Below are 71,443 nucleotides of genomic sequence, written 5' to 3' on the forward strand. Positions count from 1 at the left end.
GCTGGAGGACTGGGCAAAAGGGGAAAGGGACATGTGGGACTCCGGTTATGGGATGAATAAGTCAAAGGGATGAAAGGTCCAGCACAAGGAATACAGTCAGTGGTACTGTAATAGTGTTGTGTGGTGACTGATGGTACCTGTACTTATGAGCATAGGGTAACATACAGAGTTGTCAAATCTCTACATTGTATGCCTGAAACAAATATAGCATTGCATGTCAATGCTACTTCAATTTAAAAAAAAACCAAAACAAGGGGCTCCTGGGTGGCTCAGTCAGTTAAGCAGTTGCCTTTGGCCCAGGTCATGATCCCAGGAGCCTGGGATCAAGCCCCAGTCAAGCCCCAATCAAGCCCCGATCAAGCCCCGCATGGGGCTCTCTGCTCAGCAGGGAGTCTACTCCCCCCTCCACTGCCTCTCTGATTACTTGTGCTCTGTGTCTGTCAAATAAATAAATAAAATCTTTTTAAAAAAATAAATAAATAAAATCTTTAATAAAACCAATTAATTAATTTAATTAAATCAAGTTAGGTTCCCCAGAGAGTAAACATCACATGTTCTCAATGGGGTAGGGGGAATAAAAAAAGATTAAAAAGGAGCTCTTCAATCCAGGTTAGCTTCAAATGAAGCCACACTGGACCCACAGTGGGACCCACAACTTTAAATGGACCCACACTGCCTGGGCCTTGCAGCCACAGGTCTTCACTCAGGAGCCAGTGGCTCACCCTGGGAGGGATTAGGTTGTTCTCTAGACACCATACCCCTGGAACAAGTTCAGCCCCAGCCAAGGTCAAGATGGCAATCTAGCTGCCCCAAGTCAGAAAGAGAGGGAGCATCAAACCTAATGCTTTATTTATATCTGCGAGTGTCAACCTTATCAGAGCAAGTATTATATTAAAGTGTGGTAGACCGAACAAAGGCCCCCAAAGATGTCCAGGTCCTACTCCCCAGACCCAGGACTATGTTACCTTACATGATAAAAGGAACTTTGCAAATGTGATTAAGAATCTTGAGAGAGAGAGAGATTATCCTGGATTATCCAGGTGGGCCCAATGGAATCACAAGAATCCTTATAAGAGGATGGCAGGGGTCAGAGTCAGAAAAGGAGATATAACAATGGAAGCAAGAGGGTCAGAGTCAGAGAGACGTTTGAAGATACTCTATTGCTGGCTTTGAAGATGGAGGGATGTCTCATGAGCCAAGAAACACAGGTAGTCTCTAGAAACTGGAAAAGGCAAGGGAATGGCTTCTCTCCCTAGAACCTCTAGAAGGAGAACAGCCTTGTTACGCCTTGATTTAAACCCAGGGAACCCCATTTCTGGAGTTTGACCTCCAACCTGTAGGATAATAAATTTATTTTATTTTAAACCACTAAGTAATTTGTTATGGCAACAACAGGAAACAAACATATAAAATACTATCATTTCACATTCTAATAAATATTATATAACAACCCTTTTGCTACTCTGAAATGAAGTGGCATATATAATTTACTAGCTCTTATATCTAAAAAATATAAATTATTAATCCTGTAGCCTGAATGTTTATCTTACTCCCCTCTGCCCCATCCCAAATTGCAAAATGTTGAAAGTCCTCATCCTCTAAGGTAATTGTCTTAGTAAGTGGGGCCTTTAGGAGGGGCTTAAATCATGAACATGGAGCCCACATGAATAAGAAGCTCCAGAGAGTGCTCGCTTCGGCAGCACATATACTAAAATTGGAAAGAAGCTCCAGAGAGGTCCCTAGGCACTTCGGTTACATGAGGACTTAACTGTGCCCGTGCCCTGGTCTTGAACTTCTAGCTTCCAGAACTATAAAAAATAAATTTCTGTTCTGCATAAGCTACCCAGGCTGTGATCTTTTGTTATTATAGCCCAAATGGATGAAAACATTTCCCTAACCTAATAAGGGAGAAATAAAATTAAAGTCAGCTTATAATAAAATAATATATATTCATGGTAAATTAAATATGTCAGTGAGCTCATTATGTATACACTCAGGCACAACCGCAGTAGAACACATGATAACGTGTTCATATGTTTGCACCTCCACGTAGAATCGCTGTGATAGTAACAGCTAAAAGTGTAGATTGATTCTGGAGACACAAATATCACACAGGGCACAGTTGTCTGTGACATGATTTTTCTGAAATAGTGAATGATTCTTAGTTAGGTTCTGAATGAAAGCAAGCATAATTCTTCAGTTAACAAGAGGCTGCCTTCCTGGAAGATTTAGCTTATATTAAAATGACTCTGGGGGCACCTGGGTGGCTCAGTTGGTTAAGCGACTGTCTTCAGTTCAGGTCATGATCCCAAAGTCCCGGGATCCAGTCCTGCATGTAGCTCTCAGCTTCATGGGGAACCTGCTTCTCCCTCTGACCTTCTCCCCTCTCATGATCTCTCTCTCACTCTCTCAATCTGTCTTAAATAAATAAAATCTTTTTAAAAAAAAGATTCTATGATTACATATAAAACAGAATTCTAGACTCTGATAATTACAATCAAAGTTTCACCCACCTAAAATGTACATCTGTATATTTGAGGTTGTGAGGGCCAGGCAAAGAATCTTCAATGCATAAGGCTGCTTCTTGCTTCTAAGGATATCCTGCATCTCTGGCCAGGATCAGCGAGAAAGGGGATGGTGGCTCTAGTTATTAGCTGGTGACATGGTAGAGGACATGTGGCCCTGCTGTACTACTCATCAACCTAAATCCTATATAAAAATTTTTGCTCACCTACGCCCCTCTGGATCCTCCCACTGGGATCCAAACCCTTCTGTGATCCCAGTCCTACACACAATATGCCAGTAGCATGGCACAACCAGAAGTTCCCCCCAACACGCAATTTCTAAAATGCCCCCCTAAGTGGTGGGACTGCCTTCATGAGAACTGCTGGTCTTCATTATCAGGAAAAACCCATCTAGAGTTTTGGAAGGATTCCTTATTGCCCAACCGGAGATATGTTTAGCAGGCAAGATTCAGGAAGAACATGAGTTTTCTTCAACATCACATACTGAGGTATGGAAAAACAGATTTATTCTACGTTTCCTCAGAGGTCAAACTCGGGGCCAGAGCAGACATAACCACGTGACAGATTTGAGCTTCACAGTCCTTAAAAGCTATGCTTCTGTCAAGCCCTTTCCTGCTCCAAGAAGATGGAAACTTTTTCCACTGTTAATGATTTTCATAGCCATCCAGTCTCTTTCTTTGGAGTGTCTGAAGAAGGGTGTTGATAAAGGGAGAAAAATGGGGCAGCTCAAGCCAGAGGACTCCCTGCCTGGGACAGAGATTTGAGCTGGGAGATTTCAGACAAGAGGATGACAGGAATAACCACTATGGTTCTATTTATCTCTATGTCAGCTGAACTTCCCTTGCACTTCAGGCCACACATATGTGCCTAGAATGTCACTATGGCTATCAAGTACTCCCGCACCCTAAAAAAGGTATAACGAAACTTGCAGAAGATGCTGGACCAGGGTAATGTCAGGTCCTGTCATGCACCTTAAGGGTAGAAGAAGGTGACACGAAGAGGCCAAGAATGGGGATTATTTTGGAGTTTTAAATATATCAACACTTGGGCTTCAAGCATCCTCTGAATATGAGCTCCACTTATTAACCTGTATCTTGGTTAGCAGCTGTTCCCAGATTCCAAGCTGCAGCCCGCAAATCTTTAGCCACAGCCTGTATTCACATTATTTTCCTCCTGAGCCCTTGAGCAAATAATCTCAGAGGACTTGAGAATGGTTGTGTTCCCTTCAGTTGGATATGCAAAGAAGGAATAAATATAAATATGAAGGTGGCAATATAAATGAAACCCAGAGGAATGATTCTGAAACACCAGAACAGTTTTTAAGCCTGCATTAACATGGCAGTGGCTCATTTACCATACACTACGGAAAAACTCTAATCATCCTTTGTATTGGAAAGACCAGCTCTCTAGGCCACACACCTACAAGGGACCCCCCTCTAGTGGCAAATCAAGAGAACTGCAAGATTTCTTTAGTAAAAGAACACTGGATTCCACCTCCTTGTACCTGGGGATAAGGTTCATTTTTGCCAGGCATCAACAATTTTTTTTGAGACCTTGAGCTAAAAATGGTTTGTACCTTCTTTAATAGTTGGGGGGAAAAGTCAAAAGAAGAGTATGTTGTGACACATGGAAATTATATCAAAGGTAAGTTTCAGTGACCATAAATAAAATTTTATTAAACAACAGACATATTAGAGGCACCTGCCTGGCTCAGTCGGTGGAGCACGACACTCCTGATCTTGGGGTAGTGAGTTCGGCTCCGCACTGAGCATTGAGCCTACTTAAAAAGAAAAGAAAAGAAAAAAGCCATACTCATCTGTTTACATATTTTCTATGACTGTTTTCACACTGTAACAGCGAAGTTGAATACTTGCAACAAAGACCATATGGCCCACAAAGCTGAAAATATTTACTATCTGGCCTTTTACAGACAATGTTTGCCAACATTTTAGTTAGTTTGCTTTAAACTAATAATAACTTAATGTCTAGCAACATTAAATAAGCCAGGGGCTGCTCATTGCTTTCAAGTGCATTCACTGGCTGATTCATTTATTTCATAATCACTAAGAGGGACAGAATCAAAGAAAATCTGCTAGATGTGCACATCTAACACTCACATGCCATAATGACAGAGGCAGGTTTCCTCTTTAACAGTCCATTATATCCTGTATAATTACATCACTGGCAAAATTTCAAACTCTCTGGGCTCTGTGTTCTTAATAAAATAGCATGCTTGCTTCCCTCCCTCTTCTTTTGGCCCCAAGAAATCCTTGGCTGCATTTTCTTCCCAAGAATCCCTAAATTTTCTCATTCCACATGCATTTATCAGCACATGTATCAGGCACTGTGCTCAGTGCCCCGAAATAAGATGAATAAATGTGAGCACTGTCTTTAAAGCCTTGTGAACACTGACCATTTAGAGATAATTATGGAAGAGCATGTAAAAATGGTGAAAGAGATACAGGAAGCAAAGAGGAAAGGATATCCAGGGCAGCCTGAGAGGTCAGGAAAGGCTTCAGAGACGTAGGTGACAAAGATAAGAAGGCAGGGAGACAACCAGAGCTGGAGGTGACTATTTCAGCCCCACCAACATAGCAGCATGAGCAGAGATGTGGAGATAAAGAAAAAGCATTATGTGCGGACAACTACAATGAGTTGGGTATTGCAGGAGCTACAGAAGCACACATTTTCTGTTTACCATTCAAGCACCAGACTATTGCCTTTATGTCCCAGTGTTTCATAAACATTTGAAGGTTTTTCTAACAATAAATGTTTGAATGCGTGAAATTGTGCTTTATTAACATTACTCATGATTTTCATAATACCCTTCAAAGTGGGTATTATTGAGGTTTCTAGTTAAAAGGCAGCAACATCTCTTAAGTATAAACCTCAGAGAAACTCTCACATGTGTGCACAAGACTACATAAGAACATTAAAGTAGCACTAGCTATAAAAGCAAAAATAGAAAACAAGTTCAATGTCCATCAATAGGAGAATGGATAGCTCACAGTGTAGTCATGCAATGAAACGTTATAGAGCTGTGGAAATGAATGAATTAGAACCTCACATCTCAGCATATCTGCATGCCAAAACAGAATTAAGTGAAAAAAGTAAGTTGCAGGGGAATAAACAGTATGTATAATGACATTTATGTAAAGTTTTAAATCATGCAAAGTAATACTTCATGTTACTTAGGGATAGATACATATGTAACAAAAACATTAAGAATGAATGAGAAATGCTGAATTCAGGATACAATTTACTTGTGGAGGGAGGAGGAGTTCATTAGAAAGTAGGGAGTAGACATTCCAGAAGAAGGAGCAGCATACACAATAAACTGAGTCATGCAACAGTTTGGTATTTATAGGAATCAGTAAAGATTTAATGTTGCTAAATCATAAAGTGAAAGCAGGGTGGGGAGGTGACAGCAGTAGGAAGATAATGAGATCAAGGTGCACAGAAGCCCAGGAGTACTTTTCTAATTCGACTTTTTCCAATAGACTATGGAGAGCCAGGAATGACTTCTGGATAGAACGGTTTGGCAGCAGTAATGAAGAGTAAATTGGACTGGTGAAGTCAGAAGGGTAAGTTGGGCATCTGTTGCCATGATTCTATTAAGAGATGATGAGCACCTGAAACTAACCAACGGCAGTGTGACAAGAAGGGAGAGTCTGCTCAAGAGAAACTTGCACAGCTACCAGGAGACAAGCCCAGCAACAGGAAAATGGGTGGGATAGTGTACAGCAGTGAAACAAGTGACACCTACAAGTGTTGAGTGAAACAAGTTCCAGAATACTGCACAGAGAAAGATTTAAATCTTAGGAAATTCAAAAATAAACGTTTTTTTTTTTTTTTTTTTAGCTACACACCTGTGTGATAAAGATTTATATACAAAAGGAAATGAGGACAAGCCGGGGCAGTGATTTCTCTTTAGGAGATGGGGAATGAGAGGAGGTGAGGTTGTATTATGTGTGTGTTTGTACACACGCTTATACTGAAGGAGGCGAGACAAAAAGTCATTTACGGACCAATGACGACAACGTATCATGACCAAGGCTTCGGCTTGCTCTAACTCTGTACATTAAAGACCCTACCAAGGGAAAGACATTTAAAGGAGATTACGTATTTCTCAGATACTCTGAAGGAAGAATCCAGAGGTTTCCAGGTTTTTTCTTTCTCAGTCGGTTTGAGATTCACTCACCCCAGGTGACCCGCCGCACCCGTTCTCCCTGACCTCGAACGAGTACGAGAAAGCACCCGGCCGACGAACACGGGTACCGGGAGGGGCGAGCCCCGGAAAAGTCGAGAGAAGGGGGCGGAGCTAAAGGCCCTCTCTGGAAGTGGGGCGATCCGCGCAACCGCAATAGCGCGCTTTGCCGCCATGGCGCCGGCGCCGTCCAGTCAGTCGCCGGTGGTGGCGGAGACTTCCCCTCAGGAAGCCGGGTCTCCGCCTCCTCCTCTAACCCCGCCTGCTCGGCGGCGGAGGCGGCGGTGGCGGCAGCGCCTGTCCCTGCCTCTCCGCCACCTCCACCCCGGCCTATTCCCCGGCCGGCGGCGTTGGCGGGGAGGGGGAACAGTAGTTGTAGACGCCCGCCCCTGCCTCAGAGAAGGTGAGTTCCCGCCCCGGCGGCGGGGGCGGCCCGGTCTTCAGCCCCTCAACTCCGCGGCCCAGGGACGGCTGTGCGCGCCCCGAATGTGCGCCATTGCCGGCCGGGTCGAGGGCCGGAGTCCGTCCGCGTCCCTCACCACCCGCCGCTCCTGGAAAGGGGCGCCACGGCCCTCAGGTGGAGCGCGGAGGGGAGAGAGACGCCTCAGCACGCCCAGGAGGCTGAGGGTTGAAGGGGCAGAGAGGTGGCCAGGTAGAAGCCGACCTGGGACTGTCAGGGAAAGGGTAGCGGGATTGATGAGGAAGTTCCGAGATGAGGAGAGAAAGAGCCGGAGACGCGCGAGCGTGGAGACCTCGGCTGGGTGCCATTCAACATCCGGGAAAGTAGGTACTTAGGCAGAAGTGGAGTCAGGACTTCGCCGAGAAGCAGGAAGTACCCCGAGAGGTTAAAACTGCGGGGGGCCTGAGGGAGGAGAAGAGGGGCAAGAGTTGTGAGACGCCTCTTTGGAGAGTTTTTCTAGGCTTTTTGAGGGAAACACCCTGAAAAACTGCTTCTTAGATTTATAGGCCTCTTGTTAGTGGCCAGAGTTGAGTACGGACCTACCAGTGTCCAAGACAGCAAAGCGGCCATTAATGAGAGCGTTGAAAAACAAATTTTATTCAGAAGCTGCCCACACAGTAGGGGAAGGAGCTGAGCGCCGTTCTTATTTGCTCAGAGCTGACTGGGAGTTTAAAGGGAAAATGAGGGACTGGAGGAAAGGTGGAAGAGGAGTCAGGGAAGTTAAGTTACAAAGGGTTGTTCCTTGTGAATGCTGTTAAGCCAGCAGCGTCTGTTGGCTGGCACGGAAGGAAGTTAGGATTCTGTCCTCCCGCAGCCACTGGGGGACCCGACTTAGGCCTCTCCTTCCTGGTGATGACACTTGAAAAGAATGGCTTCCAGGTCTTTGAGGAGGACGCTTCTGAGTTGGAGGAGGTACACATCCGTCTCAGAGACTGGAAGGATCCACAGTCCAAAGCACTCTCAAAAAGAGAGGTTGGGGGCCTGTCATCAGGTGTCGGCTCTAAAAACAGTACATGTATTTTGACAGCCCTGAGCTTTTTCTAGCAGGAGCTCCGGAGGGGGCTGGTCATCCCAGGGGTTCAGCCTTAAGCTGCTGGAGGCCATGCTAAAATTTGGGCAAGTGTTCCTTGCAGGAGTTTGGAAGGAGTGTTTCTGCCCCAAGTTTTCACAGTTCTCACCAACACGTTTCCCCTAACACAAAAAGCTTTTTCTTAATCATCTCAACCTAACAGATGTTTGAGTTCTTACAAGTACTTTATGCCTGTGAACAGCCTGCTTGTTCCGAACGAGGAGGTAAGGCTGTAAGGCAGTTTTGGAGAGGATTCTAGATGGTGGAGCTTGATCACATTGCAGATCTCAGTGAAACATTTAACCATCTTCATTTTCATAATTTTTAGTATTTGCTGGGTTGCCTTATGTTGCTTTTTGTCTCCAGAATGAAAGATGGTGAAAGCCAAAATATTATAGAATAATTTAGTTTCCTTTTTTCTGGAGAGACATCAGTAAATAACCTCATGAAAATAATTTCGTTTTCACCTTCTTTCTTGATCTATTCTACTTTTCTGTGCTATTCCATAATCTTACATATTTCACTTTGGTGGAATGGCAAGGTAAAAAAAGAAGAAGAAGAAAAAGTATACATTTCTTAAAATATTTTTATAAGCACCTTATATAAATTCCATACACTAAAAAATAGAATTTTTCATTTGCAACCAAATGCTGTTCTATTAAATGTCTCTTAGTGAAGGCAACCTTTGGAAGACTAGATTTAGTGTCTTCAGTCAGCCTAGGTTATGACATCTGAGATTTTTAAAAATCTGGATTTATTTGTTTTCATACCAAACTTACTGTCTCTTACCAACAAGTAAGCCTAAGCAGTTTATAGGTGTCAAGGCTACAGTTCAATTTGGCTCTCATACCCAGATCACAGAAGACCTAGAAATAGTTTCTCATGGAAAAACAGTTTTTGCCAGATGACATTTTGTGTGTGTGTGATGACTTTGAATGTGTGCAGTTACTTTATACAGCGTCAGTTCACACAATGCTAGCAGTAACCTTTCCATGCAACTTAAAGGTGGCATAATGAGAATACTGGAATAGGAATCTTAACAAGTAATAGGTTGTAGTGTTAGTTTGCCCGTTAGCTGTATGAACTCAGTAAGTCCCAAACTTTTCTTTCAAACTCAAAGTCCCAAATTTCTTTTTTGAGTTTTGTCATCTGTTGGGAGAGAGAATTGGATTAGCCCAATTGAGTGGGTCTCAGCCAGGGGTTATTTTGCACCCACACCCCAGAAGACATTTGGCACTTTCTGGAGACATTTTAGTTACCACCACTGGGGAAGAAAGGGCATAGTGAGCATAGGAGTTACTTGCCATCTATTTGATATAGGGCAGAGATGTTGCAGACATCTTGAAATGGACAGGGCCGTCTCACCTCCACCCCAGCAAAGGATTCTCCTACCCAAGATGTCAGTAGTGGCAAGGTTGAGGACCTCTGCACCAACTAACTCTGAGGTCCTTGACAGCATTAAAATTATGAAATGACTTTACAGTTCTATATTGATATTCTTGATTTGGCGGTGTACTAGAACAGCAGTTCATAAAAACATGAAACTTCAACCTATAGTGGTTATCAGATGACATTCAAAAGAGTGATGAACTCTTGAGTTAAGACTGAGACCATTCACTAGGATTTGGAAAGATACAATTCCGTCACCTAAAAAATGACCTCATGTCACTTTATTTTGGGTAAATATCCTTCATTAACTGTTCAGTTAACTGCTATCTAACAAATGACTAATATTTGGTATATTATACTTTTTAGAACTATGATAGGAATCAGTACTTTTTAAAAAAGATTTTATTTGGTTTATTTGACAGAGCACACAGGTAGGGGGAGCAGTAGGAAGAGGGAGAAGCAGGCTTGCTGCTGAGCAGGGAACCCAAGGCTTCAAAGGCTTAAGCCTTAGGGCTAGATCCTAAGGACAGATGCTTAAGGAGCCACCTAGGCACCCTGAGGCAATGTATGTTTAGTTGAGATACTTGTAAAAGCCCTAAATAATTGCCAGTCAAGATAGTGCATAAACAAGAAGTAGGAAAAAAATCTGTTGCTTGTTACTTATCCAGTATTTTTTTCTTAAAAGACAGAAGATTCATCCAAAAGGTATGAAAGAGTTATCATGTATCCAGTTACTAAAATTCCAGTCACTTTCAAGATCCTGATAGGACAATTAAAACTGATTTGAAGAACATCTAATTCATTTTCACCTATAGCTGTAACACTCCTAAGGGGAGCTCTTCTGTATTGGACTTGATAATGAACAGATGTAAGGATTAAATATTGGCAAGTAGGAAATGTACACAAGGTATAAGATTACAAATAGGAAATTGTGAAATTAAACTCAGTCACCAAAAAATAATACCACATGACCAGACTTACATGAAAAGAAATATACATAGAATTTATGGTGAAGTTGTCATAAGATTTTCCAGGACACTGTAATTCATTCAGTGATGTTCTTCAAATATTTTTGACAGAAAAATTTTCACCTGGTAGTGATATTCCTGAGGGATCAGTAAAAACAACACTGCAACAAACAATTCTTGCTTATTTGCTTCTCTTTAAGAAAAAAAATTAAATGGACTCAGTTTTAGAATAAAGGATATTTTTGACTCCTTATTGAATCATTAACCCATTTACATAGCACTTGCCTAAATGTTTTCCTTTGTTTTCATGATACTAAGCAGAGATCTGGATCAAATGACAAAATCTAGCTAATAGCTAACATGTTGACATTTATTCAGAAAACATTTATTGAGCTCCTGCTACGTACCAGTTATCTGCTCAGTACAAGGATATACAGATAATTAGGTACAGCCCTTTTAAAGAGGTTGGTAGGAGTAATGTTTGTTAGTGAAATTAGAAAAAGAAAGAAAAATGGAGAAAAACACAGTGTTTCTTTTAAACACACTAAAGTTCATTTATCTCTCAGGGCATCTGGGTGGCTCAGTGGGTTAAAGCCTCTGCCTTCTGCTCAGGTCATGGTCCTGGGGTCCTGGAAACTAGCCCCGCATCGCTTCCCGCCCTCTCTCTCTCTGCCTACTTGTGATCTCTGTCAAATAAATAAGTAAAATCTTTAAAAATAATAATAATAAATAAGTTTATTTCTCTCTCAAATTACAGTAAAGGTAAGTGCTCCAGACCTGGCATGGCTGCTTTGCCATTTCTGACATTAACAACTTCCGTCTGTGAGTCTGAAATGGCTGCAGAGGAAATACAGGATAGTAGTGTAAGGCAGTCAAATTCTCCTTGGTGGGTGGGAGAGACAGGTTAATAGACAGCCTCTAAAATGGGTAAGAGATAGCAGGCTAAGCACATTGAAGAAAGTGCAGGTGTAAATGTAGATCAGCCAGGACTCCTGGAATAATCAGAAGTCGTTCATTGTTTTATGTGAATCTGTGCTCTGCTCAAGATGTATTTGCTACATGCACACCAGAGCATGTTATGTTGTAAATCTAAAACTGACGGCTGGATAGAATGGTTGGGGAGGAAGATGTCTGGAGAGACACTAATGATTATTTGTGATTTTCAGGTTTGTTGCCTTTATTAGCTGTCCATATATGAGAATAGTGACTAAGCATGTTAAAACAACTAACAAGATTTCCCCTACTATATTCATTAAATATACGTTAGGACATGAGCATTGGGGTTTTTCCCCCCTTAAAGACCCATTCACATTTACCAGCCCTTTGGAAGGAATGGAATACATTTGGTGGCATTCTGATGAAGGATGTCTGCCTTGGGTCCAAGTCAAATTAACTTCACAAGCATGATCCTTGAGCTAGCTAGCCATAGAGTCCTTAATGTTTATTGGTGTTAAAAGACTTAGTTTAGATATGAAGACATAAATGTTGTATTAAATGTGTTAACTATTAAATGTGAGATACTCCCAGTTAAGGATTTTGTTAATTTTTTGGTATTTTATCATTGGAAATATACCATAGTAGTAAACCCTTAGTTATTTTTGTGATTGTTGTGTTAGTGTAAAATAGCTAGAGCCTGGCAAACTCCTACATCAGATACTAATCTCATTTCCTGAAAAGGCAAGGTTAATAACCAACATAGCTAAGAGTATGATGGTGACAGGTACAGGGCTGCATCTATCTATTTCTTTCTTTCTTTCCTTTCTTTCTTTCTCTCTCTCTCTCTGCCTCTCTGTCTTTCTTTCCTTCTTTCTTTTTTAAGATTTTATTTATTTATTAGAACAAGCAAGGGGAAGAGGAGAGGGAACAGACACCCCGCTGAGCAGGGAGCCTGATCCAGGGCTTTAATCCGGATCCGGAGACTGTGCCCTGAGCCAAAGGCAGATGCTTAATCAACGGAGCCATCCAGCCTCCCCATAGGGCTGCATTTGTACTACAATTAAGATTTCTAAAGAACACTTAAATAGGAAAATAAATAAATAAAGGTAAAAAAATTGTTGCAAAGACAACAAATAGTTTAAAAGATAGCTAAGGTAATAGAATCAGTTACCTAGTCTAAATTTAATGGATGTTCTGTTTAGTCTTTCCTGAGATAGTAGTAATGTTAAAAGATTGCAGAACTCAAGAGCAGGAACAAGGGAAGGATATCCAGTCTTACCACTTTTATTCAGTATTGTACTGGAGGTCCTAGCCTTTACAGTCAGACAAGAAAAGCAAAGGGTGGGATACCGGCGTGGCTCAGTGGGTCAGGTGCTTGCCTTTAGCTCAGATCATCTTCCCAGAGTCCTGGGATTGAGTCCTGCATCAGGCTCCCTGCTCTGCAGAGGAGTTTGCTTCTCCCTCTGCCTGCTGCTCCCCCTGCTTGTGTGCTCTCTCTCTTTCTCTCTGACAAGTAAATAAAAATCTTTAAAAGTATATTTTTAAAAAGAAAAACAAAAGGTGTTCAGATTGGTGAGAAAGAAGTAATGCTGTCTCTATTTGCAGATGATATGATCATACATGTAGGAAACAGCAAGGAATCTAGGAAAAGGCTACTAGAACAAGTTTAGCAAGGGGGTAAAATTTAAGGCCCATATACAAAATCAATAACATTTTAAATGTTAGCAACAAACATTTAGTAAGTTTAGATTTTAAAAAATAGTATTTACTGCTGCATCCAAAAAAAAAAAAAAAAAAGCCAAAATACTTTTAGATAGCTTTAACAGAATACAGAGAATGCTACATAACATCTCTAAGAAAAAGATGCAGAGAATGGAAAAATACAAAACCTCTCTTAGTGCTTCTTTGTGAATTAGGTTTAAAAGTGTAAGACCATGTTCTTTGGTGTATTTTTTTAAAGGGAAAGAATTGAGCTAAAACTAACCGGATTAACATCCTAATTTTGCCCATTTTTTCTTCAGAGATATTTAATAAACATTTTTTAAGACCTTCATACTGTATGATGTTTAAATGCCATGTCACAACACAAATGATGTGCTTGTGGGGCATAAACGTTTTATTAGATTTTTTTTAACTTAAATTCACTTGATTTATTCACCAAACCCAAGACTTATTAAAAACATTTTACACAATGCAGAAGTTCAAGTTTTACAATTTCTAAATGGGTGGTTGGAATATAGCAAATTCTCTCTGACAGTTCTAGAATTTGAGTGGCTCTTAGTTTTTTTATTAAGATATGAAGCTATTTTAGGCAATTTTGTATTAAGAGTAACTCATATTACTCATGTGTTTCATATTTAACACAATAGTTGATATATGATGTATTTATTTAACTTTCACAATGACTTTCCATATTTTTACTGAAATAAAAAAGATCAAACCTCCAGCTACTGAATAACCTACATAGTTTCATTTCTTCAAAATAAAAGATTCCATATTTTTGCTCTTTTCACTATGGTACTTTTCTCGAACTAAATGAGCAAGTAAGTAGTACTCTGTGGGTGTTCATCTATAACTAGGCTTGTGGTGTATGTGCAGTATAAATAGGAACTCAAGATTTCAGAATTTTCCTAGATTTGTTTCAAAAATACTAGAAGGTATGTCTTAAAAAAATACTCAAGATGGGACCTAATACAGCCTATAAATGGTAAAATTAGCTTGTATCCTAGGTGTTTCTGCCTGATACTCCATACCCTTTTGAGTATTGTACATGACACACATTAACAATTTAAACTGAAATCTTCAAAGAATTGGTTCAAAATTAGAACAATCGCAAAGGACAGTGATCAAGTCTAATCTTCTGTTTTCATTTTTATTATTATTTTTTAAAAGATTTGTTTACTACAGGGGTGCCTGGGTGCCTCAGTTGGTGAAGCACCTGCCTTTGGCTCAGGTCATGATCCAGGGTCCTGGGATCAAGCTGGAGGACAACCTCCCTGCTCAGTGGGGAGTCTCTTTCCCCTCTGCCTCTGCCCCTCTCCCTGCTCGTGCTCTCTCATGTTCTCTCTCTCTCTCTCTTAAATAGATAAAATCTTTTTTAAAAAATAAAGATTTATTTATTTGAGAGGGAGAGAGCAGGGGGAGGGGCAGAAGGAGAGAGAGAATCCCAAGCAGCCGGGAGCCTGACTTGGAGCTCAATCTCATGACCCCAAGATCATGACCTGAGCTGAAATCAAGAGTCAGACGCTTAGTCAATTGAGCACCAGGTGCCCCCTCAGTTTTCATTTTTAAGAAGTCCCTCTGAAACATGAGTTAGCTTGAAATAAAAAGATTTAGGTACTCCTGACAGGCACTCTTGCTCTGTTTACTTATAATCTTTCCTTTATTTGGTTTTATGTAGTTATGAGAATAATTGAGTGGGAGAATATTTCACTATGTCAGTTAAATAGATGAAATCCTGAGGATTAATAAAAGTAGCTCATTGATTCAGCACCTACCTTGTGCCGTATACTCCTCTAAGGATTGTATATGTATTCATTTCCTTAAGGCTCACAACAGCTCTTTGAGGCATATATTATATCCTTATTTTAGAGATGAGGAACTTGAAGCACGAAAAGGTTGAGAATTTAACCAAGCTTACATAGCTAAGAAGTGCCAGCACTGACTCCAGAGTCCCTATGTCTGGCCCTAGGAGCAATGAGATTAAGTGACATAAATTGGCAGTAGTTCTGTGTAGATAAGTTGGCCTTTGTTAGGTGAATGATTTTTCTGGAAATAAACTCAACATTTAAAAATCTAGTTGAGGGTGCCTGAGTGGCTCAGAGGGTTAAAGCCTCTGCCTTCAGCTCAGGTCATGATCTCAGGGTCCTGGGATGGAGTCCCACATCGGGCTCTCTGCTCGGCAGGGAGCCTGCTTCCTCCTCTCTCTCTCTGCCTGCCTCTCTGCCTACTTGTGATCTTTCTCTGTCAAATAACTAAATAAAATCTTTAAAAATCTAGTTGAACAAATTAAGGCAAAATTACTCCTTTTTCCAAAACATCTGTTAAAGATCCTTAAGCTCCTCTGGCACACTTTATTGAGATGCACTTTACTGTCTGCGGCCATACCACCCTGAACACACCCAATCTCACCTGATCTTGGAAGCTAAGCAGGGTCCGGCCTGGTTAGTACTTGGATGGGAGATACACTTAAAATATACACATATTTGAAGTATACAAGAAAATGAGTTTTTGACAGGTGTATACTCCCAAGCAACCATTGTAAACAAAACACCAATAACCTCTGTTAACATCAAAAGTTTTCTCTGGCCTCTTTATAATCCATCCCACCCTCTACTCTTGTTCCCAACAACCACTAATCTGCTTTCTCTCACTATAGATTGGTTTACATGTCTAGAACTTTTTACAAATATAGAGTCATGCAGTAGGTACTCTTGTGTATTACACAAAGCATGATTTTGAGATTCATCCATATTATCTATATATTGCTGTTTTGTTTCTTTTTGTTGCAGAATAAATATATTGTATAGATAAACCGTATTTTGTTTATCAGCCTATTGGCAGACATTAGGATTGTTTCAATTTGGGGCTATTACAAATACATCTGCTATGAACATTCATGTACAGGTCTTTGTGTGGATGTATGTTTTCATTTCTCTTGGACTAATACATACAGGCAAAATGACTGGGTCATATGGTAGATGTTTAATGTTTAAAGAAATTACCAAACTGCTTTGTAAACTTGTAGCATTTTAAATTCTAGCTAGTAACATATGAGAAGTCTGGTTGTTCAGCATCCTTACCAACATTAGGTATTTTCAGTCCTATTAATTTTAATGATTTCCAGTGATGGTGTAGGGTTTCAAGTCATATTTATATACATAAATTATTTTTTGAGATGTCCAAATCTTTTGCCCATTTAAATTTGAATTTGTCTTATTGAGTCATAAAAGTTCTTTATGTATTCTAGATATAAGTCCTTCGCCTGATATGTGAGTTGGAAATATTTTCTCCTAGTTTATAGCTTGCTTTTCATTTTAACTTTGGAGTCATATGTAATTAAGTTACATACCTTAAAACAACTCAAATAATTCAGAGAGATATATAATAAACATGTTTAAATATTCATCGTTTCTAAAGTTTCTGATTTACAGTTCTTAAACTCAAATTTTTTAAAATATTTTATTTATTTATTTGAGAGAGAGCACATGAGCACTGGGGAAGTGGAGAGGGAGAGGGAAAAGCAGGTTCCTTTCTGAGCAGGGAATCTGACACAGGGCTCGATCCCTGATGCTTAACCAACTGAGCCACCCAAGCATCCCAAACTCATAATATTTTTAAGCAAACCTTTTTAATCTATATGCTGGTACTAAAAATTAAGCTTAATATGAAGATACTCTGTAGAACATTTAAATTAAATTTTTATAGAGCTTTCAGTTACAAAGTAATGCTTTTGCAGAAATTAAAACAATACAGACATGTTCAGAGAGCAAAATATTAAGTATTGTGTATTGCTTCTTTCTTAAACCCATTTCCCAAATCCCATTAAGTTTAGTGTATATCTTTTCTGATTTTTTTCCTATGGATATTGCAATATACAAGATCAGACTGTCAGATCAAACTAACACAAATCAGTAATATTACCTAGTATCAACATTTACTAAGTATTTCAAGGATACAAGGGACCACGCAACTCTATTAAAGAAGCGGAGATATCTAGGACATGAAAGATGGCTCCGCAAACCATGTTTTCCTACATTGGTCATTCATCTCTGGCCCAAAATAACATGAGATTTCTAAATGAGGGTCACCTCAGCCAATGGGAGTATTTAAATTATGAATCATCTCCATTTTATACCTCCTAGCTTACGTGACATTCTTCAGAAAGCTATGCCTCATTAATCCTGAATTTATTTACTATAGATAATCCTTAGCCAGGGACATCTTGCTAAGGACATGTCAAATATAAGTTCCCTTTCTCCTAGCTAATATCATTGGTCTCTTCAGTCAGAGGTCCAGAAGTCACCTACCTTCTACCCTCTCCCCCAGCCCCAGGAAAGGAAGTAAATGGGTTGTAGAGCAGTTCTTTTAACTCCTCCTTACAATAAACATATATGAATATGTTTAGGTTTTTTTGGTTCTGTATGTTGAGTGTTTTTACACTAAGATTGGATTTAAGATTACTTAACAGATAGGTAAATAGGTGGTATCATTTTCCCCCTTAATATATAATGGACATTTCTCCTAGACTGTACATTCATTTAAATGGCTGCATAGGAAGTACAATTTTGATGTTCCAATTTTTGATAATCACATTTATAAATGACTAAATTTCCATAAAATAAATTTCAGCTGTTAAGAACTTTTATTTTTTTTTCAGATTTTTTATTTATTTATTTGACAGAGAGAGATCACAAGTAGGCAGAGAGGCAGGCAGAGAGAGAGAGAGAGAGGAGGAAGCAGGCTCCCTGCTGAGCAGAGAGCCTGATGCGGGACTCGATCCCAGGACCCTGAGATCATGACCTGAGCCGAAGGCAGTGGCTTAACCCACTGAGCCACCCAGGCGCCCCTAAGAACTTTTAGATAGTAACATAGACCTCAAGTATAAATGTGGTCATTTTGGTACAGATTATTTATTCTGGTGAGAAAGGCTTCGAACAAAAGTTCTGGAAATTAATATGTGAACATGACTATAGTTTTGACAAGTGGGTTATCTGAGCCTGGTTTAGTGAGCCTTGCTTGTGATCATGTTTGTCCCAACTGTGGAGGACTGTTTCCCGTCACAGGTAAAGTGATTTGTGGTTCCTCTGTGTGATTCCCAAATGACATTAGGGGTATAGCTAGAATCAGAGACTATCTTAAAACAAACTGCATGCTTTGAAATTGTCTACTGTAAAACACAAAAATGCCAAGGCCAGATTTCTTAGTCCAACCTTTTTTTTTTTTTAAAGATTTATTTATTTGAGAGAGAGAGTGAGTGTGTGAGAAAGAGCATGAGAGGGGAGAAGGTCAGAGGAAGAAGCAGACTCCCCATGGAGCTGGGAGCCCTATGTGGGACTCGATCCCAGCACTCCGGGATCATAACCTGAGCCAAAGGCAGTCACCTAACCTACTGAGCCACCCAGGTGCCCCCCCCCTTAGTCCTATCTTTCAATAAAGTCCAGACTGGTGACCCAGTAACTTCTCTTTTAGAATGGTATTTTCTGGACTAAATAAAAATATATTACCATATTCAAGATTAGAGGCTTACTAAATGTTTTCATACTAAAATTTCATTCTAATTAGCAAAAAGCTAGTATGTAGCCTTGCAAGCATCCAGGAAATTAAAATTTGAGATGGTATATGAAATGATGTCTATTTAAAGATCGAAAATATTACCTTTAATGTATCTTTAATGTAATTTCTATCTTACCCCCCCTTTATTTTATTCATAGGTACCACATTGAATGAACAAATATTGAACTTTCCTGGTTCCCCTTATAAAAGGAGTATAGGGAATAGGGATATAGTTTGAATTGCAAAGCATTTCACATTATGAGGTAGGTAGAAAATAGTGATCTTCTAGATCATAGGATTATTTCTATGAAGCTGACTTGGAAGCGAGCAAAATGCTTTGTACACTCTTAGTTCAGACTAAATAAACTAAAAATCATGAATGTCTATCTGCAAATTTGGATGTGGAAATTTGGGGTCACTTTATTCTAAAACAAAATATTATTTGTTTTTCAGGGGTAAAATACATGCTCAAAGAGTTAGCCTAACTTTTAGACTTATAGGAAGTAAGATGATAAGAAATGGGAGATGTGTGAATTTTCAGATGATGGATCTATGTTGATGGTATAATTCTAAACTTTGAACTATTTAATTTTTATAACAAGATTGCAGTTGGCTTCAGATGACTGGGAGCAGAGTATTAGACAAAAATCGATTTGGGGATCTCTGCATTGTGTTTTTAGCTTCCTGGTTGTTGCACAGTCTCTCCATGTGGGGAAAGTTCATGCTAGAAAACTGAAGCAATTAATGGGTGACTATGATCAGATTTCTTCACCAAGTTCTCAGCCTGAGAAGGGTAAGTTCCCATTCACCTCTTTATTGATCTCTGCATGATCTGTGGACTATGGGGACACTTTTCTCACTTGTCATGCCTTCAGGGTTCATCCGTGTTGTACTGTGTATCAGCACTCCATTCCTTTCTATTGCTGAATAATATTCCATTGTATGAAGATACCGTGCCTTACTTATTCCTTCAGCAGTAATGGATATTGAGTTGTTTCTACTTTTTACCTCTTATGAATATTGCTGCTGTGAACATTGGTGTTAAGTTTTTGTGTAAACAAAGGTTTTCAGTTCTCTGGATTGTGTACTTAGGAATGAAATTGCTGGATCATACAGCAACACTGTTTAATGTTTGAGGAATTGCCATATTGTTTTTCTTTCTCTTAATTTTTTTAATTAGGAAATATTTCCAGTGGTTATTCATAAAAGTATTCATCAAAACAGAAAAAGTAGATTTACAGAGCTATATATCAATAAGAAGACAAGAAGGAAATGAAATATTCAAGAGATAGAGATATCTTGAGAAGTTTCAAAAGAATACATACCAGGCTAAAAAATCTACAGTTACATTATGGTTGCACAACAGGTTATATTCATTCCTACATTTTCCTCAATAAGGTCTTCCTTATATTTGCCTTTCTGTTTTCCAGCTTGTCAAAATTTGGCCTTTCGTTTAAGAATATTTTTCTGATCTTTGTCCATTTTTAGCCTGGTGATAACCACCTTGCTTGGGTGAATGTCCACATGGACAGTTGTGCCATTAGCTTTCACACATTGTACACACTTGATGTAGATGACCTATTTCTTTCTGTACACCTGGACAGCCTTGCTGATTTGTTGACCTTTATAGTGTCTTCAAACCACCTGGACCTCATCAGGTGGTTGGGCATGGAGCAGAGGTACTTTCCCCACAGCTTGTTGGAGAGTGGGGATGACAGGATCTTCCTGCACACGTGCAAGGGGGCACTAAAGTGGCATTTGGGGTTTCTGCTGCTGTCTGAGATCACAAAGGGGTTGAACTTCCTGGTGACCATCTACCTGGCTCCGGGTAGGCTCAGACCTGTGTGCACAGGGCCAGAAGTCCAGATTATTTTTCAAAATAACCGTGTGCTTTACATCCCCACAAGCAATGAATGAATTTACCAATTTTCCACATCCTTGCAGACACTTAATGTCATCTGCCTTTTTTTTATTTTAGCCATCTTTGTGGGTACAAAGCATCAGAAATTTTTAAACATAAAAGTAGAGAAAATAGGATAGTGAGCCTTCATATACCCATCATCCAGTTTCAACAGTTATCAACATCTTTTTAATCTTGTTAGTGACTTTGTAAAAGCAGGTTTATAGAAGTATAGTTAACATATAATAAACCATATTTATTTTTTTAACCATACATATTTAAAATATAAAATTTGATGGGTTTTGACAGATGTATATACCTTCAAATGATCAATATAGTAAACATATATCCAGACCCCAAAAGATACCATTTATAATCATCCCACCCACCCCTTCCTGCCTGATCCCCAGGCAAACACTGTTACTATAGATTAGTTTACATTTACTATAGATTAGTTTACATTTTCTAGAGTTTTATTTAATGGAAACATATATTATGTGTGTATATTATGTACAATATATTATGTACAAAGTTTAGAATTATACCATCAACATAGATCCACGTGTACATATACATATGTATATAATATATATGTACAACATAATTATTTTGAGATTCATCCATATTGCTGACTGTATCAGTAGTTCATTCCTTTTTATCACTGATAATAAATCATTGTATGGATATACCACTATTTGATAGTTCCATTTACCTGTCGATCATCATTTTGGTGTTTTCCTTTCTGGGGATATTACAAATAAAATTGCTATGAATATTCATGTATCAGTCTTTGTATGGATGTATATTTCCTTTTCTTTTCAGGGAGGTATCTAGGAATGGACTAACTAGATCATACAGTAGGTAAATGTTTAAATTCCTCAGAAACTACCAAACTTTTGTTAGTGGTTGTACCATTTTACATCACTAACTAGCAACGTATGAGAATTCTAGCTGTTCCACATCCTCACCAACACAGATAATGTTATTCTTTTGATCTCAGTCATTCTAGTGAGTGCTCATACTGGTATCTCATTTTGATTTTAATGGACATTGACTTGATGACTTATGGTATCTTTTCATGTGCTCATTGGCTATTTGTATATATTCTTTTCTGAAGTGTCTATTCAAATCTTTTACCTATATTTAATCAAATATTTGTTAAATTGTTTTCTTCTAGTTAGAATTTTTATACTATTTAAGTTGAATAGGAGCTAAATTTTCTGACTCACCAAATGAGGCTTCATTTAAACATTGTTTTTAATCTCAAGTTTCCAGAAAAGATAACTGCTCATTAATGACTCTAGAGTGCTATTGTCAGGCTTATTTCTGTTGAAGGGAAGAAATACACTCTTCTGCATGGATTATGCAGCCTCCTAATTTTTGGAGACAGAGTAAGTCACCAAAAATATCTAGGGCATCATCATCTTGTAGTAAGTGTTTTCTGAATTTGAGGGAGGGGAAAGAAATAAATCAGGAATAGTGCTGCCCCCACCAAAAGAATCAAACATGCCAACAAAAAAACTAGTGTATCTACTTTATATTTCTTCTGAAACTTTTCTCTGTGTCAGTCTGACACTGTCTCAGCTCTCACCTCCATTTCCTCCCTTAACCCTCCCACCAGTACTTTATGTTAGAAAACAAAGCAGAAGACATTCTAGAATGCTCTCTTCACCAATCAGAAGTAATAGAATGAAATCCAAGCCCTATATAGAAGGTACAGAACTCTGTTCCCTCATCTTCTCTCATGCCGTATACAAAAGAGTAGTTTCTTCTTATAGGTGAATTTCTAGTTTCCAGTATTCCCAAACTATTTTGTAAACATTAAGTCTTATAGTACTCTAGTCAGGTAAGTATGTATGTTTATTTTATTTTGTTTGAGTAAAAGGAAGAGTTTAGAAATTAAATTACTTCTATATGGTTCTATTAATTCTCTTAGAAAACAATATACAAGAAATTTATTAAATCAGAACTTTAGAAAATATATGAGCACTTGATCAGGCCACTTGTCAGGAATGTGTAGTCTTTATCTACACATTCCTATATGTCTTAAATTTTTAGCTATACAACAGAACCCTATATTCCATCTCCTTTCTGCCTTCATCCCACGTCTGAGAAAGAAAAAGCTACTTCTGAGTGGTCTAGGAGATATTTGACTACCCTTTTATTTTTTAAGATTTTGTTTATTTATTTGAGAGAGAGAGAGAAAACACGAGAAGGGGAGGATCAAAGGGAGAAGCCGAGTCACTGCTGAGCAGGGAGCCCGAAGCAGGACTTGATCCTGGGACTCCAGGATCGTGATCCAAGCCAAAGGCAGTCACCCAACCACTGAGCTACCCAGGCACCCAATATTTGACTATCCTATTGCACCTTTTTGACATATAATTTCATGGTATTTAACTTATACCAAATTCAGTTTTAATTTGCTTGGGCTTCTTTGTTTTGTTTTTTGAAGCTCTCTTCAAGAGCAAAGGAGATATTTAGAATAAAATAATCTAGTAAGAAGAATTTTCTCCCATCTTCTCTACAGAGAATCCCTTGGTCTCAACCTAATGAAGCATTCAAAGAAGACATATGATTCTTTTCAAGATGAACTTGAAGATTATATCAAAGTGCAGAAAGCCAGAGGCTTAGAGCCAAAGACTTGTTTCAGAAAGATGAGAGACAACTGTTTGGAAACCTGTGGATACAGAGAAGAGGCAGATTACCGACCAAGGTATAGAATGTTTGATCAAAGACTCTCTTCTGAAACCAGGCAGACCTACCCAAGATCATGCCCTAGTTCACAAAAAGTGGAAACCCGCTTACCTCAGTGGCTACCAGCTCATGACAGCAGGCTAAGACCAGACTCCCTGAGCTACTGTCAGTTCACAAGGGACTATTTCTCAGAGAAACCAGGGCCCCTGAACCTTAGTCAGCAAGAGTATAACTATAACTCATACAGTGTAGAATCTGGAGTTCACAGTCGCCTCTCCTCAGCAAACCGTGCCAGTGGCCATCCAGCCCATCATAAACGGCTACATCAGAAGGGGAAAAGGCACCTGGAAGAAGGCAGAGAAAAACCAGAGGAGGAGCGGCCCAAGCATAAGAGAAAAAAAGGTTGCGAGGAAATAGATTTAGATAAACAGAAGAACTTCCAAACCAGCAAAACACAGATGGAAGCAGACAGGATCAGCACAGGGAAGCTTAAGAATCGAAAGGAGAAAAAAAGCCGAGATGGAGCCTCTAAGAAAGAGGAACGGAAGCGGAGAAAAGAGAAAAAGGAACAAGGTAAAGAGAGAACAGAGGAGGAGATGCTTTGGGACCAGTCTATCCTCGGATTTTGAAGCTCCTGGGTTGGTTCTCCTGAGGTTAAATTGAAAAAATAGCTGAGGGGCCTGGTTTTCTGATGTTCATGTTCTTACCAGTTTTTTTCATGTGAGCAGGTACTTGAACTTCTAACAACAGGCAGTGAACAGGAAGTATTTAATATGCTTACTCTCCATCACGGAAATTACTTTTCCTCATTTTCTACATGCATCCTTACATTTTTCGTGTATAAGGTGTAATTTCCCTTAATGAGAGTGGCTCTGCTTTTACTCATCACATTGCTATGATAGTAGAAGTATTATTCCCTTGGGAGGTCATTTACTTTAAATTGGAAAATCTGTTTCTTGATTGGGTTTGTTTTAGTTTTGAATGAGGTATATTTATATTCATTAGTTTTCTCTATGATACAATTTAGACTGATTTTTTTTTTCCCTTTTTGATTTAACTTGCAGTGTATTTTCTAGATTGGAAAGTGGAGAATGGAATTCATTATAATAATAATAAGCTAAAGTTACATATAGTTTTTAAAGTTTCAAAGAGTCTTTATGCAAAATCAGTTTATATTCTGGAAATATTTATAATAAAGTGTTCTAATTTCTGCATTTTGTTGTTCTGTGTTGATGATCTGTCCCCATTCAACAATGATTTTCTTGTGGAAGAGAAATAAAACTAAGCAGTTTGTACTTAAGAGGCAAGATCTTTTGGGTAGGTCACACTTTGCAATTGTAAAAATTCTTTACTATACCTTGCTCATTCATATTTAAACCCACTTTTTAGGACAGAGATCTATTATTGATGACAATTTTTCCAAAAAGCTGAAATTGAAGAGAGGAATTCATAAGAAATAAAATGCTAGCAGATTATTCTTTCCTAACCGATGCTTTCATTCTGATAATTCCCTTTTTTATGATAAGTATATCAAATATTTGAACATCAGTATCTTGTAGAAAGAACTATGGCCTGTGAATCTGAATCCCAGAATTCTAATCTCAACTATGACATCAAATTGTTACGTGACTTGGGGGAGTTGCTTAACTTCATTTTCCTCATTATCAAATACGCTTTGGATAACAAGATTCTGTGGTATGAAAAGTCTGCATTCACAATGTTGTGAATTTTAATATTAACTTCAGAATTATTTTTGCTAAAAACATTTTTAGCTTGTACACTAAAAGATATATAAATATAATAAAATATATCAATATATCTATCCCCCTCAACCCTTCCTCCTGCATGAACCAATCTCCCTACCCTTGCTGAGCTGTTGCCTTACTCAGCCCTGGCCCATCTCTGGGTCACACCACCTTACTTGGGCTCCTACTGCCCTGGGCCCCAAATAGCAAAGAATGAAAGAAGGGGAGGAAAGAGGGAGAGAAGGTAGATGGCCCATTTTATTTTAAACTAATAACCACATGGGGCGCCTGGGTGGCTCAGTGGGTTAAGCCGCTGCCTTCGGCTCAGGTCATGATCTCAGGGTCCTGGGATCGAGTCCCGCATCGGGCTCTCTGCTCAGCGGGGAGCCTGCTTCCCTCTCTCTCTCTCTGCCTGCTTCTCCATCTACTTGTGATTTCTCTCTGTCAAATAAATAAATAAAATCTTAAAAAAAAAAAAATAAATAAACTAATAACCACAAAGCTCCAATCCATCAAGTTTCCTTAGTAAGTTTCCCACTCCAAGGTACCGCTTTTATATTCTCTCTCCTCAAACCTTTCCCTTCCTCACACCTCCCATAGGCCTCCTTTCTCAGCTCCTGACTTCAACTCACACTCCAGTGAGAAAATAGAAGCCTTCAGAAGGGGCCTTAACTCATTGCCATACCACCAGATTTATGAACTCCCCTCAAGAATTTGGTTCTTGGTCTTCCCTCCTATTACAATGAAGGTGTCCCTGCTCTTACTAAAAACGAGTCTCTCCTCATGCAGTGGATCCTATACCCTCTCACCTTCTCCAGGTCTGGATTATTCCATTAGTATGCAGACAGGTTTCTGTTTCCCCTTTACAAAGAATAAAAAACAACTCCTTTCACTGCCATATCCTCTTGCAGCTACCTCTTTTCCCTTTCACATCAAACCTTGTCTACACCTGCTGTCCACATACTTGGTCACCTCTCCATCTCTCTTTCTCCTATTCCACCTAATTTTCTGTCCCTACTGCTTCTCTGAAGCTGTTCTTGTCAAGGTCTCCAATGGCCTCCATGTTGTCAAATCCAATGGATATTTTTTATTTGTATTCAGCTCAGCCTCTCAGCCCTCCCATCTGGTTGATCAATCTCTCTTTGAAATGCTCTTCCCCCAGCCTTCATAGCACCACATTCTCCCGATTTTCTTTACCTCTAAGAGCTCCTCCTTCCCATGGGCTCCTTTCCTGGCTCCTCCTCCCCCACCTACCTCTAAGTGCATCATCACATATGGTGCATCGGGGACCAGAGCTAGCCTACTACTCTGCAATCACACATCCTAAGTGATCTTACCCAGGCCCATGGCTTTAAACTTACCTGTATGTTGTTGATTACATGTTTCCCACCCTTCAAATTCATATGTTGGAATCTAATCCCCAGTGTCATGGTATATGGAGATGGTGTCTTTAGGAGGTAATTAGGTCATGAGGATTGAGCCTTCATGAATGGGATTAATGCCTTTGTAAGAAGAGGCCAGACAGCTAGCTCAGCCACCTGGCGTATGGTAAGACAGTTGATGACCTCTAAATTTCTATTTCTAGACTAGATCTTCTCTGTGAGTTCTAGACTCCTATCCAACTGCATTTGTTGATATTTCCACTTAGAAATGGAAAGGAGTACTTGCTTCCCTCATCACCAGTCATTCCTCCCCGCCTCCTCCCCACCCAGTTTCCCCAGCTCTGTGACTAACAACACCGAATCAGGTGTTCAACCCTTCCTCTCCTACGTCAACCCTATCAGTAATTCCTCCTGGTTAAATTATTGAATTCTCTCTCCTATTGTCCAGTTCTCTGCATCTTCCTTGACACCGCCCTGTCCCAAACCATCATTTATCCTTGCACTAAACCAGAAAAGTCTAAAAAGAACTGCAAGACTGGAAGAACTCATCACAGGTTCTGAGTTGGTGAGTGCAAAACTGAAACAGAAGCACCAGGCAATCAACACCCTGAAGATTTCAGCAAGACCCCAGCAACCATTCCCTTCAGAAGGACAAAACCTTGCCTCAAAACAAAACAAAAAACCTGCTAGGCTGAGTAACCAAATCAAGCAGGGAAGTAACACTAGGAGTAAGAAGAAGAGTAGGCTCAAATAGGGAGCAGGAAAAGGTTCCAGAGGAAGCAAAGCCCAGAAATGACTATAACAGCAAAATACAACATCTTGTATTTTGACAGGCAAGGCCCAGAGGCCAATAGGGAATAGAGCAGAATTTTCTGCAGCAGGCTTAGCCCTGAGAGGTGAGAAGTAACCATGTTTGGCACCCTTCACAATAACAAAGAGGGAGCCCTGAGTTGTGAAGCTGAGAAAGGTACCCCAGGCCATTCCCTTGTCCTTAGAAATGTCCTTCACTGGTCAGGGTTAACACATTTCATTTAAATTTTGGAAAAGAGGAGGAAAATGTGATCTTGCATGCATAAAATATTGTAAGAGAAAAATGAACTATGAACTATTTTGACAGGAAGACACTGAAAAAAGGCAGACACAAAACAGATTAAAATTCTGCCCTAACACTTCAGAAAGAGCTGAAATAAGATATTAATGAAAGCTTTGAGAAAAGCACGTCAACTAGAAAAATAGCTCTGGAATAAAATGGCCAGACAATTACACAACTGAAAAAGAAAAATAATTATTAATTGCAGGGAAAACAAAATGTAATGCAGCAAAAAGAAAAAAAAAGTAATTCTATTTTTTCAGTCAGAAATATTCATGGAGCATCAAATTTCAGCTAGACGTGATTACAAAACAATGACCCTGACAGACACAGGAAAAAAATAGCAACAGGGAAATAAAAGCATTTAGGAAATAAAAAGAATACAGGAGAGTAGAGACAACATAGAAAAAGGATATAAAGTGTAAAAAGGAGAATAATGAAGATAATGCCAAAAAAAAAGTAAGGAAAATAATACAAAAGACTTGCAAGAAGGTGATAAAAAGTAAATCAAATATATTTGGAATCTCTAAACAAGGAAACAAGCAATGAAGCAGAACAAACGCTTCTATGTTTACTGAGGTGTATTTTTTGTCTATTAATGGCACTATGTATATACATATGCAAAACAGTTACAGGTGTGCATGCAAAAGTCTGTTGACTTGTTTAGGCAATGCATGAAGTATTCTGGATTCTCAGACCCTGGGCAATAACTCCCAAGACAGTTTTGAACTTTCAGATCTAACGAACTTGGTTTTGAACTCCAGCTGGACACTTATAAGCTATGTTGTACATTTCTTGTCGGGCCAATGACAGCAATAATTCCGCCCCCCCCCCCCCCGCCCCCCCTGAGGTAGTCCCTTCCCATACTGCTGGGCTTGGCCATGGGACTTGGTTTGGCCAAAGGGAGAACAGCAAATATGACGCAAGCTAGATTTGGAAAGTGCCCCTGCTTGCCTTCATGCTACTTCTGTTACTCAGCCACCTTGTACAGGCCCTGTTGAATCATAAGAGACTTGTGGCCATGTTTCCGTCACCCAGTTGACCTTGAACTAACTCTTCCTCTTCCCCAAATACCAGGTTCCTTGGCCTTCAGACCCCCACTGAGCCAGGCCGGCCAGCTTACAAAATGGTGAAAAATAAATGCTTGCTGTTTTAAATCGTAAGTTGTTGGGTGGTTTGTGAGGCAGCAAAAGCTAACTTACACACTTCATGATTTTAGGTGAGTTTCTTAATCTGGAGATAAGAGATGTACCCAAGCAGGGCTATTGTGAAGATTAAATAAGAGGATATAAAGTGCTTGGCACAATGTAAACATTCAACATAATTAAAAACAACCTCCACAGACTGGCATGAGGGCAGTCCTCAGGCTGGAGCACACTGATCCAGTACTTTGTAAGCAGTCCTCATACCTAGAATGCCAGAGGAAAGCATGTGAAAGAACTGGAAGGATGCGGCAGCAGAGGCCATGATATGAGGGTGCACTAATCATGGAGGAGAAGGGCTGCACTCTAGTCTTTGCCCTGCCACCCACCCCCATGCTATCTGCCCTGGAAACATTGGCTGCCAAGGGCACTCAGCATCTTGGGAGGCTCCTCTGCGACCATAAAGTATGGACCTCCAATGGACAGGAAACAAACCAAAGAAAAGGACAACCCTCACAGGCAGTACGGATATCCCAGTGTGTCTTGGATTGCCTGGAGACCAGAGCCCCTAATAACAATGGATGCTGCCTGGGCGCTTGTGACATTGGTGTCCATCTCATCCCCAAAGCTATCAAAGAAGGAACTGCCATTGATGAAGTTCCAGAACCTAAGTCAGGTTCGGTGGGGTGAGGTTTGGAGCTGACGACTAAAGAAAGAATTCTTAAGACATCTTTGGTGCAAAATGGTGGTTTACTAAAGCACAGGGACAGGACCCGTGGGCAGGAAGAGCTGCTGCGCCGGGCATGTGAGGAGTGGCTGGTTATATACACAGGAGTTGGGTAGGTGAGGACAAAGGGTTGTTCAGAAGGGCTATTGGGGTAAAGAAGACTGTCAGGATATTGAAGGCCTGGTTACTATCAAGCCAAGGCCACTTTCCCTCTAATGAGGCACTAACATAAAGACAATTGGGAGTCTCCTGGTGGGATGTTACATTCCTGCTATCAAACGTCCTTGTTAGTGAGATTTAGGTTTTAAAAGAAATTTAACTTTATTTACTTTTCCTTCTACCTCCATCTCCTTCGGTTTTTTATAGAGGGGAGGGTGGCATTAGGGCTTGAGGAACTGAGTTATGTATCTTTGGAAATTGGGCTATTGATAAGGTAACTTCTTTGTTGTAAATCTCAAGGACATTTGTAAACCAAGAGAGACTCCTGCCTTGCAGGACTGTGATCTCTGCAAGATAACCATGTGTTCTTCTTTTAGGGCAGTCAGGGATGCCTGTGGAATGTCACACATATTACCAAGGGGCGTGGGTGGAGAGGGGGTGCAAGGTGCCAGCCCCTGCTTCGTTCTCAGCCAGCCTCCTACTCCCTCATCACCATTGCTCCCACCATTTCACATGGAAGAAAGCTGAGACTGAGAATCATTCAAAGTAATTTGTCCAAGGCTACACTGGAGCCCAGCCCTGTCTCCTCCCAGGTTTGAGGTTTGAACCCTAGCCATTTAGGGAGCTGGGATAGAATCAGGAGGAAGTGTGTTGGGTAGGGGTACCTGACAGATGGGTACTGGCTGGACTTCACGGGATCTAGGGGCTTCCTGGAGGGGCCAAGAGTGCGGAAAACAGGTTTACCATAGACCTTAAAGGGAAGGAGGGAGTCACCTCAGCGTGTATGTAAGAATATGCAGAGAACGTAAGGGCACAGTGAGGTCATAGTCTTGGTCTAATAGGAAAGGGTGTAATGGGCTGTTTCTGGACAGAAAAAGAGGACATTGGACTGGGTGGTCTCAAAGGTCCCCCCTCCAAATGGGGAGAATAGAGCCAAGCACATGAAATTTCACCCGTTATCATTAGCTGTCCATCAAAAGATGCCACAAGGAGAATGAAAATTCAAGACAAAGAGTGGGAGATCTCACACCTGTAGAACCAGCAAAGGGCTCATTGGCACAATATAGGGAAAATGCAATAAAGGCAGCAGGAAAATGTTCAGGAGACCTCCACCAGAACTTCACAAGAGAGAAACATCCAAAAAGCCAGTGGTTATTACAAAAGGTACTCGGTATCCTTGGAAACTAAGAAATGCCTGTGTTTGGTTTTGGTTTGTTTTGCTTTTGGTTACTCTGAATTTTACTTTAACTATTAAAATGAGATACAGAATTTAAGGTCTGATCATTCTAAGCATTAGAAAGAATGAGAAGCAATCAAACACTTCTGCGGGAGGATTTCAACTGGTAGAGCCTCTTTCAAAAAATATTTGGTGTTACTGTGTTTGATAATGCCGGATAAGCAATGCCATGTCACCCAGTGATTCTGCTCTTAGACTAGAATAGAAACATGTGTAAGTCCTTGAATGGATACATGACCTGTGATTATGTAGTTCAACAGAATGCAAAACCATACAACCATGAAAAAGAACACATTGCGGTGAAATTCAAAAGTATGCTGAACAAAAGAAGTACATTGTGTATGATTCCACCTATGTAAAGTTCAGACAAAAAAAAAAAAAAAAACAAGGGGCACCTGGGTGGCTCAGTCCACTAAGCATGTGTCAGGCTCCCCACTCAGTGGAGAGCCTGCTTCTCCCCTTCCCTCTACCCACCCACCCCCATGTTCACTCTCTCTCAAATAAAACTTTTTTAAAAATAAATAAAATCATAGTAAAAAACTAAACTACCTTATTTCGAGATGTCTTAAGTGATAAGCTATACAGAAGGACAAGATTACCACAGAGGTCAAGTTAGTGCCCCACAGTTAACATGTGGAGGGGAACTAGACAGACTTCTGGACTGTGGGCAGTGTCTCTTTACTGACCTGAATGTGCGTTGGTGGGCATTTCCTTTGTGATGAATCATTGTGCTTTTTATTTCTGCATGTGTGCTACACTTTACAATTTAAGGATGGTGGATTTTATTTAAAATTTTTCTCACAATAAACTTCAAACAAGATAGGAGAATGTTGATTAGGTTGCAGGACAGTGCATTCCAAGGTGATAAGATTGGCTTAGGTGTTCCTGAATCACCTTGAAAACTTGAAAGGATTTGTTTCTCCTGATAGCCTGGGTCTATAGGATGAGGAGGTCTAAAACCCAAAAGCCAAGACAAAGGAAAGGGTGAGGCCTGCTGTTTCCTGGCTCCCCGGGCTGCTGAGACCTCTGAGCAAGGAGGAAGCCGGGATTCTTCTCCTGGAGCTCAGAGTGAAACACACTTTCCATTAGGCTCCTCACTTCCTCTTGAGATTCTAGCCCAGTGGCCTCTGTTCCCTGTGGACCCACAGGACTTCTCCTTACACCACCTCAAGAACTTACGAACTTGAGGAGATGAAGGTTGCATCTGTATGTGGAAATTTCTCTCAGTAAACTAGTATGTTCCTAGTAAGAGGCGAACCAAACACGTTTGTCTGCTGCTCCGTGTGGTGGCATTTGGAGCGCTCGTTGAGGGGGACGGTGGCTGAGGTGTGAACCTGAAGAGGTGGGGAGGGGAGGGGGGAACTTCCTGGATCTGGGCTTCCTAGTGGGCCCGCACACTGAACCTGAAGTGTCAGGAGAGGTCAGGGCCTCTCGTCACTCACGGATTCATACTCATCAGTATGCATTAAGCCTTGACTTTATGTCAAACACATTTTGATATGGTAAGGAACTTCTATTCCAGGGTTGGAGATAGACCAGATTCCCAAGTTAAATTCTACTTAGATGCTTGCTGCTCAACATGGAGCCTGGGAACAAGCAGCATCAGCATCACCTGGGAGTTTGGTAGAAATGCAGAGTCTTTGGCCCCATCCCAGACCAGTGGTTCAGAATCAGCATTTTCACAATTATCTCAAAGCACAGCATCAGGTCTTAGAAAGTGCCCTGGAGAAAAACAGAGTAGGGAAGGGACCTAGGGGTTGTCCCAGAGGTTGAGGGTGTCCATTGAAACTGTGAGAGCTGACATTCCTGATTAAATAGATAAAGGGCTTTGTAGGCTTCAGACAGAGAAGGGCAAAGGCCCTGAGGTCAGGGTGTACCTGTTTGCTCTGCAGCAGCCTGTCTTAACAGTTTGTCTTAACAGATAGCACCCCAACTAAGAAAACAAAGCCAGAAGGAAAAACAAAGCAGAGAGGAGGCACAGAAGCAGGCAGGGCCATGACAAGCTAGCAGACTGTGGAGAAAAGTAGCAGCTGAGGTAAGGACTCAGGAAGGGCCTGAGCAGAGGTTTCAGGGCCTGAGGGAGCATGGCTGTTACAGAGGGGCTGGAAAAAAGGGGGGACCGCAGTTGTGGCTGGTGCTTGGAGACTGAGGATAGGTCCAGGCCAGCCGGGGGTGGCCTCAGGGACTTAATAAGGACTATTTTAAAACAATAGGGAACCCAAGGGGTTTGGCTATAGGAAGAAGAATCAGACCGACAGAAAGAAAGAGAGAGAAAGAAAGAGAGAGGGGAAGAGAGAGAGGAAGGAAGGAAGGAAGACTGACTCTGAAAAAAATACACAATTCCTCTGGCTGCTTCCTGGAGCGTGACTCAAGGGTGTGTTCAGGCTCGAAGGCTCGCTGAGTTGTAGCACCTGTAGCAGCACAGTGAGAGAAGCGGGGCTCAGTCAGGGGAGGGAGCAGCAAAGATGGAAGGCAGGGGGTAAATTCCAGGGGCCTTTCAAAGGTTAAATGGATCTCACAATACAGACATTTTCTGCCAGCACCTGAGACCTTTCTAGGCAGGCCCTGCTTCACACCGCTCAGCATGAGAGCCTATCCCTTCAATGACAAAGAACACATCTGTAGCAAAATGACACATTTAACAGAAATTTCTTCCTCCATCTTCCCTAGCAGAGATTCATCCATAGTCAACATAATAGAAAATTCTAAGATTTATGACTCTTTTCAACATGAACTTGAGGATTATGTTAGAAAGCAGAAAGCCAGAGGATTACAACCAGAGGTTTGCTTTAGAAAGGTGACAGAAGATTCTGAGTACAAAGACAGAGGCCACACTGCACCCAGACCTCTAATGCTGGAGCAGGGACCCTCCTTCACGAGGACCCACACATTCTCCAGTTCCCACCCAAGGCAGAGAACAGAAGAAAATCAGTTACCCCCGAGGTCCAAACTTCATCACTCCAAGCAAAGACTGGAATCTCTAAACCACTGTCAGAAAACACAGGACCATTTCTCCAAGAATCTGTGGCTTCCAAGCCCACCCGTGCAAGGAAAGACCCCTGAACTCCATACTGCACAATGCAGGAAAGATACCAGCCACCTCTGGGAGGAGGATCCCACCAGAGCTCATCAGGCTGGCGATCACGATCAAGGCCAGGGCAGAAGGTTCAGGGAGGAGGGAAGAGGAGAATGCGACAAGGAGGAGCTGGGAGAGGGGAAGACGAAGCATCGTGAGGATGGAGATTCCCATAAAGAGAACAAGGAAAAGGCCAAGGTGCAGCCAATCAGTGTGGAAAAGCCCAAACACAGAAAGAGGAGCCACCAAGATATCACAAAGGAGGGAAGAGGGTCCCAGCAACCTGGCAAAGAAAGCATGCAGGAGAGGGACTTGTGGGATGAAGCCATCCTCGGCAGTTGTTACTGATGGTGGGGATTTGGGGCCCCTGATAGTAAATGATTTGGATGAAGCAATTCTGTGACCACCACTTGGAAGAAAATAAAACTTGACCCCCACCTCAGATTTATATTCGAATATAAAATACAGATGGCTTAATGATGTCAGTGTAAAAGCTAAAGTATAAAACTATTAGGAGAAAATATAGGAAAATTAGTTTTGGAGTGTGAATGGCCTTCTTGAATGAGATACATTATTCAGAATCCATAAAGGTGAAAAAATAATAAGTGTAATTGCAGAAACATTTAAAATCTGTAGAACAGAACATCTTTTTGTAAATTTTTTTAAGAATAAATTAAAAGATAAGTATTGTATATAGGCATAGAACCTCCAGGAAGATACACTGAACTGTTGGCTCTGGGGGCAAAAACCAAGTAGGTGGGGGACAGAGGTCGCAGGCTTTTAAAAGTGTTTATTTTTTTCTATTTTGAATTAGGTAGTATCCACTACTTTAAAAAAAAAAAAAGATTTTTAAAATTTTTAAGTAATCTCTACACCCTGCCTTGAACTCAGCCCTTGATCTCAGGGTTGCTCTCTCTACCCACTGAGCCAGCCAGGTACCCCAAGATTAATACCTTTTAAATAAATATTTTTAACAGGAAAGCAACACACTGGCAAAAAATATTTGCAACACTCTGTATTAATATCTCCTGTGTCAGTTATCAAATTATTGCTTCTTATCTCCAAACAGCTTCTTTGCCAGTCTTTGTGAAACTGGACAATCGAAACTGGTCTCCTTTGCGCGCTGCCTTGGTGTTATTCTCTGCCAGTAGAGGGCGCTAGAGGGACATTATAAACTGGGAGCAGGAGGGACTTTTCTTCCTTTTCCTGAGGTTGCTGGTTTCCCCTAGCAGCAAGTCCTTGCCTTTGTATGTGGGACGTAGCTGCAGTTCACACCATGTGACAATTTTTTTTTTTTTTTTTTTTTTTTTGTCCCTGGTGACCTGTGTGATCTGTGCGTTCCATATTCTCTCCGCAGCGGTCCAGATCTCAGTCATGTGGGGAGACCCTCTTCCAGGTTTCTCTCTTTCTTCCATGTTCACCTCCCTCAAGGGTCAAGGGTAGGCAAACTACAGTCTGCAGTCCAAAGCCCCCTGCCTGTTTTTGTACTGCCCCCCATCTAAGAATAGTTCTTAATGGATCTATTCTTAGAATAGAATGGATCCCATTCTCCTCATTAAAGAACTTTATTCCAAAGGTTGTACTATTATATTTTTTATTATTTTTTGAAGATTTTATTTATTTATTTGAGAAAGAGTGTGAGTGCAAGTGCAAATGGGCGAGGGGCTGAGGGAGAAAATCTTAAGCAGACTCCACCCCAAACCCAGAACCTCACTCAGGGCTCTATCTCACAATCCTGAGATCATGACCTGAGCCAAAATCCAGAGTCAGTTGCTTTACTGACTGAGCCACCCAGGCGCCCCTACTATTATATTTTAAATTTTATCAATACAAAAGTCGTGGAGATTTGTATTCTGTATTGTTATACATAAATATTCCACAAAGCCTAAGATATTTACTACCTGGCCTTTTACAGAAAAAGTTTGTCAATCCCTGTTTCAGACTCTCCTTGTACTAGTTTTAGTAGTTAACAACATTTTATTAGTTTAATTTTGTTTTTATTTAATTTTCTTTCTTTAAATTACTAGAATGGTTTGTGTTCTGATTGAGCCCCAACTAATAGAGCCCTAATAGACCAACAGTATCTACCAATTAATAAGAAAATATAAACAACTCAACAGGAAAATAGGCATTTACGTATACATTCAGTTAACAAATATTAAATTCCAGTTATTGTTCCAGGTACTAAGGATAAAGCGGAGAATGAAATACAAATAAGATACAAAGACTGAAAGAAAAGAAGGCTTTTTTGATATATAAAATGGAGCTCATTTCTGGGCTTGAGTCCTGATGAGCAGGTAACTCACCTTGATGTAGGCCTGGAAAGAATTTGAGAATCTTGAAGGTTGTGGGAGTATTCGTTGTCTGCTGACTGGTACCATCCCACAGTTGTTGAACATCTGGCATCCCTAATTCCACCTACAAAATGTCAGTAACTGTTTCACGTCAACTACGTGTTGAGACAATCAACATAGGCTCCCATAAATTTACAAAACGTGCCCCCTTCCAGAGGTTCCTACTCACTCAGAGACAGCCTAACTTAGCTTCTGGAAATTCAACTGACAGTTTAAAAATCAGAGCCCTGATTTCCTTTGTCCTTGATGACAACCCAGTTATGTAGGAAAAGGCTGGTATCTTAACCCCACTTATCAGATGAGGAAATCGAGGCCTGGAGGCTGGAAGAACCAAGAAATTATTCTAATCAAGATGCTCTGTGACCTGACCCACTGTTCTTTCCATCCAGCTTTGTTTCCAAATGTTACTTTAAGTAATGCACAGACACAAGAAATGACAAAAGGAGGTTACTCACTTTGTTCTCTTTCCCCCTATATGCCCTGCAAGAAGAAAGTCTCCATTCAATGCAAGGAGTGAGACCCCCCCCTCCAGGAATGCAAGGTTGGTTCGACATAAGAAAATCAATCAATATACTGTATTAATAGAACAAAATGAAAAAAACCTCAGTCGAAGCAGAAAAGGCATTTGATGAAATCCAATACCCTTTCATGGTTAAAAAATACTCAGAAAACTGACAATAGATGGGACTTCCTCACCATGATAAAATACACTTTTGAAAAGTCATAGCTAACATCATGTTCAATGATAGAAGACTAAAAACTTCTCTAAGATCAGCAAAGAGGTACAGATACATACTCTCATCACTCTTACTCAATAACATATTGCTAGTTTTACCAGAACAATTAAAGAAAAAGAATTAAATGCATTCATATTGGAAAGAAAAAAATAAAACTATCTCTACTCTCACATGGCATGATCCTATATATAGAAAAATCTCAATCTACAAAAAAACCACAAAACTGCTAGAGCTAATAAAATCAGCGAAGTTGTAGGGTACAAACGCGACACACAAAAATCAGCTGTGTTTCTATACCCCAGCAGTGAACAATCTAAAAAGGAAAAATTTTTTAAATTTCATTTATAATAGAAACCTCTCCAAAAATACCAAAGAATAAATTTAACCAAGAAGGTCAAAGATTATACTGCAAACTATATTATATTGTACTGCAAACTATATTATATTGCAAACTAAAAAATGCTGCTGAAGGAAACTAAAGAAGATTCAAATAAATGGAAAGACATCTTGTGTTCATGGATTGTAAAACTTAATATTGTTGATGACAAAACTATCCCAAGCAATCTACAAGTTAAATGCAATCCCATCAAAATTCCAATAGGCTTTTTTGCAGAAATGGAGAAGATGATTCTCCAATTCATACGAAAATATAAGGGGCCCCAAATAGTTAAAACAACATTTTTTTTTAAAGATTTTATTTAGTTGGAGAGCGAGAGAGATCAGAGCAGTAGGGAGGGGCATGGGGAGAAGCAGATTACCCCCTGAGCAGGGAGCCCTATGCAGGACTGGATCCCAGGACCCTAGGATCATGACCTGAGCCAAAGGCATCCGTTTAAGTGACTATGGTACCCATAAAAAACATTTAAAAAGAAGAAAGAAGTTGAATAACTCACACTTCCCAATTTTTTTCACACTTCCTGATTTTAAAATTTATTAGAAAGTTACATGTACTATCTCCACAGATATAGAATCAATAGGAGATTTTATATATATATATATATATATATATATACACACACACACACATATATATAGGATACCTGATAAATATATACACACATATATATGTGTGTGTATATATATATACACACACTGTATTATAAGGTTTTTAGCTTACGGAATTATGGAGACTGAGAAGTCTTGTAATGCTGTCTGCAAGTTGGATACCCAGGAGAGCAGACAGTGTTGTTTGAAGACCTAAGAGCCTAAGGGCCACTGATGTAAATTCCAGTCAAAGTTCAAAGGTCAGAGAACCAGGAGTGTGGTGTCCCAGCTCAGGCAGATAGGCAGAGGGAGGGCAAATCTAACTTTCCTCCACCTTTTTGTTTTATTCAGGCCCTCAGTGAATTGGAGGATACTCACCCATATTGGGAAAGGCATTGACTTTACTCAGTACACCAATTCAAATGTTAATCTCTTCCAGAAAGAACGTCACAGACACACCCAGAAATAAAGTTTAATCAGAAACCTGGGCATCTGTGGCCTAACCATGGTGACATAAAATTAACCATCCCATCAGCGATCAAAACAGTGTTCTCCTGGCAAATGAAGTTGGATCCCTACCTCACACCTACGAAAACAAACTCAAAGTAGATCAGCAATGGAAATACAAAAGCTAAAATTATAAAACTCTTAGAAAGACACATCAAAGTAAATATGTATGACCTAGGATTTGGCAATGGATGCTGAGATATGACCCCAAAAGCATGAACAGCAAAAGAAAAAAGTACCTAAATGGAACTTCATCAAAATTTAAAAGTTTTGTGCACTAAAGGACATTAAAAGGGAAAAGACAACCAACAGTACAAGAGAAAATATTTGCAAATCGTATATCAGAGAAGGATCTAGTATCTAAAATATATAAAGAGCTTTTATAACTCAATAACAAAAAAGGCAACTCAATTTTTTAAATGAGTAAAGAATTTGAATAGCCACACAAAGAAGAGATACAAATGGCCAATAAACACATGAAAAGATGTCTAATGTTAATCATTTGGGAAACGCAAATTAAAACCACAATGAGATATCACATCACAGCCACTAAAAGGGATATATTTAAAAAAAAAAAAAGTAACAAGTGTCAGTGAGGATGTGGGAAATTAGAGCCCTCATCCACTATTGGTAGGGATGTAAAATGGAGCAGCTCCATGGAAAACAGTTGGGCAGTTCCTCAAAAAGTTAAACATAGGAATACCATACAACAGAGCAATTACACCCCTACGTATATACCTGAGAGAATTGAAAACAAGTACTCAAATATGTATTTGTACAAGAATGTTTATAGCAGTCTTATTCACAACAGCCCAAAGTACAAATAACCCAAATGTCCAGTAATAGGTGACTCTATAAACAAGTCATCTTATATACATACAGCAGAATACTGCAACTATAGAAAGGAATGAAGTACTGATACATGCCAAAGCATGGATGAACCTCAAAAACGTTATGCTAAGTGAAGGAAGCCAGACACCAAAGGCCACATATTGTTTGATTCCATTTATATGAGATGTCTGAATAGGTAAATCCTGAGAGACCAGGTGAAGATTTGAGGAGGGGGGAAGTATAACGTGACTACATAATGGGTACAGAGATTTCTTTTGGGGAGACAAAAGTGTTTTTGAGCTAGATAGAAGTAGGTGCTGGTTGCATGACAATGTGAAGACCACTGGATGGTACCCTTTAAAATGGTTAACCTTATGTTATGTGAATTTCATTTCAATTAAGGAGGAAAAAAAGCTTACACTAGACACCAGGGCTGTCTGCCTTGTGTATGCTCAGCCTCACACTTGCTCATGGAAACAAGGAGAATTTGAGGGAGACTCTGGCCTCTGGCTGGGCTGAAGGAGCAGCCCTTCCTCCTTCACAAGGGTGCGCCCTTCAGGGCAAGATCTGGGTGTTTTTTTTTTGTTTGTTTGTTTTGTTTTTTTTTTAATTAGTTTCAGAGGTACAATTTAGTGATTCATCAGTTGCATAGAACACCCAGTGCTCATCACAACACGTGCCCTCCTTAATGCCCATCACCCAGTTACCCCATCCCCCCTTCCAGCAACCCTCAGTTTGCTTCCTACAGTTCAGCATCTCTTACAGTTTGTCTCCCTCTCAGTTTTCATCTTATTTTATTTTTCCCTTCCTTCCCCTATGTTCATCTGTTTTGTTTCTTAAATTCCATATACGAGTGAAATATTATGGTACTTGTCTTTCTCTAACTGGCTTATTTTGCTTAGCGTAATACCCTCTAGTTCCAGCCACATGGTTGCAAATGGCAAGATTTCATTTTTTTGATGGCTGAATAATATTCCATTGTGTATGTATGTATATATGTATCTATATACACCACATCTTCATTATCCTTTCATCTGTTGTTGGACATCTGGGCACTTTCCATAGTTTGGCTATTGTGGACATGCTGCTATGGACATGCTGCTATAAATCTTCACCTGGTCTCTCAGGATTTACCTATTCAGACATCTCATATAAATGGAATCAAACATGCAGAGCCCAGAGGCCAGGGCTGTGGGGGTCCCTGGGAGGAGGCGCAGCAAGCACAGACCCTGAGTGCCCCTTCAGATCACTACATTTGAATCTTTGGAGTAAATACCCAGTAGTGCAATTGCTGGGTGGTAGGGTAACTCTATTTTTAACTTTTTGAGGAATCTCTGTACTATCTTCCAGAGTGGCTGCACAAGCTTGCATTCCCACCAACAGTATAAGAGGGTTCCCTTTTCTCTGCATCCTTGTCAACACCTGTCATTTCCTGACTTGTTCATTTTAGCCAATCTGACCAGTGTGATATGGTATCTCACTGGTTTTGATTTGTATTTCCCTGATGTTGAGTGATGTGATATATTTTTTTTTTCATGTGTCTGTTGGCCATTTGTACATCTTCTTCAGAGAAATGTCTGCTCATGTCTTCTCAGGGCAAGGCCTCAGTCTTGGTCACTCTAGGCACCACTGAGCCGGAGGGCCTCTCCAAAAGAAAAGAAGTTTAAAACAAAACAAAACAAAGGCAGAGGGAGGAGTAGGTGAACGCAAGACCGAAGAGAAAAGAGTGACCACAATTAGGGTCCAGCCCCACCCTTCACGTCTGTGGGACTTTGAGGATCCTGACTTCTCTAAGTCTCAGTGGCCTCAACTGTCGCGGGGAGTCTTGACCCTGCCAGGGCTGGACTGGCACATACACATAAAGGTCACATACATGCCATTGTTTGGCGCTGGACAGCAGTGTCACCTCCTCCCCGGAAAGCAAAGCGGAAGGTTCTAGCGTGCTCTTTGGAAAGGCACCCGAGACCTTGGAAATGCGGGGAGAATGAGGGCGCAGAGCTTGCCAACCTCACACCGGACTCCCTCCCCTCCCCCGCCCCGTCCGGTCCTTCCCACCCCTCCTCCCTCAACCCACCCCAGCTGCCCCGCCCCGCTCCCCACCCACTGCCAGCCTGGACGGTCTCAGCAGCGTGCCGCGGGGACCAGGTGTCGCCGGGGCGTGCCAAGATGCAGCCGGGGCTCTGGCTCCTCCTGGCCGCGCAGCTCACAGGTAAGCCCGGGAGACTCGCGGGGCGCGCGCGGTTGGAGCGGGTGGTCTGCCCTGGCCCCGGGAAGAGCCTGAGCCCTAGAGTTTAGAAAAGGCTGTCCTGGCGGGATGCAGAGCCCAGAGGCCAGGGCTGTGGGGGTCCCTGGGAGGAGGCGCAGCAAGCACAGACCCTGAGGGTGGAGAAGAAATCCACACGCCCCCCCCCCCCCGCCGCCGTCTTTATCCAGGGATCCCTGGAGCCCCTGGAGCTCCCCCAAAAGCCTGGAGCAGGGAGAAGAGAGGAGGGAGGAAGGCAGGGAGAAGGGTAAGGATTTAAGAAAGAAGAAAAGAGAAAGGGGAAGGAGGTACAGAGAGGAGGGGGAAAATCCACCCTTGTCTAGGGTTCCCACAGCGATGTGCCCCGGAAAGGGTTCCAGAAGCTTAGTTCTGGTTTTGATGTCCTGTACTTGGCCCAGCGTTTTGTCAACACATTTTTGATACTTCCGGGGAAGTACTTGCACAATCTGCCGAACACCAGGCTACTGCCCCTTCTGGGACAGGTGTGGCAGAGGACTCCCTAAGGGGTCCCCTGTCTCCCCAGCACTCCCTGGCTTGTATGTGCTGTGTGGCGGGGTTCCCGGAACCAACCATCGGTGCTGGAGTTGGAATGTTGCAGTCTGCATGTAGCAAGGAAGTACCCCCTCAAAGGCCCAACAAGACTGCCACTTGGAAGAAGCCTCAAACTGCCCACTAACCTGTGATGGATTGCTGTCTTCCCCAGAAAGCCCAAAGCTGGTTATCCTGCCGACTGTGACAAGGTCTGCCAGGCCCCTGCTCTGACCCAGTGAGCTCAACCACATCTCCAGTAGAAACAAGTCCAGGCCATTCAAACCTAGTGGTTATTACTGATCTTTTTAGAAATAGCAGGTCCCTCTGAGTGTGGAATCACCGGGAGAGGTCAGATGAATACCATGAGACTGCATGGGTAGCAAGGCCCGGCTCTGAGTCTGGCACAGATACGGGGGTTGGCCACTGCCGGGTATTCAGCCTCTGGGGACAGAGGAGAGAGACCAGGGTATGTCACCTAGCAAGCCTGCGTGTCAGGACACAGGAAGGGGAACATACACACAAAGCCCCAGGTCCTTTTGGGGCCCCTTTACCCCTTAAGGAGTCACATCTAGGGACGCCTGGGTGGCTCAGTTGGTTAAGAGGCTGCCTTCAGCTCAGGTCATGATCCCAGCATCCTGGAATCAAGTCCCACATCGGGCTCTTTGCTGGGCAGAGAGCCTGCTTCTCCTTCTGCCTCAACCTGCCTCTCTGTCTGCCTGTGCTAGCTCGCTCTCCCTCTCTCTCTATGACAAATAAATAAATAAATGAATAATCTTAAAAAAAAAAAAAGGAGTCACTTCTGGGCTTTCTTGCAGGAATTTCAGGAGTCTGCGTATTTGCAGACCCACTGTGTGCAGAGGGGGACAGGCTAGCCACTCAGGAGAGGATCCCAGGTCTCCTCGATTCAGGGAGTGGCTCAAAGTCAGGTTGTGGGGCCCCAGACCTGGGTTTGAATCTGAATCCACCACATATGGGCTATGTGACCTTGAGCATGTCCTTAACTTGCCTGAGCCTCTCTTTCCTCACGTGTAAAATGGGTGTAGAACAGGACCTGTTGAGGATTAAATGACATAATGCATGCGCCACGCTGGGCTCAGTTCAGTAAAGATGGGCAGCATCGTCTCTTATTATCGCCCCCAAGATATCAGTGACCCCCAAAGCAGTGAAGAAGCTCTATTCTGCTGAAAAGGCAGGATGGTGTTTAGGGAGAAAAGAGAAGAGCCAGCAGACACATGGGCACCAGGTACCATGTCATTCTTGATGCACGCAGAAGCTTGGTGTGGCCTGTAAGTGGAGTCAAAAAGCTTACGTTTGTGGCCTGCTATGGGACCATGAATCAGCCTGAGACACAAGCTTCGGCAGGATTGTGACTCTAGGCCGCTGCCTCAGTAGGCCAGCTCCCCTTGGGTACACACACTCTCTCTCTCTCTCTCTCTCTCACACACACACACACACACTCCCTCTAGACTCCTGTGCCCTCCATGCCTTGCAGTTCCTGGGTCTCTGCCCCGGTCTGTAGGATTTCCCTTCCCCCCACAGCTAAAATGGAAGGCTCACCAGGTCAGATTCAGTGTGTAGGACTTGGCTGTGAAGGATCCATTCAACTCTTTCCTAAAATGTCATCTGCTGCCTGTAACAACTTGGTGTGGGACATGGAGACAATGATATACCAATGGACAGCACTTTACAGTTTGCAGTGCATTTTCTTGGACATCCTCACCCTCTCAGGCAAGCAGGACAGTGGCTCCCAGCTGCCCTGATCTTAAAGGGCAGAGGCGGACTCCTTGAATTCCTGCAATCCCTCCGCTGGCGGGGGGCAGAGCTGGGTTCAGGACTGGGTCTTAGAGTTCTGGTCCGGTTCTCCATGAACAAGGCCCTCTTCGTCAGTGCTTCCCATCTTGAGACTAAAATGAAATCCCAGGACTGTTCTGGGGTGTCTGTCCTTCCCTTTGGGAATGGGGATCCAGTGACCTAGCACATGGTAGGCTGAGAATTGAGCGGCACCTGTGGCAATAGTGAGTTCCTCTTGCTTGAGCAGGTCTTACAGAAAGGGTGGCTGGCCCTCTTTTAGATTGGCCAGGCCAGTCCCCAGGCTCTGCCTCTATTTGGGGATCCTCCGGGCTGCCTGAGTCTTCTCTACCTGCTTAGAGCCTGTAAAGGTCTGTCCAGAGAGTGGCAGCAGGACAAGGTGAAAGACAGCTGGCTTTGACTTCAGACCTGGAATCTTTGAGTTTGAATCCCAGGTCACTTACTAACTGTTGGTGGGACTTGAAACAAGTAACTCCATGCCTCAGTTTCCTCATCTGTGTCATGGGGGGGGGAAATCCCCAAATAAGTTTCAGGTTGGATTAAGATCATTCACACAAAAAATCAGGCATATAAGCATGCAAGCAATACATGGGAGCTCTCTCCCCATCCCCTCGGTCAAACTGGCCATAAGAAACACCTGCCTTGCAGATGGTCCCCTGGGATGTAGGTACTCGAGCTCTGAGTCCGGGAGCCACCAGCGGCATTTATCATAGCCCCTGGCTCCTGCAACTGGAGTGGCTGGGCAAACATGCTTATGATCTCTGTGCCTTCTGCTTCTCCTAGTTCTCCATGGCAGCTCAGTGCTGCTGCAGACCCCGCCGTCCTTAATGATTCAGACCGACAAGACGGTGACAATGTCCTGTGAAGCCACAACCTCCCGCACTAGCACGGGCATCTTCTGGCTGAGACAGCGCCAGGCTCCAAGCCCAGACAGTCACTATGAGTTCCTGGCCGTCTGGGATTCCCGAAAAGGGATTGTGTATGGCCAAAAGGTGAAGCAAGAGAAGCTGACTGTGTTTCTGGATGCCGGCCGGTCCATTCTCAAACTAACTAGCGTGGAGCCTGCAGACAGTGGTATCTACTTCTGCATGACCATCGGGAGCCCTGAGCTGAACTTCGGGAAGGGAACTCAGCTGAGCGTGGGTAAGAATCTAGCTCAATGCTACTGATGAGCGTGGAACACCTGCTGGGTGTTGGGTGCTGGGTGCGTGCCAGGCGAGGGAGCTGCCTCTGCTCTCGGCAAGCCCCACTCTGCCAGAGAGGATGTCAGCCAGGAGCAGTAGCCCATAGCTGGTAGGAGTACACTTACCCAGGGCCAAGCAGAAGCAGGGGTTTTACAGAGTCATTTCACTTCCCACTGCCCTCTACTCTGGGAGGTAAGAAGCGGATACCTATTGCAGGTGGGTTGCTTAGAAGCATTGCTGTTTCTTTTGGGAACAAGGCAGTGCTGTCCTTCAGCCACACCAGGCCTACATGAGGCTCTGCCTAGATTGGGCTCAGTTCCCAAACCTGACAGTGGTCTCAGAAATTCCCACCAAGAGTGCACACCAGGAAAAGAAGGTCCTCGCTCCCTGGACATGCCCAGTGAGAGCATTTCTAGGGCCGGCAGATGCTCTTACATACTGAATGGAGGGGCCTGTGGCTCAAACCTATGCCCAGAGATACAGGGAGGAAGGAGACTGGACCCCAGGCCTAGCTGCAAATTCTGCTGTACTTTCACTGTGTGCCTTTGCACTGGTCCCTCTGCTCCCTGGGCCTCAGGTTTCCCGTCTGTTTCATGGGGCTGCCGTTGGCCTCCACAACACCCTCCAACCCCAAGAAGCTGCAGTTCTGAGAATTAAGTTCAGCACACCCCATAGAAATAGGTGATAAGTCACAGATGTGCTTTAAAAGTTCCTAATGCCATGTTAAAAAAGTAAAAAGAAACCAGCAGAATTAATTTAAATACTACATTATTAACCGATTTATCAACAAGATCATCATTTTAACTTGTAATCCATTTAAAAATTATTACTGAAATATTTTGCATACTCAGTGTTCGATGTGTTTCTTACACACGGCAACCCTCCAGTGAGACTGGCCAGTGGCACAGGGGCAGGTGGTCGCACTCTTGGACAGTGAGGAATAAGCTCTGGGAGATGTCAGGGAATCGTGGCAGAAATTCTCAAAGTCCTGCACCTGGCTTTAGCCCTTTCCCCATGTTAGCCCTGGCCGGCTGACCCCCTGTGCTCCTCCCACTGTCCTGCTTCCCTCTCACCTGGGTTCTTCTCAGGCTGGGGACTGAAGAGTGACAAGGGGACACCCCCCTCCCCCGGGAATTGGACCACTCAGAATGGGAAGACACAGGGACAGCTGGGACAGCAGCACAATTAGGAAGACAGAAACAGAGGGAAGCTGCTGCTGCTGTCCCTTCTCACCAGTTTTGCGTCTTCAGTCAGGAGGTAGGGGTGAGGGTTAGCCCTTGGGGCGAGAAGCCCAGGCATCCTCAGCAGGGTGTCAGCTGATTCCTGTACTGAAAATTGGGCTTTGGGGGGTTTGGGGTTTTGGTTTAGTTTATTGTTTTTGTCTCTACAAATTTTCCCACAAATTTACCCACATTTTCCCACTCGTGAGATTTTGGGGTCTAGGAAAGATAGATGATGAAATAAACAAAACGGGCTTCTAGAAGCTTCCCCTCCACCTCCACCACCACCCACTCATGCCTGGTTTTGATATTTCCAAACCCTTCATGCTGCCCAGCTCTCTGAGAATAGCAGACCCTTCCCAAAACATGTGCCCGCAACTGCGTCATCTGGCCAGAATTCGGGTGTCCAGAGCCACACCCTGCCCCTCCTGCCGGAGGCCAGCACATACTGAAGGAGGAAGGTCGAGTAGTAAAGAAAGTATCTGGAGAAAGATAGGGCCTTTGGGGTGCCGCTTAACCATACCATGGGCTCAAAAGTCCTCTCCTTTTCAAAGAGGAGAGAAGTGGGGAGATTTGAATGGGGGGTGCAGGGGGAGTCAGGAGTCATCAAGGGGATCCAGCTCTGGGCAAGAGGAAATTAAAATGGAACGAGACTCCCCACAAACCTCTCATCAGACCCAGGCCCCTGAACCCAGCCAAGACATGCGAGGCCTTAGAGAGTTGGCTCCCCTGGAGGCTTCCCGCTGACCGAGAGACCTCTGTGCCTCCTTGTGTATGAAGTAAAGGGAACGGACCCTTCCAGGGCCATCGGGAGGAACAGAGGAAACATACTGGCCCACCCTGGGAGCACCGTAGCTGGTGTCCTTTTCCCTCTTACCTTAGTTTCCCTCAGCATTCCCATGGCCGAGGGATGATGTGCCTAACTTTTTGTCAGAAGGCACTGGCACCTGAGTCAGGGCAGCGGCGTGAGAGCCCAGAGTCGGGGTCTCTTGGCTCAGATCCTGGCAGTGCTGTTTAAGGCTTTCTGAACTTTTTTAATTTTTTTAAAGAATTTATTTATTTATTTGACAGAGATCACAAGCAGGCAGAGAGGCAGGCAGAGAGAGAGAGAGGAGGAAGCAGGCTCCGCGCCGAGCAGAGAGCCGGATGTGGGACTCCATCCCAGGACCCTGGAATCATGACCCGTGCCAAAGGCAGAGGCTTTAACCCACTGAGCCACCCAGGCGCCCCAAGGCTTTCTGAACTTTGGACACACTATTTCAGTTCTCTGAGCCTAGGCCTCCTCGGGGATAAGATGGGGGTACTAGTGCCTGACCCAAAGTTGTTGGTTTCAATAAACATAAGCCACAGCACTTGGCTGTGCCCCTAACACGTGGTGGGATTTAGCAGGGGCCCATTCTGGTGAGCTGGTTCTTCCCAGAAACCTCACGAAGCCAGCAGAGGAGAGCATGTTATCTCCACTTTCTGGGGGACACTCAGGCCAGCGAGGGTCCAGACTGTCCACTTTTTATATGGAAGATTGACCAGCCCTGAAATGACCATTTTGCGGGTGGCCTCTCCCTATCACCTTGATGCTAGAGTTTAAATTTATGGGATCACCATCTTCCCCCTCCTACCATTTTACAGAAAGTCATGGCAGTGAAACATCTTTGCTCACCTCCCAGAGACAAGGGATGGATTCAGCAGCATCTAGTGCTCACACCATTCCTGGCACCCCAAAGCCTCCAGTACCTCCTTTGGCTCTGTGTGCTTGTCCCCCTGCCCTGGCCCCATGCATCAGAGTGTGACCCTGGATTAGAACGAAAGAGAGGAGTGGCCCACCCAAGAATCAGGAGAGGGGTCGGGGGTCCAGGCAGGTTCTTTGCACTGTGGGGCCTCAGGGCCAGCCCCTCACATCGCTGCTGTTCATCTTTGAAATTAAAGGTTGAGACTAGAGGTCCTTCCAGCTCCGGTACTAGATGATTTGTAAAGACACTTATCAAGGAAAGAAAATCCCCACTGCAACCTGCCCAGTGTTGTACATATGGGAAAGGGCACCCACTTCCATTCTATGAGCTTCCTCCATACACTTAGGAGTTGGCAGGTTGGCTGAGGGGCTGGTCTTGTCAAGGTTTCGGGGACTCTGGCTTCCCCTCAAGGTCTTCAGCCAGGGGAAGCCTGCTGTGGCCAGGGGGAGCGCAATTCACTGGGCCTGCTGTCTTCTTTAATTCTCATGACACTCCCGAGAAGGAACTGGGAGTCATCTTTATTTCAACAGATGGGGAAACCGAGGCACAGAAAAGTGATAGGAGTTGCTCCAAGTCACACAGCAGTTAATCAGGACTGCTGGGGCTCTGTTCAGACCATGTAGATGCAGAGCCCCTCTCTTTTCTGGACACCAAAGCAGCCCCCTGCCTAGGCTCTCAGATAGGTCTGAGAGTTGGGGAAACACCTAGAAAATTCTATTGCTCTGTAAGCGTGGAGCCCTGCAGCAACCCAGGGAACAGTCACAGGGGCTTTAGCACCTGGAGGGAAGACATGAGATTTTAACATGTGTCTTGCTTACTTTCTGTAGTTGATGTCCTTCCCACCACTGCCCAGCCCACCAAGAAGACCACCACGAAGAAAAGGTGCCGGCCCCCAAGGCCAGTGACCCAGAAGGGTGAGTTCTCCCAGCTTCCTGGACCACCAGAAGCACAGCAGGATGCCTGCCTTCCTCCCTTCCCTTCTTTCCTTCCTTCCATAAGCCCTTTCCATGTGTGGACTCTGGCCCGTTTCTCTGGCTCCAGCCAAGCTGGGCTCAGAAGGGAAGCTGAGTATGACCACAGTGCTGCCCTCCAGCAGCTCACAGTCTAGTAGGGGACACGCTTACAAATCATCACAGGGCAAAGCCTGTGTCCCCCCAAAAACCTGCACACCATATGCCTAGCAGCATTATTCATAATGGTCAAAAAGTCGAAACTCAGAAGTCCACCAGCTGATGCATAGATGAGTTAAATTTTGAATATCCATACAATGGAGTACTGTTTGGCCATAATAGACAGTGCATTACTGATGCAAGCAGCAGGATGGATGAACCTTTAAAATATTACACAGTGAAAGAAGCCAGATGCAAAAGATCCTGTATTATGGGATCCCAGAATATGACATTTCAAAGAGACAGAAAGTAGGTTAGTGGTTGCCTAAAACTTGGGGGTTGGAAAGGAATGGGGAGTGATCGTGAAAGGGTCCAGGATTTTTTGGGGGGTGAGATGAAAATGTTCTAAAATTAGATTGTGGCGACTGATGGTTGCACAACTCTGTGAATATACAAAAAACCATTAAATTACACACTTGGAGCAGGCGAACTCTCTATGTAAAATCCATCTCAGTAAAGCTGTTAGCAACCAAAAATACCGAACCAGAAGGACCAGAACTTCAAACTTTCTCAGTTCGGATGCTTACCAGAGGACCTAACACACAGCACATGCTAATATATGTTTGTTAATGAGTGAACAAGCTGTGTGTCTGTGCTGTAAGCACCAGACGCGGCAGATGGAGACGTGCATGCGCGCACGCCACACGCACACACACACACGCGTGCACACACTTCCCTTGAACCATCAGCCCAACTGTGTTTCTGGAAAAATACTTAACCTCTGTCCCACAAAAGATACTGATGACAAACAGAAGGTGTCATCTGCTCCTACCCATAGGACGAATGGCAGGGAAACCACCACACTAGAGCTGCCTGGCGCTCCTGGGGTTTCCCGGTCTTAAATATGTTAAGTAACAGAAGGAGCCCGAGGACAGGCATCTAGTGGGATTCAGGCGATGAGCCCAGGAAGCCACCCCATGGGGTCACAGTAATAAAGGAAGTCAGAGCCCGGACACAGAAGGGCACAGACTTGGGGAGCATAAAGGTGGAGATAGAATGACCTCATTGTATAAAGCATCTATGCCCCACAACTTTACCTAAAGGATTTTGGGTAGTTCATAACAGAAAATGACACAAAGGCAAACAGCAGGGCCACGAAGTTGAGGGTGACTCTAGAGAAGCAGGGAAGCCAGCTGCACCAGAGGGAACACTTGCACAAAACCAGATAACTTGCACAAACCCCTGCCCCTCTATGGCGGCATGAAGAAACTACCCCAGGCGCTGGGTTCCAGAGCCTTCATCCCAGGGTTAAATTCTAGAGGAAAGCCGCTCTGTTCTTCCTTCTCTAAGGACTGCTGAGCAATACTGAATTCTCTAACACTTCTGTTGGGGCACCTGGGTGGCTCAGTGGGTTAAATGTCTGTCTTCGGCTCAGGTCATGGTCTCAGGGTCCTGGGATCAAGCCCTGCATTGGGCTCTCTACTCAGCAGGGAGCCTGCTTCCCCCTCTCTCTATGCCTGCCTCTCTGCCTACTTGTGATCTCTCTCTCTCTCTTTGTCAAATAAATACATAAAATCTTAAAAAAAAAAAAACACTTCTGTAAGTGATGAGGACAAAGCTCTTTGAAGTTCTTACATCATTTCTTACATGGATCCTCAGTTAAGTCCCAGGGCAAATATGCAAGTCCAGCATTAGTAGGTTATTAAGAATAACCAGGATGAGTGTGAAGGTGGCCAAGTGGGGGCTGGGAGAGAAGTAGGTGGGGTTGCTTTTGGGGATGGGGGCCGTGGGACAGGGTACCCCAGTGGTAAGTCAGCCAGACTTAGGTGTGGGTCCCTGTCTGCCACTGTCTGTACTGTGTGCCCTTGGGCAGGTGACTCAGCCTCTCTGAACCTCTTTCTTCATCTGTAACATCAGGATGTTTTCCTGGCATGATTGAATGAGGTGTTGTACATAAGGCACTCATCTTGAGGGGGGCACCCAGCTGGAGCTCAAAGTTTGTCATCATGAATGAAACCACATGGCCACCCTGGGGAAGGGCCTGCTCCAGAAGGCTTTGGGCTGTCCCTTGAGATGACACTGAGAGGAACGGCTGGTGACCTCTAGGCTTCAGGGGACTGTGAAAACCGAGCAAGGCAAGAAAAGTCAGGCCAGATCCTACAAGTAGCCAACACATGAAAATAGAGTGACGCTAACAAATCATCAAGGACTGGAAGTGACGTATCATGTTAAACCACGACACTAGTGAAAATCAAACACTTTGATAATATCGAGGGTCGGCCAGGTGCACAGCTGGTAGTTAGGAGGGCAAATCGGTGCTGGCTTTTTGGAAGGCACTTCACAGGGTCTGGCAACTTTAGGCGGACATAGGCAATAGTTTGGCCATTCCTGTTTTCTTTTTTCTTTCTTTCTTTTTTTTTTTTTTAAAGATTTTATTTATTTACTTGTCAGAGATAGAGGGAGAGTGAGCAAGCACAGGCAGACAGAGAGGCAGGCAGAGGCAGAGGGAGAAGCAGGCTCCCTGCTGAGCAAGGAGCCCAATGTGGGACTCGATCCCAGGACGCCGGGATCATGACCTGAGCCGAAGGCAGCCGCTTAACCAACTGAACCACCCAGCCGTCCCTGGCCATTCCTGTTTTCAATATCTGCCTCGGGCAGGCTCCTACTTTAGGAAGAATGTACCAGGGGCTTCTCTGGGGTTTTTCGTAAAAGCAAAACATAGGAAGCAAACAAAATGCCCATCCGAGGACCAAGTAATCCATGATACATCCAAACTGCAAAGGTTACTCTGCTAGAAAAAGTGTGTGCTGAGGTATTATCTAAAAAGATTTTTCTTATTTATTTTTAGAGAGAGGTGGAGGGAAGGGCAGAGCAAGAGGGAGAGAGCGTCTCCAGCAGGCTCTGCGCTGAGCGTAGACCCTGCTGCGGGTCTCATTGTCATGACCCCGGCCTGAGCTGAAACCAAGAGTCAGACACTCAACTGACTGCCCCACCCGGGGGGCCCCCAATCTATTTAAGTGAAGAAAAAAATGGTTTTCCAAATAATTTGTACAATATAAGTCACTGTGTGCTTAAAAAAAAAAAAAAAAAAAAACCTGTATGTGTCTGTGTAAATGATGCATGTGTAAACACAAAGAGAAAGGTACCAAATTAACCATAGCATGTTTGTTTCTGTTTTTTTCCTGTGAGGGGTCTAGTTTGCCAAGGAGCTCTCTAGCCATATACTCGAATCTTTTACAATGAAAATATATTCAGCTGTCTCTTGTGTAGTTAAAATAAGAGCTTTAAAAATAAATAGTAAAAATCTCTTTACCAGGCATGAAAATTATCTCCTTTGAACATAAGTAGCTCCTGAGCTTAATTAATTTTTTAAAAGAGTGATGTAGGACACAACATTTTCCATGTAAAATTATCTCAGTGTGTTTCAAGTACCTAGAAAGAAAGACGAGAAGAATATGCAAAAAAAAAGTGGCATTCCCTGGGAGGTGGGATTTCTGGTTGATTTTTCCCTCTTTGTATTTTTATGTGCTTGCCTCAGATGTTCAGTGAGTGTGTCTTTTCCAGGCCCGTCCTGTGGCCCTGTCACCCTCGGGCTCCTGGTGGCCGGAGTCCTGCTTCTGCTGGTGTCCTTGGGAGTGGCCATCCACCTACACCGTAAGTTGTGCCCTCTTGGACCACTGTGGTCCAAGCTTTTGCTGTTGGAGATGTCCCTAAGCATCCTTCCTTCTCTAGGGAAGGGAGACAGATAGCAGAAGTTTATACCCATCCCCAACCCATGGAAGCCGCGGAGGTGATTTGTGGCCTGATGCCATGCTGCAGGGATCAGAGACCATGCCGTCTCTGGAGTCAGACCTGGGCTTGAAGCCAACCCCACTATTTGCCGATCTAGGGGCCTTGGGCGTGTGCCCTGGCCTCTCTGAGCCTCAACTACCCCATTCAGGAGTAACAATGTTACTCACCTTCCAGGGTTGCTGTTGGTAAAGTCCTGCCCAGAGGTCCCAACCTGGGGTATAAGCTTAGTCAGTGGGAATTCCCATGAACACTCAGGATGGAATCAGAACACAGAAGACATGGCACTGGGGTTTGGGTTATGTTCCCAGAAGCTCGGACTCCTCCTCCTTTGTGAGACTGCAGGGAGACTGAAGATGACTGTCTCTCGGCCACTCTGGAGACGAGATCATCTCCTGCTCTGGGCTCCCAGGCTTTAGCAGAAAAGGGGGAGCTGCAGGGAAAGCCCACATGGCAGCCCAAGAGCCCCGGACCCTACCCCTGGCCTTTCTGCTCACCTGTGTCACCACGAGCAACTCACTGACCCTCTCTGGGCTTCTATAAAATAGGGGAGGGTGGCTCGCAGGGGCATGGACTTGATCAGTGACTCTTTTTTAGGGCATAGACCCCTTTAAACTTGTGATAGCAAGTACAGACCCTCTCCCAAAAAAATGTGTCATGTGAACATTTTTATGTAACGTTGCCATTCATGGAAGGATCCATGTGTCCCCATTAAAGTTCAGTGGTCTGCAAATCTTTTCCATCAAGGATCTTTTTTTTTTTTTTTAAAGATTTTATTTATTTATTTGACAGACAGAGATCACAAGCAGGCAGAGAGGCAGGCAGAGAGAGAGGAGGAAGCAGGCTCCCTGCTGAGCAGAGAGCCCGATGCGGGGCTCGATCCCAGGACCCTGAGATCACAACCTGAGCCGAAGGCAGCGGCTTAACCCACTGAGCCACCCAGGCGCCCCTCCATCAAGGATCTTGTTAATAAAAACTTGTTAAATTATGAACCCCAGCTGCAAATAGACCGGAAGTTAACTCTTAAACTCTAACTGCAAATAGGTGTATTTATTTCATATAGTAAGTATGTTATTAAATGTGTTTCGTAACTGAAAAGTAATAAAAGATGAGATAGACCTGTAGATAGACATGCCCTCACTTCTTTCCCACATCCTGGTGGGAAAAGTTGTGATTCCTCTAGCTCGAGACCACCTGTCTGCACAGCTCTCCATTCCCGACCTGCTGCGAAGGACAAACTAGCATGTTTAAGAGCACACAGGCTGGAGTAGATTCACTGAGTTCAAATTCTGGCTTTACTGCTTACTAGCTGCAAAACTTTGGGCAAGTAACTCTGTGCCATGCATGCTCTGGTACTCAGTTTCCCCATATACCCAGTGGAGAAACTAAGAGGAGTCGTCACAGGTTTGCTGTGAGCCTGGCGCCAGAAAAGAGGTCTGAGGTGCTGTTTTCCCCCCTCCTCTCCCTCCTCGCTGTCTGAGGCTGGGTGTCGGCACCCCACAGCCCACACCAACCCGCGTTCTTGTTTTCTTCTTCTTCCAGGCCTGCGGAGGAGAGCCCGGCTTCGTCTCCTGAAACAGTAAGTACTTAGGGCCCCAGAAAAGTGCCGGTGATGCGGCCCTGGGTATGGTATCAGCCCCTGCTGTTGCCACAGCCTCTACCTGCAGGAGCCAAAGCCAGACCCCGACCCCACCTGCAAAAAAATCTTAGACTGTATAAATAGAGGGAGCCGTAGAGTTCAGGAAGAGAGATCATCTGAACAAATGAACATTCTGGGTATTTCAAGCACGGACTTAGCTCTTAGAAATGATCACAGTCAACTCTTGCAAGCATAGAATGCAGGAGGATACCCCAATCCCTTGCCCACGCAGCATTTCATTTGACTTGGTCCTGCAAGGATATAGGAGAGTTATTGTTACAGACTAGTTGGACGACTTGCTCAGAGCATTTGGGTTAGGAAAGAGCAGGACTGGATTGGAGGCCAAGGCAGTTCACTGCTTCCTTCCTTACTAGTGTGGGGCGTCGGGCAGCCTGGGTCCCTAGAGTTGGCAGAATGAAAGGCTGAGTCACACAGACATGGAAGCTAAAAAGCACTAGTTCTTCAGGCCCCTGAGCTGTGTGAGTGCGGGCAGAGCCCCCCGAGGCTGACACCTTGAGAGGCCGATGGCCAGAGGCTGCTTCCAGCCTAAGGGACTGCCAGGCCTCAGCCTGGCCATGGGCAGTGTTCTTGGATTACATTTTCTTCCTCAAAAGACTGTTTCACATCTACCTCTCTCATTAATGACAGTCCCTTCCATCTAGAGGTGTTCGGGGGCCGCGGGGGGAAGAAAGCCCATCATGCCTCTAGATTGAAGAGGGCAACAGGGCCTGGTGCTCATGAGCTCTGGCTTGGGCTTGGGGGTTTGGATCCTATCTGCCACTCACCAACCGTGGGACCGTGGGTAAGTGGCTTAAGCCCTCTGAGCCTCTGATTCTTCACCTGTAAAACAGGATCATGGTACCTGCGCCCAGCCCTGGTCCCACAAAGTCAGACAAAACTCATGTCTCTGATGAAAGTCAGTTCTACCAAGGAACAAAAATGTCTTCCTAATTACTTAAAATTTAAACTCCATATAAACTCTGTATTATATTCTCTGCATTATTATATACATTATTACTTGTCTATATATTTGCTTGACTAGAGATAGTCACTGAAACATGCCTGCTGTCTTTTATGGGCAATTTTCAATGATAGCTTTGATGGTGTACCCTTCCCACAATTTGATGTGCTGGACTTAGAAGATATCCCCTACCTAAGAGACAGTAACCTGAGTGTATTTGTCTGAGCCTAGATCTGCAGAATATTCTGTTCAGCATCTTCCCCATGGTGACGTCTAATGGAGAATGAATCCCCATCAGGGTACTGCCCCTGCTCAGCCCTGTTTTTTTGTTTTTTTGTTTTTTTTTTTAAGATTTTATTTATTTGACAGACAGAGATCACAAGTAGGCAGAGAGGCAGGCAGAGAGAGAGGGGGAAGCAGGCTCCCTGCTGAGCAGAGAGCCCGATGCAGGGCTCTATCCTAGGACCCTGGGATCATGACCTGAGTTGAAGGCAGAGGCTTTAACCCATTGAACCACCCAGGCACCCCGTAGCCCTTTGTTTTAACTTGTTCCCTGGTGATTTGATGCCAGTTTTATGGGATTTCATGCTCTGGCAAACCCAGGGGTGCTGAGGATCCACCAAGGTGGGGAAGGAGCTGGGGGTGGTCACGGGGGGCCGCGAGCTCCCTCACCCTCTGCTCACAGTACTGCCTCATGGACCACCTGTAGTTACACTTGCTTAAGAGAAATCATTTGAACAAAAGGGTTTGTGGCTAAAACAAAGTTTGGAAATCACGTCTAGTTTTGCTACCATGATCCAGGTGTGGGCAAAGGAGTCCATGGGCCCCACAGATCAGCTCTTCTGAACTCAAACTTCGATTTGGAGCAGACGCTCCACAGCCCGAAGCTGAGTCTGGAAAATCTTCCCATCAGCAAGCCATATTCTTCTGGCCCCTGAGTGTACATTTGTGACTAGCTTCTCTTAGAAGGTCCTGCAGGAAGTAACACTATTCAAAGCTAGAAGGCTTTGGGCTTTGTTTTTTGAGCTTCTTAACATTTTTTTTTAATGACTAAGTTGGACCCTAAGAACAGATTAACGGAAAACTCCTGGCCTGGGCTCCTTACTGGAAATATAGCCCTGGATCCTCACCTGTCATTTGTCTTTGTTACAAGAAATGCATATCATTTCCCTAAAAATAAGTGGTGTCTCAACTTGCTGTTGTTTTCAGGTTTTATAAATAAGCAAAAAATTTGCTTTTGGGGTCCTGCTACAAAAATGCATTGGTCAGTAAGAAGCGACATCTGGAAAAATGAGAGAGAAGGGCCACGTTCAACTCACTCCACTGTGGAGATTTCACGGACCTGCTGAAGTTGCCTGCTTTTAACTATTGCAAGCGCTCTCTGTGGGCCTCACGCATGGGAGCAACTTGTTAGTTGGTCATCGGGAGTCACAGAGAGAAGGCTTCAGAGCCCCCCCCAAAAGCTTCCTGCAACTCGGAGTTGGGGGGCACCCTGGAGGATGGAGTAGAAAATGCCGCCATGACACCACTTCCAGCTCCCAAACTTCCCTGGGCTGGGCTGGGGCCTTTATGTTGGCTCCCTTCTCTCCAGTTGCTTTGCCCCAAAGGGGCAGTGACATGGAGTCCTGAGTCTCTCATGGGATGGCCCAGGATGGCTCTTCCTTGGCCTTGCCAGGCTGGGGCTGACTGTCCTCATTGAGAGCCCCAGAGACCAGACCCAGCTTGGAAACCAGCTTTCTGTGAAAGGTGGACCTGACTCCTGCGGTTACTCCAGCCTCCGGGGATGTTCTTTTGGGTCTGAGGACTTGTGGCTTTGAGAATGGGAAGTCACTTTATCTCCTATCAGGAATCCCCCCCCTTTCACTTCTGCCCTCCCATGGCTTGTAAATTTCTCTGTCACTTTCTGTTCTTTTTATGAAAACGTCTTGGTTGTAAAAATAAAGCCCTGAATAAAAGATGCAAATGAGTCCTGTGATGGAAAAGCACAAAGCCCATCTGTACGGTAAAGATCTTGACACTCAGCTGAAAAGAAATAACAAGGATAAAATGTGCCCATGCTCATTTGCCCCTGTGACATGCTGTCGTCCGTGTTGTAGGCTCAAGGAGAGTCTCACAGGTTGGGAAGCACCCCAGCACCCAGCGCCAAGCAGTAGGGGCCCCAGGGCTGACCTCTGGCCGTTCCAAGCCACCTTCACTATACCTGTTTGGTTCTACTGAGTGGAACCCTAGGGAGTCCTAGCCACAGACTGCTGACCTTGTACTAAAGAAAAGGTGAGAGGCATAGGGTCTCTCTCTCAGCTTTGATGGGGAAAGCAAATGCTAGGGGAAAATGCTGAGCTGGAAGAGGGAGTTGAGACAAGGATCAGATCTCGTGCTTTCTGAAAAAGCCCGGGGTGGGGACCTGATCTTAGTTCCCCTCCCTGGGCTTTCACAGTGTAAAAGCTACTGAGCCAAAAATGAGTGCAGCCTTAGGCTGAGTTAACAGAAGCATCAGGCCAAGGGAGAACAGAGCCCCCATGTGCTTTTCCTGGTCTGCTGGGAGGGGCCCTTGATGAAGGGCAGTGGCAAACCAGGCTCTGCTCAGAAGTTCTGGCAGCCACAGAAAACAGGAAAGGAAAGATGGGTCGAGGGGAGGGGGCATCTGAGATGCTGCCTGTGGAGTGAAGGGTGCAGAACTAGGCGTGGTGGGTGGGAGTTAGAAGGTGTTGGTGCAAGAGGTTCTTGAGAAAAGCAAATGCTCTCTGCCCATCAGCTCTGAGGACGACTGGACAAGCTGCCTGCCAGGTTCCCAGGGAGAGGGGAAGGAGCCCAAGCGGCCCCGGCCAGACTCCTCTCAGGTTCCTGTTTAAGGTGGGCTTCTTGCTCTGAGACATTCCATTTAGTGATAAGAGACTAAAGCCCAGGGGTGTCTGGGCGGCTCAGTCGGTTAAGTATCTGCCTTCAACTCAGGTCTTGATCCTGAGTCCTAGGATGCAGCCCATCCCCCTGCTCATCAGGGAGTCTGCTTCTCCCTGCCCCTGTTCCTGCCCCTTCCTTGCTCAGGCTGGCTTCCTCTCTCTGTCCCTCACACATTCTCTCTCTCTCTAATATAAATAAATAAAATATTTTTTTAAAAAAAGATAGAAACTAAGCCCAGAGGCGCAGCCTGCCTTCCCTACAGGCTCACACCCAGGCCACAGCGGAAGTAAGAACAGGCCTCCAGGCCCCTCTCCCCGCTTCTGTCTCGGCTATATAGCAGCATCTCCCTATTGCTGTCTTTGCGATCACATTTAGTTGTTTGCAGATTCACATGGGGGTAAGGTTGGGGGACCAGGGCCGGGGAAGGGGGGCAAGGGGGGCGCACCTCCGTCTCTTTTCTGTGCCGCAGGCACCTGCTACAGCTTGGTCTGCCCAGAGAGCTAGAGCAGGCTTGGCTGCCAGCAGCAGGGGTTGCGGTGAAGAGGTCTGCACCCGGCACCTGACTTTTGTTTTGAAAAAGGAACTGAGCATCTACTACTTTCTAGAGGTCCATCATGGCAAAATATTTTTTTAAAGAATTTTTAAACCTAGCTATCTTTTGACTAGTAATTTCATCTCTAGGCAATTATCTTTAACACACACACACACACATATACCCCTCAAAGTTACATGCACAAATACCCATCAGATTAGTTTTTGTCGTCCTACTTATTAGCCAAAAATTGGAAGTAATCCAAATGTCCATCAGAAAAAGATCAATAAAAGAAAGAAAAAGACAGATCAGTTGTGATACAAGGGAATCCATGCAGCTGTTAGGGAATGAGTGAGACCCATGCATCCTGGCTTTCCGTGACACTTACTACACCTGCATGTGCTTGAACATCTGTATTGATTATCCTCATTTTAAATGCAATATATGGCCACCATTAAAATTCAAGCACAGTAAAAGCAGGCAAAGCAAATACACATTAAAGTCAGGATATGGTTACCCTTATTGCAAGGTTGCTCAGTAGGAAGGAGTATGAAGTTTGGGGGGGTGCCGTGTCCTGTCCCCTGTCTGGGGGCTGCTTCCATGCGTGTGTTCAGTTTGTGGAAATCACTGAGCTGTATGCTCATGGTATGCCAACTCTCATATGTACGAATGGAAATAGATAGAGATTATACTCCAACAAAGACATGTTTTGTATATCTAAGTACAGAACATTGCGGAAATATGCAAAATTGGCATTAAAATTTTCTTGCCCTCCCAGATTTTTTCCTGCATGTGTTCTTTTAAACAGAAGTCAAAATCTTATAAAATGTAATACGTAATACCTAAGATATAGAATATAAAAAAAATCAAATCTTATTATTCTGCAAATTTGATTTTTTTTCTCTAGTAATATATCAATGCCTCTAAACATATTTGTATATGCATAGAAGAAGGTCTGGAAGGGTATACTCCAAGCTGTTAATGGTAGTGACTCTGGGGAATTTCCACTTCTGCCTTGTACATTTCTGTGTTGTGTGAATTTTTACAGCAATCGTGTGACTTTTATAATTGGGGGTAAAAATAATTTGGAAAAAAAGAAACAGTCTCTTTTTAAAAAGAGGCTCTGATCATCATAATATTAAAAAATTGGAATCCGCTCCAGTAGCCATCAATGAGAGATTTGTTCATAAGTCATGATTTTTAAAAATCTGAGCAATGGAAATCATGTGATGCATGTGGGGGCTGCTGGACAGCAGGGCCTAAGTCTCCAGTCATGCAAACGTGAGCAAGCTCCCGTAACATCTGCGGGCCTCAGCTCCGTCCTGTGCAGCAGCAGTCTCTGTCTCTCTGCCTTACTGTGGGGCATGCAGATAGGAGGGTCTGAGACCAGTGCTGGTTGCCCCAGTCGGCCCTCCTCTCAGCGGGAAGCAAGGGTAGCCAATTCTGGGTGCCAGCCTGCAGGTGCAGCACCCAACAGCACAAGTTCAAAGGAAGAAGGGGGCTCCTCCACCACCCCCTCCCTTTCATCCTTACTCATCCCCACCCCGGCCCCCACAGCTTGTGTCTCTCTACCTGTAGGAAGTGGGCAACTTGTTTTCACAAAGTGATCCCCGGTCCTGTGTGGGCTGCAGAGCTGATCGAATCTACCACCCAGTCAAAGGAAAAGAGAGAAAGAGCCCTGTCTTCAGAGGCCTTTCCAGGTGTGGAGGACCAAAGAGATTTCCTCCACCACTTCTTGGGAAACCTCCCCAGATGCGTCACTCACACTCCTAGCTGACTGTGACTCACGGGTTCCTGGAGACCCGCGGGCTATCTAACTGGGTGCCTCAGCCCAAACAGAAGGAAGCCACGTCCCCCAACACCAAATCAGTTTGGGATTCACAGACACATGCCTGTCCCCTGCCCCCGGAGCGGGGCTGGGGGGGTGGTTCTTGTTATGCTGAACGCCTAAGGGCTGAAAAAGGACTCTATTCCTGCACAGTTTCGTGGGCTTTCCTGGATCCTGTTTTCTCCCCCTCGTTAAATACCTTTTATGTGCAAGTACCCATCTTGAGCTTAGCTTGGGCTTCAGAATTTGAAAAAAAAGTCCATGTTTCCTTTCATATATATATATATATATATATATATATATTTAAGATTTTATTTATTTATTTGCGATTGAGAGCATGCGCAGTGGACGGGCAAAGGGAGAGGCAGAGTCCTGGCTGAGCAAAAAGTCCGATGTGGGACTCGATCCCAGGACCCCAGAATCATGACCTGAGCCAAAGGAAGATGCTTAACTGCCTGAGACATCCAGGTGTTCCTTTTCATATATTTTTAATTGCAGACTGTCCCCTTTGACAAGCGAGCTCATCACCTGCCTGCTCTCCGAGGTTAGTCCTCGTCTTCTTCAGGCTTCTCCATGACAGTTCGAAGGTATTTATTCTGGGCACCTTCTGTGTGTCCTGCTGGCCCTGAGCTGGGACCGGGGGAACCAGAACAGACACAGCCTGGCCTCCTGGGTCCCTCCTTACTGGCCAGTCCCTGATCTTCTGGGGGGGACCAAGGCCTGTGGGAGACCTTTGGCCCCATCCTGCCTCCCACATACACAGTCAGCATTCCTGAGCCTCGAAACCAGAATCTAGATGAATAAAAGAGGAAGCAAGAAGCCCACTTGTTGAGCTAGGAACACAGCCTACCCTTGGCACCCCCTCAGCCCTCTCCGCCGGCTCCCCCACCCAGCCTATCTGGGCCCTGAGGTTGTGAGGACTAGACTTAGCCACACTTCTCAGTGTTTGCTTTGACAGGTACAGTCAACCAACACCTTGGAGACCATATGCCCGACAAACTAGTGACTAACTGAGCACCTATAGAGTTCTTGGCACCAACGATGCGTTCAACAGACACTACCCCTAACTCCATAGGCACAAAGCATCGTGGGGGACATAGACACAGGCCCAGCACTTGTGTGACTCCAAGAGCGAGTGCCCTCGCCGACCCAACCTTGTGCCAGTCCTGGACGGATGGTAAACGGGTGAACAGGCAAATACCCATGTGATGTTAACACAAGCAGAAGGCACGAGTTGCCACCCGACAAAAAGTACTCGGCTGGGGGCAGAGTATGAGGCCTTTCACAGTAGATTTTGTGGAGGTCTCTGCGGTTGGGTGGGGACAAAGTTAAGAGGGGAAGATTTGAAGTGTTGGTGGGGAGGCGGAGGCCCATCTTCCCCAACACAGCCCTCCACAGCCCCCCGTCAGCATCCTGTGGGCCAAAAGCTGGTTGCCTGGCTAGACTTGCTGTCTAGGTCTAGCCTCGGGCCAGCTTTTGGCCCACAGGATGCTGAAGGGGCTAGGCCAGGCCAAAGGGAGGCCGTGGCTCCTGTTCCTCTGCCCTCTACCCTCACTCCAACCTGGGGTCCTGCCATGCCTGGGGAGCCAGGGAGGCCTAAGGAGCAGAGAGCCATGGGAGGCTCGCCCAGCACAAATGAGAGGACTGGCCAAGCCTCTGGGTAAGCAGGGCAGGACAAGTTGGGGGTGAGATGGGCCTTCCTTCTAGCCCACCATTTTCCCCACCGCCACGCTAACACTTCTGGTTTGGGACGGGGACAGAGGACGACTTTCACAGGGCAAGCAGGCCTTCGTGGAAACCCTTCCCTAGGGCACACTCAGAGCCCACCTGGCCAGAAACTCAGCCTCCCTTCTCTCATGGCCGACCTTGAGGTATTGGGGTTGAAGGAGGAGAGAAGGCAGGCTCACTGGGGCTCTGATGGGAGCCAGAGCTTGCTAACCGTTCTCCACATCTTCTCGGGCCGCTGTGGAGCTTAGCAGTGGAAGAGGGTGACACTGTTGGGATTTAATCTGTGCCTCTTCAGAAGGAGTGAGCCCCTGTGTGTTTGCCTCGTAGACGGTTCCTGATTATTGTGCCCCACAGGGCCTTTCAGGGGACAGCTGTCCCACAGTTGAGCCTGGACAGCCACGGCTGATGTTAACTCCAAACCTCCTCACTCTCCTCTCTGCCCTGAGATAAATGAAGCCCTCTGAGTGTGTCTGCGTGTTCAAGAGAGGACAGTTGATTCACAAGGTCTCATCTGTCCTGCCATGACCTCTACACCAGTTTCATCTCCAGACAATGGGTGGTGACTAGGTCAAGGTTAAGATTACATTTTCCAGGAAAATGGAAATCTGTCATTTGCATCCAGATGTCCCTGGGTAGGTGAAAACAGTCAGAGTGACAGCCCTCAGTGCGGAGAGGACGTGGACAAGGGCACTCACGGGGGTTGCTGGTGGTATCACAAGACACTACAGCTGTTTCCCTTTTGGAAAAATGGTTTGGAAGTATCTAGTAACGTCTAATATAAATCATATATTCTACCCCAACAATCCAGGGAATACACCCCCATAAAGTAATTATTGCAAAAGAGTAAGTATACTTACACGTTTATATACTTATACATTTCTCTTGAGACACATAAAAACTGGAAACAACCCCCAGTTCATCGATACGCAATTACCAAATAAAATGTGATCTGTACATGCCCTAAAATAACATCACATGGCCATCAAAAGAATGACTCAAGACAATGATTTCGTGAGATTGCCAGGAATCCCTAGGGAGGAAAAGGTGGAAAAGGACGAAAATTCTCCTTCAAAGCAGAATTTGAAACATGAGCCTATTTTTTGTAAAGCAAGTGATCACCCACGGAAAACCATGTACATGTCTCGGGCTGAGGGTACCCGAGCCTATGATCATGCAGATGTCACCGTAGAAGGAGATGCGTCTCACCGCCCATACTGGGCATGAGCGCTGGGCAGCAAATATTCCCCTGGAAAAGGAACCAGCTTTCCTGAAGTAAGGATATATCGAAACAAAAGAATTCCTCCTTTTTTTCCTATTCATTAACTTGATTGCTAAAGTTCAATTTTATAATACTCTGAAAAGCACCTAAGAATCAATATTTTTATTCATTTGCACACTCCCTAATTTCAAAAGGGACTTGGGGCACGTGACACAGCTACACACACAAAGGGAACAGTACAAGAAGACAAAGCAGCAATGGAACGGGGGAGTGGGGACAAAGCGGTGGCATCCGGGTGGCGTCAGCACCTGTCAGTGTTCAACACACATTTCCTACTCTAGCTGAGCCATTGGTAGGTACCACATGAAGACTTGATGGTACCATGCCCTTCACCTTGCTTGATGTGTTATCACCTCTTTCTATTTTTAGTTTTCCAGTCACTCCAGGTAATTTATTTTCTCCTCTCTATTTGCCTAAAATTGCCACTCACCACCCCAGAGCCACTGTGCTGCTCTGGCTGTGGGTTCGTGTGTCACCACCTGGCTGCCTGGTTGGTTATGTGAGAGCACGCAATTGCCACTCGTTCAGACTTTTTTTTTCACAGAGGTAGAATTTGTACAGTAGCTAGACCTATTGTCCGTTCCTACACTTCAAAAAAGTAGCATTTCAAGCATAGGTACAATGAGGTCATTGATTTACTTGGGCATGACCCTGTGGATCATTTTATTTATTTGTTTGTTATTTAACTAATTTCTTGAAAAGCACGAGATAATATTTCCTTCTTCTCCCCAGACTCTTGGTTTTTAATTTTTTTCTCAGGGTCCTAGAACTTGGCTGGTTTCTCAAAGCGTCAGAATCCCAGAAGCGGATCTTCAGTTTTTACTGTGACCCCCTCCTGCTGCTCTCTTCTCCTCCCCCCACACCCGTCCCTTCCGCCCCAAGCCCTCCCCCCCGCACCCCACCCAGCAAGGGAAGGGGAGCTGCAGTTTTCCCACAGGCTTTGTTACTGGTCACCAAGGTTTTGAATTCTGGATTCCTCTGTCCTCACAGTAATGTCCTGTGTTTCCCATCCTTAGGTCCTAGCAGAGGGAAAAAATGCAGAGATAGAGGAATGTGACTGATCCAGCTTTTTGGAATCAAGGTTTTCTTTCTCAAAGGCAAAAGCCTCTTCCTCCCAAAAAGGTTATCAGCTACTAGACACATATGGACCAATTTACAATCACTAATTCTAATAATTAAAATGAGAATAGAACCCACTAGAATATTTGGAGTGCATGACACCAGTAGCATTTACATACAAGGGGAAATAATGGATTATATAATAAAGGATTAACATAATAAAGCGATTACTGGTTAGCTACTTGAAAAAAAAATTAAGTTTTCACACTTCACATCTTACGTGGAAAGAGAGTCTAGGTGTCTTAAATAAGTGAATACTTTAAAAAAATATACTGAAAGCAAGATACTAGGAGGTCAGTAATTGAGTGAATAATAAACTAATAAAAATAAATATGAACTTGTTTCTAATACAGATCAGAACTGTTTAAACAACAAATTTTTAAAAAGAATGCATTTTTAAAAGGCAATCTACCAGATAGATTATCCCAAATATAATATTTCAGATAGATGAGAGTACTGATAATGGTGCCACCATTGCAAAGGGCAATTTAGAAACAGGTATCAAAAGCCTTAGAGTTACGACTCTTTTTTGACCCAGTAAATCCTCTTCTATCAATCTATCGTGGAAAGGTTACTATGAGTGTGCAACAGAATTATAGCGACAAAAATTCGGGGCTCGATCTCATGACCCCGAGATGATGACCTGAGCCTAAGTCAAGAGTTGGAAGCATAACCAACTGAGGCACCCAGGTGCCTATAACTTTTTTAAGATTTTTTAAAAGATTTTATTTATTTACTTGACAGAGAGAGAACACAAGTAGGCAGAGAGGGAAGCAGAGAGAGAGGAGGAAGCATGTTCCCTGCTGAGCAGAGAGCCCAGTGTGGGGCTCGATCCCGGGACCCCGAGACCGTGACCTGAGCTGAAGGCAGAGGCTTAACCCACTGAGCCACCCAGGTGCCCCACCCATAACTTTTTTAAAACAGTAATTCCTTCCTTGTCACATTCTCCTCATATATATTTTTTTTTTCAAAATTGAAACTGCTTTATAGTTTTGTCTGGCTGTACATGTAACACAGAGATGCGAGTAATCCACACGCATGAACACGAAAGTAAAAGTCATCTATGACCTGCCGAATATCACAGGCTCATCATCTTCGGCTGCTCTGGGGCTTTCACTGTGAGTTCAGGGCCCTTCAAAAGGCATCTTAACCTTCAGAGGCGAGCTCATCCAGAGCATCTCCTGAAGCTGCAAAATCTCCAATGAGGTGAGCAAAACAATCATCAAATAACAAACGATAAACATAAATTTTAAATTTCCAAAATCTAGATGAGATGATCTACTTTGTTTATCTATTGTCAAAAGTTGTCTATGGGTCTGACCATACACGCACCCATGTTGCACACGTTTCTACTTGTTCCCAGAAGAGGGTAGCCTACATCCAGTCTCACCAGAAGTTTTAAGTGACCAGATGACCCATATGTTCACACATTGTTCATTAACGTTTGCTCTCACTTGCCAGCCACCACCGCTATTTCTCAAAGGCTTGTTAAGTGCTCATTAACATATGGTTTTACCTGCCTTCTCTCAGTTAAGCCCTTATGCACGTGTGCACTCTTGCCACTGTGCAAGCGGGATGCCAAGTCTAAGCATCACCAAGCAACCAGGCTATAAAGCAAATGTCGGGGATAGGACTCTTCTGAGTCCCGCCACCCAGGGATACCTAGTGAGATGTCCTGTGACCACACCTGAAGCCGTGGGGACAAAAGAAAGGGCAATTTAATCCTAGGTCCTGCAGAAGCTCAACTAGTCTTACCACCATATGAAGCCCCAGAGCTCATGATTGTTTCAAAATAGCCATGCTGTGGGCTCTTTCTTTACTCTGGTTGTAACAGAAGCAGCAGCAAACTGCAACCGAAATGAAAAATACGAAAAATTTTTTGTGACTGGTAAAATCTGATCCTTTAGAATTCAGATCTCTATGTTGGGAAAAGAACTTAGTCTCATTCAGCTTCCAAAATAATACTTGAAGACCCTCTAGGGCAGCCCTGCCACGGGCTCGTCCTCCCCACATTTAAATTAATGAATCTCACATTCTCTAATTCTACCAGGAAGTGTTTTTCTCAAAGGAAGTCCCTGAAAGCTTCCAAGAACCCCTCCTAAAGCAAGTCTACTCAATGGCTTACACGACTGCAGTTTTGAGTCACTAGTGTACCAAGATGAGCCTTTTGCTGCCACAAAATTCAAAAAGATATCCACGTGTGACCATTTCCGTGACCAGTTCTCAACTGTCACTCCATCCCTTTCTAGCCCACTTGAGGAAACCTACCAGATACAAGTAAGCAGATGACACTCTATTTTATAGGAATAGCCTTGAACCTGCTCCACTTATTTTAAGGAAGTGGGTTATTTCTAATTGCTACATTCACAGCCAGCAGTGACGAAGTAACATATCCATACAGAGAAGTTTAAGAAGGTATGACAGGGAATGCCTCTCTTCCTGGGTCATCTGCTTTCCCAGAATGTCTGTTGCTGCCCCCTGGCCCAGAACCAGCACCACTTTTAATGGTATCATTACGATCAGCGTTTCCTGTTTCCTCTTCATTTACAAACCCACAGATATCACAGATTCTCAGAATATTTCATTGTTTGCAAGAAAGTCACTATTCTAGAACTGCTCCTTGTCTTGTTTTACTTTGTTTATTGGAAGGAGCAATTTGGCTTTCTAACTCCATCACCCTGCCCCCCAACTGGGGAGGTGTCGCTGGCTAACCAAAGGGGCAGGTGTGACCTGCCTTCATTCCCAAGACGCAGATGGACTCCTCTGACAACAAGGGGCAGAGCTAAGAAGACAACAGGTCTTGCTGCCTGGTGCTGCCTGCACAGCGCTCCCCCACAAGACCACACTTCCTTTCAGTCTTTCGGGGGTACAATAATATAACATACATGAGACTTTCTTAAAAAAACCACCTAAAAACGCAGGTGTCTGAGTCGGCTTGGCCTACAGAGTTATCAAAGCTTGGAGGAGCTGTCTTGGATGTTTTTTCCCAAAACTCCAGCCATCAGTATCCACACATTCAGGTATGTGGCTCCTATTCATGATTGAATTGTGCCCGGTGTCCCTTCCTTGAGGACAGGGGCTGCAGCTGCTCTCCACGGTGTGTGTGTCTTTGGGGATGGCTGGCACACACATGCTGAGTCACCCAGCCTGATAGAGTCAGGTAATGGTGGTAAAGGGCAGGGATGGATGGGCTGGAGGTAAGCCCCTAGGAAGGGAGAGGCCTTCTCGGGGATGCTCCCACCCCTCTGTTTATGGTCCGGTCTGCTGACCATGCAGACTTGGAGGAGGCAGGCAAGAGCAGGACACAGCACTTTTCTTCTCCCGCGTTGCTTCTGCATGAATTTCGTTGGTTTCCTTCCAGAGGTGTTTGGCCCCCAAGGAATCAACCAATAGGAGGCCAAGTTGGCTGAAGCCCAGGCTCCCAGGGCTGGGGTCTCTCTCAGAGACATCCTTGGGACATCCACCCGGCGCGGGGCTCTTCCCACTTGGGATGTGCTGGGTGACGCCCGCCCGAGGAGGGGTTCTCTGAGTCTGGTGTGATCACAGCAACCGCAAGTCAGCCACAAGCCTCTGTTTGTGCGTGCCTGGGGTTTGCTGTGACAGTTACAGACGCCGGGGCTCTGCTTCAAATGGGGTCAGGTTGAAATGCACAGAGAATCCCGGAATGTGGGACATTTTCCTGAGGGAGTCAAAGGGAATAGACCAAGGAAGGGCCTGAGAGGAGTTGATGTGGGTGATCCCTGCCTCCCAACAAGCTCTGCTGGGGAGTCAGGCAGAACTGCCATCACCCCAGGTCCCACCTGCACACCTGCCCTTTTATGTGGGGATGCTATGTAGGGCAGCCCCTCTCGGCTCCAGCAGTGCCCCCCGCACCCCTGCTTCTCCCCACCCCACTGTTTGGGCCTGAAAGAGCAAGTTCATTTACAAACACAGACGCAGTGTCATCCCGGCTCTGTCCCTGGACTCCTCCGCCTGCCCACAGCCTCCTTAAGCTCTGTGGAAGGTCAACACCAATAGGACCCAAAGAAACTTCTCAGACCTTGGAAACCCAGGCTGCAGATTAATCCTCAGGAAATAAGATGCTCATGTTATCCACACTATTCAATATTATTATTTGTGTATTTCAGAAATACCGAAAGCAACCTAAATGATTGATAGTAAGAGGCAATTTTCATAAATTGTGGTTCGTTTACTTGGTAGATGATTATTCCAAGCTCAGAAATGGAGCTTATAAAGATTTCGTAAAAGACTCAGACTGTTTATGCAAATAATCAAGGAAAAACAGGACGTAACATTGCATTTGCAGGAAGTCAGGTCAACACAAGGGTCGGGAAAGAAGCACAAGAAAGCACATTCGAGCATGCTCTGGAGAGACCAGAATCTTCTTGTCATCATCTGTGGGGGCCTCTGCTCCCCCCTTTGCTCTTGCCAACACCCACAGGTCTCTCTCTCCCTTCGCTGGGCCCCTTCTTCAGGCCCCTGCGAGGGAATTTGGGGGAGGGAGGGATGGAGTCAGACGTTTCTCTCTTCCTGTTTGCTCATTCGGTGACAGGCTCCCTCCTCATTCTCTTCCTTGCTCCAAGACCTTGGGCGATGGCTTCTTGCTCCCAGGCCTCAGTCTCCACTTCTGCAAATTGGAGATGACAATCGCCCTCCTGCCGTTCAGCAGACACTGTACACACAGCTCTATGGCAACCGCGAACAAAGACATAGACCCGAGTGGTAGACGCGGGCATGGGCCGTGCCCATTCAGCTGCCAGCAGCCCTGAGAGAGGCTGCCCTGAGCGCGGTGTTGGAGGAACGGGGCTTCTCGGCGTCCCCGGCCCAGGAGGTCATGTGCATAAAGAGCGTGGCCGTCAGTGGCTAGCGTGAGGTATTGGCATGTTGGCTGCGTGCTCCCTTCCTCCTCTCAGGGTGTGCGGGATCCCTTCCAGCTCCCCACCACACCTAGGATACACTCCGACTGGCTCCCCAGTCACCACAGGCCCCTGTGCTCAGGCACGCGCGCGCACACACACACACACACACACACACGCACTATGGAAGGCCCCTCCCCTTCTTTCTCCCTGGACCCCCAGGGCTCCTCCTTGCAATTCCTCCCAGCTCATTCCCCCACTCATTCAGAAGACCCCATGGGGTTCCCAGTCCCCAGTCCTCACACTCTGCTGTTCCTTCCTCTCTGATTGCCCTGTTACCTCTGTCCCACCACGCTGTCAGCCTCGGAGAATACACGTGTCTCTTGAGCATTGCTTAACCACCCCCCAGCACAATACAAACTAAATAAATGAGCAAATAAACAGTACGTCTGAAATGAGAATGATTCAGGGCCTTGGTCCTTATCCTCAAAGAGCTTTAAAAAGTGGTTGTGCTTTGCCCTGAGCATCAGTCCCCCAGAAGGGAAGTGAGTTATTTTTAAGCCTTCCATTTGTAAAAGTAATAGATCTGCGGTGCTACCCATTACAAGAATTAAGACATTAGCAAAAAGAGCAAGGGAAAGGAATCTTGATGCATTTTCTTCTAACTTTTTTTAGATATTACTTACATAGTTGTAATCACATAGAATGTATGTTCTCATAAAGTCTCTTCTAAGCCATTTTTCTTGTTCCTATAAAGTTCTCATAATTATAATACTTCAAATCTTTAATGTTTAAAATTGCTAAGTGGATTATCATACTTTACTTAAGTAATCTGTTACTTCAAGGATTTCAATTGTTTCCAACATTTAACATCTCTGTTCATACCCTATTGTACTGAATCAAATATTGATATCTACTGGAGAAATGTTCCAGACTAGAATTACTGAGCACGTGGGTATAAACATTTTATAGCTTTAAAATTTTTTTCCAGACCACCAGCATGTCCTGGTTTCACCCCACGTTCACCCACAACATGTATCACCTTTTTTTTTTCCTGCCAGGCTATAGGTGGGAAATATTTTTTCAGCATTGTATGGTAACCTTGTGTTGGAAGATTACTACATTTTTTTTAAGACTTTCTTTTTTAGCGTGGTTTTGGGTTCACAGCAATATTGAAAGGAAGGTACAGGGATTTCCCATACACCTCCTGCCCCCACACGTGCACAGCCCCCCATGATCAACATCCCCACCAGAGGCTACATTTGGTACAACTGATCGACCGCCACAGGCATACGGTTATCACTCGGAGTCCACGGTCTGTGTTCAGGTTCACTCCTGGTGTGCATGCTCTGGGTTTGGACAAATGTGTGATGACATGTCTCCAGCATTACAGCGTCCTGCAGAGTAGTTTGCTACCCTCAGAACCCCAGTGCTGTTCATCCCTTCCTGCTCCCTAGACCCTGGCAACCATTACCCTTGACCATCTCCATAGTTTCACCTTTTCTGAATGTTTCATAACTGGAATCAGGGAGTATGTGGCCTTTCCAGGTGGGCTGCTTTCACTTGGTAGTGTGCCT

At 44.1% G+C, this 71,443-nt stretch overlaps 3 protein-coding genes and 1 pseudogene across 6 annotated transcripts in view; 3 read left to right on the top strand and 1 right to left on the bottom strand.

Annotated features, from left to right (window-relative positions):
* The first annotated feature begins 6,911 nt into the window (after window positions 1-6,911).
* KRCC1 (lysine rich coiled-coil 1) lies at window positions 6,912-24,637 on the top strand. Of its 4 annotated transcripts, none has more exons than XM_059407734.1 (3): window positions 6,913-7,135; window positions 19,510-19,622; window positions 23,257-24,637. In XM_059407734.1, exon 3 carries the CDS (start codon window positions 23,279-23,281, stop codon window positions 24,050-24,052), a length of 774 nt encoding a protein of 257 aa, XP_059263717.1. In that variant the 5' UTR covers window positions 6,913-7,135; window positions 19,510-19,622; window positions 23,257-23,278; the 3' UTR covers window positions 24,053-24,637. The 4 variants fall into 4 exon arrangements, with proteins under 4 accessions (XP_059263720.1, XP_059263717.1, XP_059263718.1 ...); XM_059407735.1 differs by lacking the exon at window positions 6,913-7,135 and adding an exon at window positions 7,155-7,515; XM_059407736.1 differs by lacking the exon at window positions 6,913-7,135 and adding an exon at window positions 18,991-19,092.
* LOC132022333 (ribosomal protein uL24-like) lies at window positions 7,063-20,711 on the bottom strand (annotated as a pseudogene).
* Window positions 24,638-41,489: 16,852 nt separating the features above from the next.
* CD8B (CD8 subunit beta) lies at window positions 41,490-57,583 on the top strand. Its single transcript, XM_059407738.1, has 6 exons — window positions 41,490-41,603; window positions 44,781-45,140; window positions 48,956-49,042; window positions 52,802-52,891; window positions 54,569-54,605; window positions 56,836-57,583. The coding sequence occupies exons 1-6, from the start codon at window positions 41,561-41,563 to the stop codon at window positions 56,846-56,848; spliced, it is 630 nt and encodes a 209-aa protein (XP_059263721.1). The 5' UTR covers window positions 41,490-41,560; the 3' UTR covers window positions 56,849-57,583.
* Window positions 57,584-67,941: 10,358 nt separating this feature from the next.
* Window positions 67,942-71,443, top strand: part of CD8A (CD8 subunit alpha) — a 33,608-nt gene continuing 30,106 nt past the window's right edge. The window contains exon 1 of the mRNA XM_059407739.1: window positions 67,942-68,030. The gene's annotated coding sequence lies outside the window, so the exon portion shown is untranslated. The remainder of the gene's footprint in view (window positions 68,031-71,443) is intronic.

This window comes from Mustela nigripes, chromosome 7 (genome assembly GCF_022355385.1).
Source record: "Mustela nigripes isolate SB6536 chromosome 7, MUSNIG.SB6536, whole genome shotgun sequence".
NCBI classification, from domain to species: domain Eukaryota; kingdom Metazoa; phylum Chordata; class Mammalia; order Carnivora; family Mustelidae; genus Mustela; species Mustela nigripes.

Bases quoted from the DNA above. Each gene is read 5' to 3' on its own strand.
- CD8B (XM_059407738.1), top strand. From the start codon at position 41,561: ATGCAGCCGGGGCTCTGGCTCCTCCTGGCCGCGCAGCTCACAG. The intron at 45,141-48,955 runs GTAAGAATCTAG...TACTTTCTGTAG, and splicing joins GGGAACTCAGCTGAGCGTGG to TTGATGTCCTTCCCACCACT. The intron at 49,043-52,801 runs GTGAGTTCTCCC...TGTCTTTTCCAG, and splicing joins AAGGCCAGTGACCCAGAAGG to GCCCGTCCTGTGGCCCTGTC.
- KRCC1 (XM_059407737.1), top strand. From the start codon at position 23,279: ATGAAGCATTCAAAGAAGACATATGATTCTTTTCAAGATGAACTTGAA.